We start from the raw sequence: 72,089 nt of genomic DNA, 5'->3' as shown, positions 1-72,089 counted from the left end.
TACAGTGTATATCCACCTTTCACAGCAATGCAGGCTGCTATTCTCCCATGGAGACGATCGTAGAGATGCTGGATGTAGTCCTGTGGAACGGCTTGCCATGCCATTTCCACCTGGCGCCTCAGTTGGACCAGCGTTCGTGCTGGACGTGCAGACCGCGTGAGACGACACTTCATCCAATCCCAAACATGCTCAATGGGGGACACATCCGGAGATCTTGCTGGCCAGGGTAGTTGACTTACACCTTCTAGAGCACGTTGGGTGGCACGGGATACATGCGGATGTGCATTGTCCTGTTGGAACAGCAAGTTCCCTTGCCGGTCTAGGAGTGGTAGAACTATGGGTTCGATGACGGTTTGGATGTACCGTGCACTATTCAGTGTCCCCTCGACGATCACCAGAGGTGTACGGCCAGTGTAGGAGATCGCTCCCCACACCATGATGCCGGGTGTTGGCCCTGTGTGCCTCGGTCGTATGCAGTCCTGATTGTGGCGCTCACCTGCACGGCGCCAAACACGCATACGACCATTATTGGCACCAAGGCAGAAGCGACTCTCATCTCTGAAGACGACACGTCTCCATTCGTCCCTCCATTCACGCCTGTCGCGACACCACTGGAGGCGGGCTGCACGATGTTGGGGCGTGAGCGGAAGACGGCCTAACGGTGTGCGGGACCGTAGCCCAGCTTCATGGAGACGGTTGCGAATGGTCCTCGCCGATACCCTAGGAGCAACAGTGTTCCTAATTTGCTGGGAAGTGGCGGTGCGGTCCCCTACGGCACTGCGTAGGATCCTACGGTCTTGGCGTGCATCCGTGCGTCGCTGCGGTCCGGTCCCAGGTCGACGGGCACGTGCAGCTTCGGCCGACCACTGGCGACAACATCGATGTACTGTGGAGACCTCACGCCCCACGTGTTGAGCAATTAGGCGTTACGTCCACCCGGCCTCCCACATGCCCACTATACGCCCTCGCTCAAAGTCCGTCAACTGCACATACGGTTCACGTCCACGCTGTCGCGGCATGCTACCAGTGTTAAAGACTGCGATGGAGCTCCGTATGTCACGGCAAACTGGCTGACACTGACGGCGGCGGTACACAAATGCTGCGTAGCTAGCGCCATTCGACGGCCAACACCGCGGTTCCTGGTGTGTCCGCTGTGCCGTGCGTGTGATCATTGATTGTACAGCCCTCTCGCAGTGTCCGGAGCAAGTATGGTGGGTCTGACACACCGGTGTCAGTGTGTTCTTTTTTCCATTTCCAGGAGTGTATATACAGGTATTGCAGTCTGAGGAAGATCAGTATCTCTTAGGGTGCATTCATGTCTGCCACCCAAACATTCTCCCCGTCCTTGTTATTTTGTATCATTCAACAGAGAAAAACTGCAAATTTTAAAAACTTCACTGACATCTCCCAGTAGTGAACTTTAAGATATTACCACATCACTCTTTTCCGATGTACTGAAAACAAACACCATCTGTGTGCTGACATCGAGCATATCGGTCGATGCCATTAAATATACAAGTAATGATCCACTGGAACTGGTGGTCAGTGATTGAAGTGTAAAGTATCGTCACTTGCATGGTAGGTGGACTACACCCCACAGACTACAAATCGCAAGAGAGCATCCCCACTCTGTTCTTTCATTAACAGTTTCATGCATTGTTTTTCTGCTGTAGCTTATCCAAGCAGTGTATGACTGTAGCTTTCTGCACCGCCATACATTTCGTTTTTCAACCACAACTTCGAGGTGGACTCGTTTTGACTCATGGCTCTCACAAATAGCTGGACATCGCATGGTGCAAATTATTTTGCTCTCACAACACACAGGTTGGTTGAAATAATAGACAGAGGCTGTGTTTCTTATTGACAAATATGTGGAGGACATCTCAACATATGAAAGCTGGAAGACTTTGTGTCACTGTGGAGTATTCACAAATAGCTGTCAGAAGGTGCTGATCTTTACATTTAATCTCATCTGGCACAGTGGCAGGGCAGCAGATGTCTAGGTGTTCTGTTCTGAAGTGACCAAGAACATTGATTCCTCATATTACAGCCATGTGCATGAGCACTGCTTTGGTGCTGGCTCTCCCTGAAAGGACTCTCTTCATCTGAAACAAATGGTTTCAGTCAGTCATTACTTGGTAATCAACAGTGTCCCGGTGGACACATGGGATGCAAAAGACTCTGTCAGTATGGAGTGATGTACAGTAATAAGCACCACAGTGATAGTACAAGCAAACTTAACAATTTTAGCAACGTTTCTGTCATTTCAACACCGAACAATGACATGGCAGCATCTTCCAATTTATGTATTGTTGATAAACCACCCATCCACTGCTCTGGGTGTACCACACACTAGCTTGTGTAATAGACGGAAAGTCATCGAGTAAAATAGAAGTAATATCGGCGTTCCCCAAGGAAGTGTTATAGGCCCTCTGTTGTTCCTGATCTATATTAACGACCTAGGAGACAATCTGAGTAGCCGTCTTAGATTGTTTGCAGATGATGCAGCCATTTACCGTCTTGTAAAGTCATTAGATGATCAAAACGACTTGTAAAATGATTTAGGTAAGATATCTGTATAGTGCGAAAAGTGGCAGTTGATCCTGAATAAAGAAAAGTGTGAAGTTATTCACACGAGTATCAAAAGAAATCAGCTAAATTTCGATTATGCGATAAGTCACACAAATCTGAGGGCTGTAAATTCAACTAAATACTTAGGGATTACAATTACAAATAACCTAAATTGCAAAGATCACATAGATAATGTTATCGGTGGAGAAAACCAAAGACTTCGATTCATTGGCAGTACACTTAGAAGGTGCAACAGGTCTACCAAAGAAACTGCTTACACCACGCTTGTCCGCCCTATTCTGCAGTACTGCTGTGCGGTGTGGGATCCGCATCAGGTGGGACTGACGGATGACATCGAAAAAGTACACATAAGAGCAGCTCGTTTTGTATTATCGCGAAATAAGGGAGATAGTATCACAGACATGATTCGTGAATTGGGGTGGCAATCATTAAAACATGAAATTTCAATCACCAGTATCCTCCTCCTATTGCGGAAACATTCTGTCGGCACCCACCTACATAGGGAGAAATGATCATCACAATAAAATAAGATAAATCAGGGCTCGCACAAAAAATTTAAGTGCTCCTTTTTCCCGCGTGCTGTTCGAGAGTGGAACGGTAGAGAGACAGCATGAAGGTGGTTCACTGAACCCTCTGCCAGGCACTTTATTGTGAATAGTACAGTATTCACGTAGATGTAAATAGCTGACTGTGCATTACGTTCCGTCGTGGTTAACAGTCGAACGGATGCACCAAAATAAACCAAACTGGATCTTATATGGATGCAGTCAGGTTATCTACATACTTCTACGACATCAATCATTGCCCATATTTCCCCATGTGGATGGGAGTCGAAGAGTATAATCACATTAACAGTATAAAGTTGGACATTGAAAGATCTTTCTGCATTGTCTTGGACCAATACTCCCTGCAACACTGCCAATGATTTAATTTGCAACTGACCAGAAGTTGGATGGTACTATACCACTACGTATGAAGGAACAGAGTGAGCTGAGTTCGTAACTACTGTTCCACGAAAACTCTTCTACACCAGTATTAGTCACAGCACCCATTCAAGTGCACAAGTTCTCTGCAGATGTGTTTACATTGAGGTCGTTTGCACTCCTTGTCTGTGTATAGTAGATATGACAGTGTTGTGATGTAACACAGCTTGATGGAGATCCAGGTGGATGGAGTTTGAAGCATGTTATCAATTGTACAGTATTGATCTAGTGTCTTTGATCTGTACCAAGAAGGTATTGGCAAGAGAGAAATTATTGTAGAGGATTAACATATGCACTTCTAAGGCTACACGGTTCTGCACTTATACTATAATGTTAAAGTCATGTGGTTTCCAACCATGCGGTTACCAAAATATTAGTCATGTTGAGTGCACTGCTCCTGATCTGTAATGCAAAATATATATGTCCAGCAGCTGACATACATCCACCCTGCACATTTTCTATCCACTCACTACAGTGACAAACTTTAAGACGCTAGCGGAATTAATCTCTATTGAAAACGAAACTTATAATCTAACGTCTAAAAATGTGATGTCTGATATACGCAATCACTGCCCAGAATCAAAATGTGCGTGTTTATCTGCTAATGATACAAACAGTATGTTTGCTGGAGTAAACAGAAGTGACAGAGAAAATGTTTTCCATAAATTAGAAGCAAGTCGTGGTAGGATTTTTCTTACAAGTGTTAGTGGCTTGGCACATATCATCCACAACAGTGTTCAAACAGCCGTCGTGAAGCAACCATTTGATACAGAGAAAATCATTTGTAAACTTTATAAATATTTTCATATCTGTATGGTAAAGGTAGAAAGACTCAAAGAGTTCTGTGATTTTGTAAAATTCAGTTACCGTCAATTGCTATGTTAAATCTGTGTTGAAGGAATGACGGAGATAAAGCTGTTCATAATAGGTTTTATTCCTATATTCATTCATTCTATAATGAAACATTTCGGCGTGGGGGAAGCAATTTTCAGATCATAATTCACAATGTTAGACCCGTTTGAAAATGGAGCTACAATGGATTAATACTGAATCATTGATTCAGAAAGTAAGCAGTGAAGAAATTAATAGTGCAGATCTGTATGATAAATATTGTTCTGTAAAAATGATTGCAGCTGAAAAATTAAATTACTGGAACGATTTCAAGAAAGAAGTGCATTAAAATATGGTTTGAAATATTTAAATTGTTAAAATAAAAGTGCGTAAAAGTAGTAGTCATGCCCAAAATCGTAGAACTTGCTCTGTGTATTCTTGGGTCGAATGCAAGAACTGAGTGTTTGTTTCCAAGAATGAATCGTTAGTGATAAAACAAATGTTGTAGATAGTACAGTTGCAAATGCAATGATTCTTAAGACTAATCCAAGCATTTCCTGTGCAGACAATCAAGCAGTTATGTGGCCAAATTCCCTCAGGTGAAAAATACAAACAAAATTGTAGTAACCTGGAGGATTCGTAAGGGGGCTTCACTTTGCGTATTAACAAACATTGTTCTGACATGAGCTTCCAGAATATGTACACTGAGGTGACAAAAGTCATGGCGTACCTCCTAATGTCGTGTCGGACCTCCTTTTTCCTCGCTTAGTGCAGCAACTCGACGTGGCGTAGACTACCAAGTCTTGGATGTCCCCTACAGAAATCCTGGCCTATGCTGCCTCTATAGCCGTCCATAATTGCGAAAGTCTTGCAGGAGCAGGATTTTGTGAACGAACTGACATCTCGATTACGTCCCATAAATTTTCGATGGGATTTATGACGGGTGGATGGGCAAATCATTCGCTTGGACTGTCCAGAATTTTCTTCAAATCAGTTGCGAACATTTGGGACTCAGAGAAACGGCGCACTGCCATCTCTAAATGTGCATATCGCTATTCCCGTGAATTCTCTCACCTCAGTACATTCAGTGTCATGTTTTTGTCAACCTAATGTTCTGCTAAGATAGTATTTCAGGAACTGTTGATCAGCTGACACAGCTTTTTCAGGTGTCCAGTACTTTCATGGAGAAATGGTGGGTTTACCTTTCCAAAGGTTTCAAACTTCGGGAAGAACAGAATTTAGAGAAATTACAAGATACTGCATGCGTTGTTTACATTGTGTTTCCAGAATTTTAGTAGACGAAAGCAATAACTTAGCAAACAAATCACGTTTAATGATTTTCTATCGTTGCTTCTGCAATGGCAAACCATGGAACTAGTTTTTTGGTATCGTAGAGTTAAATCTATTAACAGGCGAAGCATTTCTCGACAGTATTTTATCTTGTTTCGTTAGTAATGTTTCTGAAGACGATATTTTTTTGTAATCAGCTGATAGGGATTGCTCCAGATGGGGCTGCAAATCTAAAACTTTTGTAATAATTCATTGCTTGAATCATAGGCTGGGTTCGCAGTTTATGATGTAACAGATACAATGTATGGTCCACTGCATTTTAGTAATTGACGGACTATCAGTAGACACACTTTCCTAGTAGCCCAATAAACCAAACGTAAATTGATAGAAGTTACTATGGAACTAGGATATGAATTTTAAAAAATGGTAAGATGTTTGATATTCGGTGGGTAGCACCCTCATGCGCGAACCGTGACAGCTGTAGTGTCAAGTTACACTTCTCTTATCCACTATCTCCCAATGTCTCCACGAAGCAGAGCATCGATTCTTGGATTCAAATGGCTCTGAGCACTATGAGACTCAACTTCAGAGGTCATCAGTCCCCTAGAACCTAGAACTACTTAAACCTAACTAACCTAAGGACATCACACAGCCGGCCGGTGTGACCGTGCGGTTCTAGGCGCGTCAGTCTGGAACCGCGAGACCGCTACGGTCGCAGGTTCGAATCCTGCTCGGGAATGGATGTGTGTGATGTCCTTAGGTTAGTTAGGTTTCATTAGTTCTAAGTTCTAGGCGACTGATGACCTCAGAAGTTAAGTCGCATAGTGTTCAGAGCCATTTGACATCACACACATCCATGCCCGAGGCAGGAATCGAACCTGCGACCGTAGCGGTCTCGCGGTTCCAGACTGTAGCGCCTAGAAGCCCACGGCCACTCCGGCCGTCACTGGTAGTGCTAATTTATTCTTTAAAGAGTGTGAAGCTTTAATTAAAATGCAATGTCCACAGGAATGAAATACGGTAATTGTGTTTGGTGATGATAAAATCGAGTCCTTGTGTGAAACCATGAAATTGGTGTCTTCGTACAGTGACAGCTTATTGTTGCAAACAACATGTGGAATTTTGCCGGTTCACGCAAGTGAAAATGAAAGATGTTTTTGGTGAAAATTTACGGGAACTGATGCAAAGGATACAAACACTATCAGTATATTCCGCTTAGGGTAAAAAGAGGTTCCGTATAATGAATAATATTCGCACTAACCTCCAGAATCGAATGCAAACAAAAACATTGGTTTCTATTATGTTTGTGATTACTAATGGATCGTGTTTAAATGATTTACTGCTGAACCGCTTGCAGCGGAGTAGATAAGAACTGGATATCATTCCGCAAAAGAAGCCGCACGTAGGAGAGCGTTTACAGAAATTTCGTCACATCAAAGCAAATAGTTTATGTAAATTTTGTAAATGGATTGTTCTTAATATTTACATTTTTTGAGCAGTTACTTCTTCATTGGTCCTAAGTATCGGTCTCCATGTTGCTACTGCTACTACTACTATTGCCACTACTTTGTTTTATGTATAGAACAGGCCAACACTGATGCTGCTACGACTACTGATATTTCTCCTGGTTCCGTTATGAACGCAACATAAATACTGATCCTTATGTTTTCACCATTCGTCGAGAAGTCTGATTCGAACACTGGGTATGAATCGTTTACGGAATCGCGTCCTTTCAGCGAAACACTGCGTGTAATGATAACATATTGGTATGTATAGTCGCTATCTCCACAGAATAATTAAACTGGAAATGACTGGACAAACGCAATTTCCCAGAGCGAGCTAGAGTGTAGCATGTATATTTCGGAATTTGTGTGCATACGCGGGAAATGAGCTGTGGGCATAACGTCAGTGTTTGTCTCACAACGTGGCTTATCAAACGGAGCGGCGTACACATGTTCCCGAAGCAAAATGAAACTCTACAGGCACACCGCAGATAAAACAGTTCCATTTAGCTGCATGTCCTGGACTATATGTGAAGTATGTCGTTAAATTGTTTGGGAGACCCTTACACCAGTATGTGTGAGCAACTTATTTTTTATGAACTTTATCACTGCATCGCCTACCATTCATGATGTTGTCTGTAGCGTTTCAGTATTAATCTGGAATAATTCTTACTCTGTTCCACAATTACGTAACGCCAGCGGTTTACTTTGTAAACACTCTGGTTAAATTATTTTTCATATCGTCTTTTTGTAAATGTCAGAATAATATTCTTAAAAGAAATAACAGCCTACATAACTTGTGATTAATTTATTCCGTTACTTTATCACTTTCCTTTACCTTATTTTAGGGCATTTCCCACAAACGCTGAGGTCTTTTACATAACAGTGCTCGATGTCGTCTACTGTAATCGCTCGTTACATATCTGGTCTTTTTTGAAAATAAAATTTATTCGAATTGACCTTGAACAATTCCCATATTTCATATAAAATCGCGAGTTCCCGTTTTAATGTAGAGAAAACTAAATAAAAAGTTAATAAGGGCCAATGGAATAGATTATTTTACGCAAGAAGCAAGGGGCTTTAATCAAAGAGTTTCCAACGAATGTCCCTTTTGTTTCTTAATGACTATATAAACCCAACGAACGTATTATTAGCGTCTTTGGCGTCTGGGAGTCTTTGTGTTCGAGATTTTAGCGTCCGAGCTTACAGCGTTTGAGTCCTGAGTATTCGCGACTCTTTTCATGCGCCACCGTGTGATACAGTTAACTTCACTGCAGGCCGGATAATTGAAAGTAAACTTCTGTTCCTTTAATTTATTGTCAAAAGTACGAAAACTGACAGAACTAAGATAAAGCTAACATCTAGTGAACATCTCACTCGATAAAAGGTCGATATCATTCATTCCCATGTGAGAACCTCAGTTGTTGCCGAGGCTACTATTCAGACATCTAGTCGCAAATAGACTTTCGATTATAGACCTTGTTTGGACATTTATTATTGGTTTACAGTGTGACCATTCATAATAGTGAATTACATCAGTGAAACTGTGTCAATGAAAACCATGTTAAGGAAAAACTATAGTGTTATGCGATTTCTAACAGAGTATCACGAGAAGTGAACCGTATATTGGATTATCTCTGGACAGTAATAATAATAATAATAATAATAATAATAATAATAATAATAATAGTTTATTCAACATTAACATTAAAGGAAATAATTTTCAGCAGACAAAACATCGCGCTGTGTTGAATGAACCCCGAGTCTTTTGAAGGAATCAATTCGGTGTACATGTGCTACGCTAATAATCGAAGATATGTTTTCATTTTAAAACGCGAACTGGCCACCTATAAACTGTTAATGAGCATCTTTGGTGGCAACCGCTAAACAACGAAAACCAAACGACTGTAATAATTAGAATCTAAACAGAGATTTGTGTAATTCAGAATATAGACTCTTATTAGTGAAAAGACCGGGTATTATCAACAAATATTGAATGCGATAAAAGATAGCGTTGCGTCGCCTCGCTTTCACGTAACTCGACAAGCTGAAGAATACCGGCTGGTCATAGAAAAAGGGCACTACACTTTACTGATCCTGGAAGTGCCACTAGGCAGCAGTAACAGGCGTCACACTCCCCGCATTCCATCAGATAGTGGCGCATCATCCATCTATTCATCTAACTATGTAACCTGCGACAACCACACCATTTTCATTAGCATCATAATCAAGTCTTCCACACCACACCTTTACTAGTTCGTTTGTTTCGTCTTCTGTCTCTGCTAGTCATTCTGGATATGGACCCCTCTAGTGCTCGTTGAGAAACATATTTGTGACATTTTTTGCATACGCCTTCAATCAGAAATGTTTCAAGACAGGTGAATATCTATGTATAAAGCAGAGTAAATTTGTCTGTAGATTTGCCCAGGATCTCTTCCAAACCCCTTGATAGATTTCAAACAAATAAAGCACAGAAACGGCAGGCCTAAGGAGTATCAGCATCGTGGGGTTTCTAACGTCCTTGCTCCCATACGAACAGAGATACAGGCAAAAACAAGCAGTTTTCCAGCCCCCACTCCACCTAGCCCCTGTCTTACAGGCGGCCCTATGTGACAGGCATGTTGTGGGAGTAGTGTCAACACACTTGTGAACTGTACTACATTACTGATGAGCATGGTTGGGGTTAGGTTGAGATGGATAGAGGAGATGGAAAGATCGACAGGGAGGGGGAAACAGACAAAGATATGGGATGAGAAGGAGATGAATGAGAAATGTGGATGGTGTAAAGAGTAATGGGGATGTGGTAAAAGGGGAGGGAGAGATGGAAAGAGAGAGGGGATGGAGGATATGGACAAAGTGAGGTCAAGAGGAGATCCAGAAAGAGACAGAGAGAGAGAGAGAGAGAGAGAGAGAGAGAGAGAGAGAGAGAGAGGCGAGTATGACATAGACAGGCGGAGGTGGAAGGATGAGGTGAACAGACAGAGGGAGGAGGAGGAGGAAGAATGTTCAGTATATGTGAAAGGCTTATTTCAATAGTGGTACAAGTCCATTTTTGTTCATTCTGAGATTCAGAGCGCTCATTTAACGTTAGGACTCTGTATCTCAGAATGAACAAAAATTGACTTGTACCACTATTGAAATAACCCCTTCATGCGCTGTAAGCAAACGCAGGCGAAGCCATGGGAAAGGCCTGTAACAAATAAACAAAAGCGAAGTTGTGAATTTTAATGCTTCAGGTGTTATTTAGAGCACAATACAGAGAACATACATACATAAATGTGTACCTGTTAGAAACTTACTTAGGATTACATCACACTCCCAACTTCTTCAGTCTTGGGCAACCATCAGAGAGAGCTATTCTGCACTTTGGCGTTTCGTGGTTGGATGGTGATTTTTGGCTATAAGGTGGTCAGCAAATGTGCTATGGGAGCGGTTGCTTTTTAAACCTCTGAGATGTTCCGAATATCTAGTACTGAAGTTTCTATTTGTTTGTCCTATGTATACTGACTGTCAAGTGTTGCATGTGAGTTCATATATTACTGACCTGGTAAATTTAACCATGGGTGTTTCTTGTGTTCTGATATTTTTCTGTGTTGTGTTCTCCGTCCTCTATCCTATTTCGAGTCCCTGTTTCTTTAATATGTTGCCTATTCTGTGAACAATCTTGTTATTGTAGGTGAGTATGTGCCATTTCGTTTTGTGTGTGTGTTGTTGCTCTGTTATGTCTTGTGTATAGTCATTGTTTGTGTTTTGTGTTGGTCTGTGCTGGGTGAGGATTTGTGTGTGTGTGTGTGTGTGTGTGTGTGTGTGTGTGTGTGGTGTGTTCATTTTTTTACTGTTTGCATATTTTTTGATTTAACTTGTCTATCATATGGGTAGTATAACCATTTTATACTGCTGTTTGTTTTATTGTGTTTAGTTCTTGTGTATAGTTCTGTTTGTTCATGGGTGTGGGCACATAGAGAAACTGCTTCCACTGAACTGATATGGAAGGTGTTTGTTTAGCAGCAGATTGTGAAAGTGCTGCAACCAGAAGTAGACACTTGATGTGGCAGAGGACATCAACAAAGGGGTGTGCGGTTGTGGGAATGACCTGGCTACCAGATGGTCACAGAAAAATGTGTTCATTGGAATTTTCCCAAGCAGTAGCATCTAATAGGAAGTGGCTAGTTGGGGTATGCAACCGAGACATCTAGTGATGTGGTAGCCGAGAGCTGTTGTGGGGACTAGTGAGGTCTCTCAGACACCAACAGATGGTGTAGCCTTGTGAAGCGATCTGTTTAATCTGTAGTGCATTAATCTGAAGTTTGCATGCTTATGTGTCAATGGGTGATTTGATAGGTTGTGAGTGGTGGTGCTTGTGGTTGTCGATTTCCTGAATATTGCGAACTTGTGTGTTTTGTTTGTTTTTTTGCATGGTGAGATCTAGAAAGTGTCGTGTGTTGTTAGTTTCTGTTTCTAATGTGAAGTTAATTTTTGGGTGCAACTTGTTTATTTTAATGTGTAGCTGTTCTATGTGTGTATGTGGTTCCTCAATCAGGCATTTTATGTCATCGACATAACGGCACCAGTATATAACTTTGTAGTTCTTTGTTCTCCATGTTGTTCATGAATATGTTAGCTGGGAGGCCACTGGCTGATGATCCCATTGGCAGTCCTTCGTGTTGAGAATAAAATTCTTTGTTGGATACAAAATACTTTTGTGATGTTATGGTCTTGAGTTCACAGAATAGGCAACATATTAAAGAAACAGGGACTCCAAATAGGATACAGGACGGAGAACACAACACAGGAAAAGATCAAAACACAAGAAACACCCATGGATAAATTTAACAGGTCAGGAATATATGAACTCACATGCAACACTTACCAGTTAGTATACATAGGACGAACATGCAGAAACTTCAAAATAAGATATTCGAAACATCTCAGAGCTTTAAAAAGCAACAGCTCCCATAGCACATTTGCTGGCCACCTTATAGCCAACATTCACCATCCAACCACAATAGAAACAGACATAAGAATACAAAAACCCAGCCACAGTCTATACAGAAAACTGACCATTGAGGAAAACTTCCATATACAGAAGGCAATAGCAAAAAGAAAACAGGTCTTAAACGAATACACTACACTCTGCAAGGGCACACTAATTAACACTCTAAGGCAACTTTACACATAAAAACAGCACAATCAGATAAAGTCTACACAACGCACACGCACGCACGCACACACACACACACACACACACACACACACACATACAACCAAAGATAAAATGAATTGTAGTGAAAAGCGTTTTACTTCGTTATTTGTGGAAAATACTTGTTATAGTTACGTATGCATGAACCATGAACCATGAACCATGGACCTTGCCGTTGGTGGGGAGGCTTGCGTGCCTCAGCGATACAGATAGCCGTACCGTAAGTACAACCACAACGGAGGGGTATCTGTTGAGAGGCCAGACAAACGTGTGGTTCCTGAAGAGGGGCAGCAGCCTTTTCAGTAGTTGCAAGGGCAACAGTCTGAGTGATTGACTGATCTGGCCTTGTAACAATAACCAAAATGGCCTTGCTGTGTTGGTACTGCTAACGGCTGAAAGCTAGCGGAAACTACGGCCGTAATTTTCCCGAGGGCATGCCGCTTTACTGTATGATTAAATGATGATGGCGTCCTCTTGGGTAAAATATTCCGGGCGGGGGCTACTCAAGAGGATGTCGTTATCAGGAGAAAGAAAACTGGCATTCTACGGATCGGAGCGTGGAATGTCAGATCCCTTAATCGAGCAGGTAGATTATAAAATTTAAAAAGGGAAATGGATAGGTTAAAGTTAGATATAGTGGGAATTAGTGAAGTTCGGTGGCAGGAGGAACAAGACTTCTGGTCAGGTGACTACAGGGTTATAAACACAAAATCAAATAGGGGTAATGCAGGAGTAGGTTTAATAATGAATAGGAAAATAGGAATGCGGATAAGCTCCTACAAACAGCATAGTGAACGCATTACTGTGGCCAAGACGGATACCAAGCCCACACCTAGTACAGTAGTACAAGTTTACATGCCAATTAGCTCTGCAGATGACGAAGAAATTGAAGAAACGTATGATGAAATAAAAGAAATTATTCAGATTGTGAAGGGGGTCGAAAATTTAATAGTCATGGGTGACTGGAATTCGTGTGTAGGAAAAGGGAGAGAAGGAAACGTAGTAGGTGTATATGGATTGGGGCTAAGAAATGAAAGAGGAAGCCGCCTGGTAGAATTTTGCACAGAGCACAACTTAATCATAGCTAACACTTGGTTTAAGAACCATGAAAGAAGGTTGTATACATGGAAGAACCTTGGAGATACTAAAAGGTATCACATAGATTATATAATGGTAAGACAGAGATTTAGGAACAAGGTTTTAAACTGTAAGACGTTTCCAGGGGCAGATGTGGACTCTGACCATAATCTATTGGTTATGACCTGTAGATAAAAACTGAAGAAACTACAAAAAGGTGGGAATTTAAGGAGATGGGACCTGCATAAACTGAAAGAACCGGTGGTTGTACAGAGTTTCAGGGACAGCATAAAGGAACAATTGACAGGAATGGAGGAAAGGAATACAGTAGAAGAAAAATGGGTAGCTTTGAGGGATGAAGTAGTGGAGGCAGCAGAGGTTCAAGTAGGTAAAAAGACGAGGGCTATTAGAAATCCTTGGGTAACAGAAGAAATATTGAATTTAATTGATGAAAGGAGAAAATATAAAATTGCAGTGAATGAAGCAGGCAAAAAGTAATACAAACGTCTCAAAAATGAGATCGACACGAAGTGCAAAATGGCTAAGCAGGGATGGCTAGAGGACAAATGTAAGGATGTAGAGGCTTATCTCACTAAGGGTAGGATAGATACTGCCTACAGAAAAATTAAAGAGACCTTTGGAGAAAAGAGAACCACTTGTATGAATATCAAGAGCTCAGATGGAAACCCAGTTATAACCAAAGAAGGGAAAGCAGAAAGGTGGAAGGAGTACATACAGGGTCTATACAGGGGCAATGTTCTTGAGGACAATATTATGGAAATGGAAGAGGATGTAGATGAAGATGAAATGGGAAATACGATACTGCGTGAAGAGTTTGACAGAGCACCGAAAGACCTGAGTCGAAACAAGGCCCCCAGAGTAGACAACATTTCATTAGAACTACTGACAGCCTTGTGAGAGCCAGTCCTGACAAAACTCTACCATCTGGTGAGCAAGATGAATGAGACAGGCGAAATACCCTCATACTTCAAGAAGAATATAATACTTCCAATCCCAAAGCGAGCAGGTGTTGACAGATGTGAAAGTTACCAAACAATCAGTTTAATAAGCCACACCTGCAAAATACTAACAGGAATTCTTTACAGACGAATGGAAAACTAGTAGAAGCAGACCTCGGGGAAGATCAGTTTGGATTCCGTAGAAATACTGGAACACGTGAGGCAATACTGACCATACGACTTATCTTAGAAGCTAGATTAAGGAAAGGCAAATCTACGTCTCTACAGGGTGTTTCAAAAATGACCGGTATATTTGAAACGGCAATAAAAACTAAACGAGCAGCGATAGAAATACACTGTTTGTTGCAATATGCTTGGGACAACAGTACATTTTCAGGCGGACAAACTTTCGAAATTACAGTAGTTACAATTTTCAACAACAGATGGCGCTGCAAGTCTGCAACGCAGTCTGTGGGTGCGCCATTCTGTACGTCGTCTTTCTGCTGTAAGCGTGTGCTGTTCACAACGTGCAAGAGTGCTGTGGACAACATGGTTTATTCCTTAGAACAGAGGATTTTTCTGGTGTTGGAATTCCACCGCCTAGAACACAGTGTTGTTGCAAGAAGACGAAGTTTTCAATGGAGGTTTAATGTAACCAAAGGTCCGAAAAGCGATACAATAAAGGATCTGTTTGAAAAATTTCAACGGACTGGGAACGTGACGGATGAACGTGCTGGAAAGGTAGGGCGACCGCGTACGGCAACCACAGAGGGCAACGCGCAGTTAGTGCAGCACGTGATCCAACAGCGGCCTCGGGTTTCCGTTCGCTGTGTTGCAGTTGCGGTCCAAATGACGCCAACGTCCACGTATCGTCTCATGCGCCAGAGTTTACACCTCTATCCATACAAAATTCAAACGCGGCAACCCCTCAGCGCCGCTACCATTGCTGCACGAGAGACATTCGCTAACGATATAGTGCACAGGATTGATGACGGCGATATGCATGTGGGCAGCATTTGGTTTACTGACGAAGCTTATTTTTACCTGGACGGCTTCGTCAATAAACAGAACTGGCGCATATGGGGAACCGAAAAGCCCTATGTTGCAGTCCCATCGTCCCTGCATCCTCAAAAAGTACTGGTCTGGGCCGCCATTTCTTCCAAAGGAATCATTGGCCCATTTTTCAGATCAGAAACGATTACTGCATCACGCTATCTGGACATTCTTCGTGGATTTGTGGCGGTACAAACTGCCTTAGACGACACTGCGAACACCTCGTGGTTTATGCATGATGGTGCCCGGCCACATCGCACGGCCGACGTCTTTAATTTCCTGAATGAATATTTCGATGATCGTGTGATTGCTTTGGGCTATCCGAGTCGGCGTGGATTGGCCTCCCTATTCGCCAGACATGAACCCCTGTGACGTCTTTCTGTGGGGACACTTGAAAGACCAGGTGTACCGCCAGAATCCAGAAACAATTGAACAGCTGAAGCAGTACATCACATCTGCATGTGAAGCCATTCCGCCAGACACGTTGTCAAAGGTTTCGGATAATTTCATTCAGAGACCACGCCATATTATTGGTACGCATGGTGGATTTGTGGAAAATATCGTACTATAGAGTTTCCCAGACCGCAGCGCCATCTGTTGTTGACAATTGTAACTACTGTAATTTCGAAAGTTTGTCCGCCTGAAAATGTACTGTTGTCCCAAGCATATTGCAACAAACGGTGTATTTCTATCGCTGCTCGTTTAGTTTGTATTGCCGTTTCAAATATACCGGTCATTTTTGAAACACCCTGTAGCATTTGTAGACTTAGAGAAAGCTTTTGACAATGTTGACTGGAATACTCTTTTTCAAATTCTAAAGGTGGCAGGAATAAAATACATGGAGTGAAAGGCTATTTACAATTTGTACAGAAACCAGATGGCAGTTATAAGAGTCGAGTGACATGAAAGTTAAGCAGTGGTTTGGAAGGGAGTAAGACAGGGTTGTAGCCTCTCCCCTATGTTATTCGATCTGTATGTGGAGCAAGCAATAAAGGAAACAAAAGAAAAATTCGGAGTAGGTATTAAAATCCATGGAGAAGAAATAAAAACTTTGAGGTTCGCCGATGACATTGTAATTCTGTCAGAGACAGCAAAGGACTTGGAAGAGCAGTTGAATGGAATGGACAGTGTCTTGAAAGGAGGATATAAGATGAACATCAACAAAAGTAAAACGAGGATAATGGAATGTAGGCGAATTAAGTCGGGTGATGCTGAGGGAATTAGATTAGGAAATGAGACGCTTAAAGTAGTAAATGAGTTTTGCTATTTGGGGAGCAAAATAACTGATGATGGTCGAAGTAGAGAGGATATAAAATGTAGACTGGCAATGGCAAGGAAAGTGTTTCTGAAGAAGAGAAATTTGTTAACACTGAGTATAGATTTAGGTGTCAGGAAGTCATTTCTGAAAGTATTTGTATGGTGTGTAGCCATGTATGGAATTGAAGCATGGACGATAAATAGTTTAGACAACAAGAGAATTGAAGCTTTCGAAATGTGGTGCTATAGAACAATGCTGAAAATTATATGGGTAGATCACATAACTAATGAGGAAGTATTGAATAGGATTGGGGAGTAGAGAAGTTTGTGGCACAACTTGACCAGAAGAAGGGATCGGTTGGTAGGATATGTTCTGAGGCATCAAGGGATCACCAGTTTAGTATTGGAGGGCAGTGTGGAGAGTAAAGTAGACGGAGACCAAGAAATGAATACACTAAGCAGATTCCGAAGGATGTAGGTTGCAGTAGGCACTGGGAGATGAAGAAGCTTGCACAGGATAGAGTAGCATGGAGAGCTGCATCAAACCAGTCTCAGGACTGAAGACCACAGCAATAACAACATGCATTACAACATCTCAGCATGATGCGGAGTATGGAAATGCTTGCCACACGAAAACGTAAGTAAATACGAGAATAGGAGCGAAAGCATGGCGAGAAACTAAATTACATTCTAGAATACAGGTTAACCCGAACAAAAAACTTTCTCATCGACATCGTTTGGTTGCAGATGACAAGCTACCTGTAATAATTAACACTAACGTGATCCAGAAAATTCTTGCACACCAAATGTAAAGGTACTGTATTTACAAAAATAAACGATCTGTGTTTGAACTAAAAATGCACATAATTTTATGATTATTTAACAAAAATGTTCACAGTGCAGAATAAATAAAAACGAAATCCCACTGATGATGGCACAGTGGCGCCGAAACATGTTTGGGTACAGAGAAAAACGGTGTTTTGCATAGCTGGCGGACCTTACATCCAAAAATTTTAACTGCAACCACGAGCAATATAAGGCGCTGCAAATCAAAAAGATGCATAGGAACATATTTATTTCTTATTCCAAAAAGGATATACAGCACGTATCATAATTAACAGCTGAAACTGAGACCCGCGAAAGTGTACGATAACAGAAGCCAAAACGTTCTAGTAAACATTGCAGAGAAAACGAACCATTTGCTAAAGTATGGTTACGAACCGCCACTGATGGCAGTACAAAACCGAGCAAATAAGAGTCAACAAACAAAATAGTAAGTTATGTTTTTATGGTTGTTGCTGAATGGTTTTCCAAGGAAGGGCTATCGCTTGACTTTGAATAAATGCAGTTCATCCAGTTTTGCACTGTCAAAAATATCCCATCTTAAATTAACCTGGTATATCACCGAGAAATAATGAACAGTGAAGAAAGGTGAAAGTTCGTAGGTGTACATACTAATGAAAACTTAAACTGGAAAAACCGCACAGAAGACTTGCTAAAACATTTAGGTTCGGCTGCTTTTGGCGTAAGAATTGTTGCCAGTTTGGGGTATATAGAAATCAGTAATTATGTTCTGCATATTTTGCTTCATCTTATGGGCTAATATTCTGGAATTAACTCCTCTCTTATTCAAAAAGCATTCTGAGCTCAAAAGAGAATAATTACAGTTACGTGGGATTTCACACATGTGCAGGGGATAGGGAAAGTAATGTGAACATGTGTACATACTTAGGAATGGTTTAGTAATAAGGGGTTGGACCCCTATTGTCCGCAACACAGCTGCGATTCTTCTTCGAATACTAGCATGACTGTGTAGTCTCCAGTGGAATGTTATGCCATTCTTCGATCATAACCTCTTCCAACTCCTGTAGTGACGACGGAGGCGGAAATCTGCTCCGGAGTCAGCGCTCCAAATCCGCCCACAAGGGTTCGATAATGTTCAAGCCCGGGGAGACGCTGCAGTTCAGTTGCATGCTCCTCATACCGCACTGTACTGTCTTGGCTGTGTCACTGGGTGCATTATTGTCCAGATATATGGCATCGTTGTTGGGGAACAACATTTGAATCATGGGACGTACCTGATCACCTAAAATGTTCACATAATCGTTGGCTGTAACACCGCCTTTGACAGTAATTGTGAGAGGAGCAGAATATCACGATATGGCTGCCAACACCTTCACACTTCCACCTCCATGCTTAACCACTGGAATCAAGCAATCAGGACTGTAGGCTTCTTTTGGTTTTCTCTAGATATAAACCCGGCCCGATGTTGGAAATAAAGAAAAAGTTGACATGCTGGACCATATGACGTGTTTCCACTGACCAGCCGTCCAGGATTTATGCTCCTGGCACCATGCTTTAGGTTTCTTTGCGTTGTTTGTCGTCACTAATGATTTCGGTGTAGCAGCTCGTCCTTGAATATTCGCTTTGTGGAGTTCTCGGCGGACACTGTCGATAGATACAGGTTCTCGAATATGGCAATTGAGCTCTGATGTCACCTTAGTAGCCTCAGTTTTGTGTTGTTTTGACAAAATTCGTGTTAGCGTACGACGCTCTCCGTCATTTACTTTTATTTGCGCCCACTCTAACATTTACACGATGATGCCTTTCCATGTTTTGTGTAGGGTGTCATGACTGTTGAAACTGTTGCTCTTGAAACATTCAATAAGTTGGCCGTTTTGGTTACTGATGCTCCAGCTAATCGGCCCCTCACCATCTGCCCTCTTTGGAACTCTGTTAGGTCTTTCATTGCACGTCGAACTCGGCCTCTGAATGCAAATACGAAGTGTGCACTTCTCGTAAACAACCTGCACTGATGCCCAGTCCGTATTGATGACGAACAGTCCAGCGCGACACGTGCCCTACCTCCATTGTTGACCGTCAAACACAAACATCCCATTACTACCACAGTTCACACTGTTTTGCCTATTCCTCTTTACATTTTGGAGGTATCTCTTTAATCACCTGGAAATATTAACCACAGCCTCACACAGGGTTAGTCCGAATTCTTCCCCTGTACGTGCAAATAACTTTCATCTACTGATCTGAATATGACCTTCCCCTTAAATCATTTGAATAATTTTGTTCGAAAGCTAATTTCTTATTGCAACAAAAGGCTACCTTTCAGTGTTGCATCTGTAATATCACATTATTAAAGAAACATTGATAAGTCGCGGCAACGCATCAACTGGCCACGTCTATTTTTTGTGTTAATTCGTTCATTGCCAGTTATCAGTTTATGGCAGTTGTTTGAGCCCTCGGATCGCGCATGAACAGACGAGCTTCCATAGTTCAGAATAGTGAGTAATAACTGTGAAATGAAGTTCTTTCTAGTTCTTTCCGTGAAAAATGGTTGCAGGATGAAATGTGTGAAGAGTGTTTACAAAAAGGTGATAGTGATGAGTGTATGTGTTAAATATGATGGCCTGAAAGCAGTGAATAAACGTTTACAATAAGAAAGACACAAAGCGAATATTATCACAGAAGAGAAAAATCAATCTCCTCTTAAGACGACAAAATCACTGCAACGAAATTAACTTCGATTTAACACTGTGTGAAACTCTACCACTCTCAAAATTTTTGTGATAAGTTATAACCTCGTATGTTCAGAGACTCCCCAGTAGCAACGAAGGAAGATGCGCCGAATTAAAATTGCGGCGTTACAAAATAACATGCTCCTGCTTTAAGCTAAAGAGAAGCTGCTAAAGGAATTAAAGTAAAATGTTCCATTTTTATTAAGATCAGACGTTTCAAATAAGGGCAATAAGAAACATTATGAGCCAGTTGTAACGAAATTCTCTAAAGATAAGTGGAAATGTAACGAATTTAATGATGCTATGAAGATGTACACGAATGTGTGGAAGACTATTCAAATAAATTAAACCTATTTTATTGTAAAATGGTTTATAATCAAATAATGTGATTTCTTATTCAACCGACAATGCTTCACTTAGTTTCAATAAACAAAATTCTGTCTTTAGCAGATTACAAGATTAAAACGCAAACTTAATCAAAGTCAGCTGTTGTTGCTATGTATTAAGAGGTTGCTCAGTGTAACTAGAGTGATATTTTGTGACACACTGTTGTGCTTTGGTTTTCTTTGCAGTCAGCTGTGGAGCATAAAGATTTGGCGACAGTTAAAGTTTTATTATGTATCGCGGGGCGAAGAACCATCCTCCTGCCCTTGCCCCCCCTTCCCCCATTTGTAAATTTATTAGTTCACAATAAAACTAAATAAACGAGTATTTACTAACACTACCAAAGTGTCACCCATATTCTTTAAAAGCAACTTTACGATATGTTCTGAGGGAATTAGAATTTTGGAAAAAGAGGATATTCTTTCCTCATATGTTTACCAGGTTATGCCGGAAGTGAAGAGACAAAGAGAGGGTCGTAAGGAGGATAAGTTTCATCGATTGGAAGTTAATGTGTCTATCACACACCTTAAGGGAAAAAAATATTTTAGAGGAAGGGTGCACATTTGTGTACGACAGGTTAGTTGACTATTTTAATAAATGATACAAATTAAGTGAGAATGACAACATATATATATATATATATATATATATATATATATATATATATATAATATGTGCTTACATGCTAGATTTATGTCAAAGCTATTTTCACTTTTTCACTTAATGACTTGAACGAAATTGAAAGAAACTCAAAATTGGAAGGATATTGTTGTAAAGTGTGGAGTGAGTTTGTAGAAAAAGCAGATGCACTAAATCTGTACAAAATAATGCAGCAGTTCCTCGCAATTGTTGTCTGTAACGGGCACTTGAACGACTGTTTAGTGCAATGAGCGCTTCATGGTTGGATGCCAGAAACAGAATGTCCGCTGAACTTGGGGAATCAGAGGTTTGCGCTCAGAAGAATTTGAAAATGGAATATATTGCTTGGTTCTTAAAAACAAGACTCCTGAATGCAGGGAGATCCTCAACGAAATATGAATAATAGGGTATGCGTTTATAACAATACTTTTTACCGCTTTTACTTTTATTTGGCTTGCTACAGGTTCGCTTAGTGGTAATGGCAGCAATAGCGAGTGTTTCGTAGTAGTAATCGTAGTAGTAACAGCAGTACTTAATTTTATTATGTGGGTGTAATAATGCACAAAAATCTGTTCAGCACGCTTTATCCCCAATTACACAAATACCCAAGGCCTGTTGGACGTCGAAGTAAATTTATTCACTAGCAAATTTTTTTTTATCAACAATTCATGTAAGTTCACAAGTACGTCATTAGAAGGAACAGTAACACATAGTGGAAGTCTTTTCAAATGTACGTAAGTGAGGTTTGTACACTGTAGAGGAATTCTGAGCAGAGGCAGCTAGTTATCAAATAAAATGAAGAACACCAGTAAAAGGCCCCCATGCCACCACATAAATACTCATTTTTGTAGTTTTTTAGTGATTTAGTTATTTGTATGTAAGTTTCTGTGTTTTTGTGTTGACACGTCCCACACCATAACATTTTCGAGTATCTGAAGGGGTACAAGTCAATTTTTGTTCATTTTGAGATACAGAGTCCTAAAGTTAAATGAGCGCTGAAAAAGCTTCAGTTGAGGTACGAGAAATATTCAAGCATATGGCTTCTTGTTAGAGATGAACCATTCTTTCTGTTTGTTTGGATCATTAATTTCAGAAGCATTATAGGCAGAAAAGCGGAGGTAATGGACTTGTACCACTATTGAAATAAGCCCTTCATTTGGTCTATGAAACAAGTAACTAACAAAATATTTTCCTAGTCATTATAATCGTATATAAAATGGAAATTTTTGCAGTAAGTACTCACCTGTACTGGCGGAAAAAAATCGGAACAACAAAAAATAATTAATGCAGAGTAATGAAATTTCGGGAATAATTAGTCTAGGTAACATTTAAGTGACTAACACTGCAGGATCACAGGTTAATGTAAGCGTGAGATAAGTCATTGCAAATGTGAAATGCTGGTACATTAATAATCGGCTTAAATTCCAGATTGTTCAATGCAGCATGCAAACGTGCCTGCATTGCGTTGTACAGGTGTCACGTGGCAGGTTATGAGATGGAGTTCCAAGCCTGTTGCGCTCTGTCGATCAATACATCAACGGTTAATGCTGGTTGTGGAAGATGTCGGAGTTGTCATCTGATGATTTGGCATATGTTCTCGATTGGAGATGGATCTGGTGACCGAGAGGACCAAGGCAACATGTTGACACTCTATAGAGCGTGTTGGGTTACAAAATCGGTATGTGGAAGAGCGTTATCCAGTTGGAAAGCACTCCTTGGGATGTTTTACATAAATGGTAGCACAACAAGTCGAATCAACTGGTTGACGTGCACATTCGCAGTGAGGATGCATGGGATAACCCCGAAAACACTCCTTATGTGATACGAAATCGAACCTCAGACCGTAACTGTAAGTCCATTGTTTCTGTTACCCAGACACGTTGGTCGCAGGCCTTCGCGTGGCCTCCTTCTAACCAACACACGCCTGTCACTGGCAGTGAGACAGAACCACTTTTCATCAGAAAACACAACTGACCAACCGACATCCAACGGACTCTCTCGCTTGACACCACTGAAGTCGCAAATGGAGGTCGTTTGGGGTTCTTGGAATGCACGCTACAGGAAGACTGGACTGGAGCTGTCCTTGAAGTAACAGATTTGTAACAGTCCATGGTGTAACTGTTGTGACCAATGCTGCTCAAATTGTTGTTACAGGTACAGACGATGCGCCAGATCCATAAGCCGAACACGATGGCAGTCATGTTCAATGTCTACATTCCTGCGAAGTATTTTTGCAACGTCGCAGAAGAAACATTCAGCTTCACGTAGCCACAGAAGACGACCTCGATCAAACTCAATGAGGTGTTGGTAACGGCGTCTTTGTCGCCTTAAAGGCGTTCTTCACTAACATCAACTCACCACGTCCAGTCCCAAAGGTAACTAAGGCTCACGACTGTTACAGAAAATACTTAAAGCAAACCTGAATTGCATTCTCATATTGGCGCTATTAACAGAACTGTTATGCGACTGGAGTGAAATTTGAATTTGCATCATCTTTCAGATTAGAAACACGCCTACCAACTTTCGTTTCTGTCGCACAACTCATTTGTGTCGCAATTTTTTTTTTGTGTCTTTGTAATCGAGCTCAAATTTCATCCATAATCTATGGCTTGAAAATGTAGTACACGCGTGATGCGGCACTGGCCCATATTGCAGCTGATGTAAGGCGAAACCTAAACCGCTAGTGAGGTTAGATATGGATACGTCGAGGAGGTTATGTACTCTGACCCCTATTACTACCTGACCTCAATCCTCTGTGATATACAGGGTGAGTCACTAACTAATCCCACCAAGAATAAATCCGAAAGTGTGATAGGAGCTGAAAGGTTTGTGGGATGAAAGTTGCATGGAACAAAGTGGGCCATAATATGACGTTGATTTTTTTTTTTTACTAGGTGGGGTCGCTTCAGAGATATGTAGGTCCGCTTTGCTTTTTTAAATGGGATGCTATAGTTTGGTACTTAGTTTCTTATAGCGGCTATCGAGACGAATCCAATTATGTGTAGGAGTAAGGTCTTTGAAGGTGATCGAAGTGATGACCATTGGTATCAATGCATTCCTAGGATTCCTTATAACATCAGCACTTATGGAAGCACATGTTCTGACAATTCTCTCTCTCATATCTTCTGATGTAATTGGAACGTCTTTATAAACAATGTCTTTACGAATCCCCACAAGCAAAAATCCAGAGGCTTCAAGTCTGGCGAACGAGGCGGCCACAACACATCACCTCCACGTCAAATTCAACGATTTGGGAATTGTCTCTCTAACTCATTTCTAGCCATCAGCGAAAAATGTGCCGGACACCCATTGCGTTGATACCACATTCTGTTCCTTATTCCTAAAGGTATTTCTTCCAATAACAGACCTAAAGTTTCTTGCAGGAATGTGGTGTACTTCCAGCCATTAAGATTTCCTTCGGTGAAATTGGGGCCTATAATTTCTGTTCTCCAGAATCCTTCGACCGCGGTTTTTGGTGTGCAAATCGCCGCAGCCAACATGGATTTCCGGTTGCTCAATAATGCATGATATGCAAATGAACATTTCCGTGATTCGTGAATGTAGCGTCGCCAGTAAATGTAATCAAATTAATAAATGTGTCATCCCTCCGAATCTGAAGTTGAGCCCATCGACAGAATTCATTGCGACGCATACAATCCGTACCAGATAATTCTTGGTGGAGACTGATATGGTAAGGATCATATTTATGGCCATGCAGAACACGAACAACCCTACTCTGGCTCATGACTGATTCCCTTGCGATTTGACGCGAACTAACACAAGCATATCTAACTACAGTGGCAAGAGTACAAATTGCCTATTCCTCGTTAGTAACTTACCTTTGACGGATATGTTTCCGATGCCTTAAAGATCCAGTTGTCCTCAATTTATCATACACATATTTAAATGTACGACGTATAGGGTGAGTACGTTGAGGATATCTTTCAGCATATAAGTCCATAGCTCTCATAGAATTTCGTTGGCATTCTCCGCAAATGAGAACCATATCGACTTGTACTTCGAAGGAATACAACATTCCCATTTGCTTGATTCGACGATACTAGTCTTACCGTTCCTATTAGTGTTGTATTGCGAAACCGTCGAATACTGTTTACATGTCAATGGCACGTTTGATGGATGCGCCGTGTTTGGCGAATATTTGCACGATATACGAGAGAGAATTGTCAGAGCATGTGCTTCGATAAGTGTCGAAGTGATATGGAATACCACTCCATGGTAAAAAGATCGCAGCACTGCATTTAGCCAGCCGCTGTGGCCGAGCGGTTCTAGGCGCCTCAGTCCGATACCGCGCTGCTGCTGCGATCACAGGTACGAATCCGACCTCGGGCGTTGATGTGTATGATGTCCTTAGGTTAGTTAGGTTTAAGTAGTTCTATGTCTAGGGGACTGATGACCTCAGATGTAGCCGGCAGCGGTGGCTGAGCGGTTCTCCGTTCTTCAGCCCGGAACCGCATGACTGCTACGTTCGCAGATTCGAATGCTGCCTCATGGATGGGTGTGTGTGATGTCCTTAGGTTAGTTAGGTTTAAGTAGTTCTTAGTTCTAGAGGAATGATGACCTCAGAAGTTAAGTCCCATAGTGCTTAGAGCCATATGAACCATTTTGAACTGGATTGACACCAATGATCATCACTTCGAACACCTTCTGTAAATGAACGTTCATGCCACCTTTTTGATCTTCGTTGATCTTGAAAGACCTTACTGTTACACATCACTGGATTCGACTCGATACCCGCAATAAGAAAATAATTAACAAACTAGAGCATCCCATTAAAAAAAAAAGGTTGACCTTCATATCTCTTACGCGACCCGACCTAGCAACAAAAAATCGACGTAATATTGTGGCCCCCATTGTCCCATGCAACGTATGTCCCACAAACTTTTCAGCTACTGTGATACTATATATGAACCTTGGTTGTTTGAAAGAATTCACTGCAAAGACGAGTGCAGCATTTCATCCACGTGTGCGGGCGACAAGTGGAGCACTTCGTTTAACAGGTGCGTATGTACTGTATAATGTAGAAGTAACGTGCCGAAAAAGTATTGTACTTCTCAGTAATGCAGGCCACGGGTGGAATTCGAGCGATTTCAGGTAGGGCCTTGATAGAAGAGTTAATTTTGCTAACTAGTTCCATGTTTCATGGTACTATCAGTCGCGGTGTGCTGACATTTGCCACGCCGGACATTTGCCACGATTTTACCTGCTCCGAAGGGTGGCCTCCCTTGTCTCCTCCTCGTCCTCATCGCTGTCTCGCAGTAAAGGTACTTACTCAGCCTTTCCGCTGCTTTACTTAATATAGGACCATAATATCTCTGGATTTTCCGCCACATTTCTAGAGAGACCTTCGTTGTGGAAGTTATTAAATGCATCTCGTATTTAAATCCGCACCAAATTTGGAGCCGCAGTAAAACTTCGCCAGTCTTGGAGACTCTGCATTCGTCTAACTTATGTGCCTTTTTCGCTGCTCCTGCAGCAGCGTTCTGCGCGTTTTCTGTACCATGGGAGATCAGGTCCGTCTCTTATTAATTTATTTGGTATGAATCTCTCGAGTGTTGTTGATACTATTTCTTTGAACTTAAGCCATATATGGTCTTCACTTACATAATTTGGAAGGATTGTAGACTTTCTCTTAGAAAGACATCAACCGAATTTTTAGCTGCTTTTATAAATGGATATATTCAGCGTTTAGTTTTGGTGAATTTCTTTGTTACGGAATTGGGCCTCGCTACGACTGTAATCCATGTATCCGTCGTGATGCTCAGGATTATTCGTGGCTAAGAGGTCAAGTGTGTTTTCGTAACCATCTGGAATTTGAATGGCCTCGTGAAGAAATTGTTCACAATAATTATAAAAAGCATTTAGAATAATTAGGGAAGTTGTTTTCTATCTACAATAGGGTCTGAAAATATTTTGTTTTTCAACATGCGGAAGCTAGATTGAAATCACTGCCAACTATATTTGTATGAGTAGGGTACGTATTTGTGATGAGACTCAAGGTTTCATTGAACTCTTCAGCAACTGTTACATCTGAGACTGGGAGACGCTAAAAAGAGCCAGTTATTAATTTATTCCGGTTGTCGAATACAACCTCTGCCCATACTAAGTCACAAGAACTATTTGCTTCAATGTCGTTTGTGAGCTGACACACACATTACATTATTTTTCCTTAAGTTGTGTATCGTCTTTCTGTTGTAGTGCAGATCATTACAATTACGGATTTTCCCCCCAAAACCTAGGATGCTTTCTCTGTGACCTTGTAAATACTAGAGCTAAACAATGTCGAACAACAACGTACGTTTCAAGCGTAGCATTCTGTATTACTTCATTTCCTTGTTTCTGGAATTTTAAAATTGTACGTCGACTTTAGATGACATGTCAATCATAGATGTTCTTAGTGAACGTATTTTCAGTCATGTTTTGAACTTTGTACCGCTACACTTTATCAACTAATGATTTGCCGCAAGGGATATCGGATTTTAGAGAGTAAATTAATATGGAGTATGTCGTTCTTCTTTTCAAACATTGACATCTCCTTTTCTTCTTTCCTTATTGTCTTTTGGGGATGCAGTTGTAGTAATTAAAGTAGGCACAAATTCAGTGATAAAAAAAAATGATTAGCGTACATTCGCATTCTCTTTACATAGTTCCTTTCTTATTGCTCCCATGCCGATGGACTGTTTCTATCGCAATCAGTAAGCGTGAAAGTAAGCTACCCTAAAGACAGAGGGATCTATATTTATACTTGGCAGAACTAATTACATACTGCATAATCGTCGGTATTGCGTTCGTTTGTCAAAAGTTATAAATATTAAGATTTCGGAAAAGAAGCTCTGTATTTCGCCAAGATGTCGAAGAAGAAGGTCCCTTACGTACTGGTTGTATCGAGTAAGATGTGGAGACGGAGGTTTGAAAGCGGTCAGAAGTAGTACGAGGGAGGGCGCCCCTTACCTGAGGGATCGCTACTTAAGCTACCTGGCGAAGGGGCAAGTGTGGCAAACGTCCGGCGTGGCAAATGTACGGCATTCATCAGTCGCGGCTCTTATCCGTACATCAGTAATTATCCAGAAAACTGCTCCTTCGCGGATCCATTATTTAAAAAAATGGCTCTGAGCACTATGGGACTTAACATCTATCGTCATCAGTCCCCTACAACTTAGAACTACTTAAACCTAACTAACCTAAGGACATCGCACAACATCCAGTCATCACGAGGCAGAGAAGCTCCCTGACCCCGCCAGGAATCGAACCCGGGAACCCGGGCATGCGAAGCGAGAACGCTACCGCACGACCACGACCTGCGGACTGACCCATTTTTATTGGAATTTCTTTGCTTATGTTTCCCAGTACTTTTAGCTGTGTCGTTTTTCGCTGTTAATTATGACACACACTATACTCATGATGTGAGAAAGACCACTGTAAAAAAACTCTGATCTAGCTGTTACAGAGGTTTGCAAACTGACCTACTGGAAAGATACGTGTTGCTAACATCATTAGTGTTTGCTTAATCGTACAACAAAAAGCGGTTACCCGCGCCACAGACCTTGTTCTGCCGCCTCACTGACGAGTCTTTTCACGGGGCCTGAGGGCCGACAGCGACCACCTGGTCAGAGGGCCGGCGGCCGGCGTGAGCGACGGCACAATCCCGGGCCGGCGCGCCGACTGGCGTGCATAATCCCGGCCGGCAGAGCGTCCCACGGCGCAGCCGCGTCTGTCTCGGGCGCCCGATTCACCGACTTCCTCCCCGCACAATCGGCCGACACCGGGCTGGACAAATTCGACGCTGCGGAACGTTGTACAGCCGCAGCAGTCCCGAGTGTGATGTCTTTTCCACTGTATTTCCAGTCCCTTTGGAAACACGACGATTGTTCTCGCAGCAGCTGGACCTACAGCTTAGCGTGAAATCCAAATCACGACTGGTATTGGCATGCTTAACATTTGCTAAGCGTGTATTTGGCTTACGTTAACGGGTGTCTAGGGGCCGAGAAAACGTGCAGCCAGCGAAATACGGACACGCAAAGGAAATGCTTTCAGGTCGTGTTGTTGGGCTTGTTTTTAGGCGCAGTGAAAGCCGGAACACACGCGCAACAGAAACACTTCATCCAAACAGTTTTTTTTTCTTAATTTGGTGTCAATATTTTGTTCCGAACCTACCTAAATAGCTTCTGATGAGGACAAAGCGATCGAGTAACATATAACTCTTTATGAGCAATTACAAACCAGAACAAAATTGACCGGTTATGACTTGTTTATTATCACGTCAGACAGAGGGTGAAAGATGCTACAGACAATGTTACCTGCTGGCCCGTACAGTGCGGCATTGTTAATTGTGGGTGGCACGTCCCTTACTTTAATGCTTCTAAGACGAAATAATGCCAACGGCCTTGCCATTGTGGTAACACCGGTTCCCGCCAGATCACCGAAGTTAAGTACTGTAGGGCTGTTGGCAAGTGAGTAGCACTCAGCCCTTGCGAGGCAAACTCAGGAGCTACTTGATTGGGAAGTAGCGGCTTCGGTCACGGAAACTGACATACGGCCGGGAGAGCGGTGTGCTGCCCACATGCCCCTCCATACCGCAGCCAGCGATGCCTATGGGCTGAGGATGACACGGCGGCCTTCACGGCCTGTTCGGGAGGAGTTAAGACGAAATAATACGAAACGGATTACAACCTGTCCGTCGGATTGCATTTCCTCATAACAGCCTAGCTTTACCGCAAAACTGCACATATTTTTACCGCAAAACATTAGATATCACTAGCGGAAATATAAAGTATACAACAGCTTACCTTCTAAACTGATACTGCAGCATACTGCTTGCCCCAGTGGAACACTTGATATGAAATGGGATGGGCTGGAACAGATGTTCTGATCTTTTTACATACTGCACTAACGATCATTCGTTACGTTGATATTTGTTCCACAACCCAGTAGCAACACATCGATTCCACGGTCACGTCTGTATATTTTTAGTTTATAATGCAATGTGTTAAAGCACAGGAAAGTTTTACTATTACTTTGAAACGATCATAAACTCGTAGATAGCACGATGCCATTTGTAAAATTTGTAGTTTTAAATGTCGATGAAATTACCCCGAACCATCTGTAGTGCTGATTTCATCTGTTGGTATAGTGGCCCATAAATTAGGAGGAAATTTAGCATCTTCGCTACCACAGCTTTCAGATACACACTCTAGAAAAAATTGAACTGATTGTGATTGGGTGCAATACTATGCAACTCCACGAACGCATCCCCAAAAGTCCACGGAGAAAAACATACAGTTAATAAACGTTCCGGGTTCTGATGGAGGAGGCCCATCATGGTTCAATAAAGAAATTGGGCAGATGCTGAGGAAGGAGAGGCTTTTAAACTCCAGGTTCAAAAGGGGACGCACAAATGAGGACAAGCGAAGGTTGTAGAGACAGGTGCGTCTGTGAAAACATCTATGAGCGAAGCATACAACTACCACCATCGTCACAACTTGGCAAAATATCTGGCAGAGAAGCCGAGATAATTCTGGTCCCATGTAAAACAGCTAAGTTGGTCTAAGGCTTCCATTCAGTCCCTTGTTGACCAGTCTGGTGTGGCAGTTGAAACAGCAAAACGAAAGCCAAAGCTATAAATTTCACGTTCAAGAAATCGTTCACACAGGAGAACCGTACAAACATACCCTCATATGACCATCGGGCAGACTCTTGTACGGACGACTTAAAAATAAATATACCTCGAGTAGAAACACAACTGAAAGATTTGACACGAAATTAATCACCAGGTCCGGGTGGAACCTCATTTCCATTTTACAGAGAGTACTCTACGGCATTGGCCCCTTACTTAGCTTATATTCATCGTGAATATTTCTCCCAACAAAAAGTCCTAAGTGACTGGAAAAAAGCGCAGGCGATTCCACTATATATGAAACGTAAGACAACGGACGCGCAGAATTACAGACCAACATCAGTTACTTCTTTTCTAACATTCTGCGTGGTGTCTGTTTGTTCTAAGTCGTGCCTCCCTACCACTTTCGCGCAACGACGCTCTGAGGGTGTTTTTTTAGGGAATTGACTAGTTTGAACCTGGGATCTGTTGCTGCTAAGGAGACGCCAGACCAAACATGACATGTAGAGTTCAGGAGAGTTCAGTGAGACTAGCGATGATATAACCAAATACTTAATGATTTCAGCGTCAGCTCCACTGCACTCCCTGTAAAAGACTCTTAATACTAACTAAATTTAGCGGAAGGGGTTCAAGGCTTTCCTATTTTTAGTTAGCTGGCAAAATAACGTCGAAAAAGCAGTTAAGTTTAGCATTGGAAATTTTATTCTACTCACAAAACATTGTTTATAAATTGCACTATTGATAAATGGAAACGTTTCAATACATGATGATAAAAACCAAGTGTGTTCAACAAAAATGTGAACGAATATTCCCTGAATGGGTTTCCAAGTTCTACAATGGATCGAAGGATGACCTATGCCGTATTACATCTATAATCTAGGTTTAAAATAAGTTTCACAAAAGAGAAAACTATCAAAATGATCTACAGTGACCCTCAATTATATTTAATTACTTATCTAACTTGTCGTAAATTACAGTGGCTGATGTGGCTTCTCAATAATTATATAACAGAAACATCATCGCGTTTCAGATTTTAACTTACGTAGCAAATGTGAATACCATGAGCTTTAATTGACGATCGACAGTAGTATTCCTCAAAACGGGGGTGTAACAGATGAGACTTCTGCAGCTCTGAGTGAAGCTTTATGCATTGTTATGTGGCATTGCGTGCGTTCATTACCTTGTAGTTGGTTAGGCAGTGTCAGGGGGCGACGGGCGACGCTGCTCCATCCAGCTCTCCGTCTCGGAAGCAACTCCTTTCTAACTTCTCCTTACTACAATTTACCGAAGTTGGTTTTAAAAAAAAACTATCTGACTGTATTTTCATCTGACCAATCAGGATCTCAATGTTAACCTTAAGCTCCGCTTACAAAAATTCTGTCTATCCAATGAGAAACGTTATACTTTTCATGGTGGGGCAATGTTTTTAACGTTTGCAACGTGACAGAGACGCGAAAAAATCTCACGCTGAAACTTGCGCCTGGTGGGGCCCTTTTTGTGTTATCATAAGATCTATACTGTTCTTCTAGAGGTCTCTAGCTTTTAACATGGGCTGGGGGGGGGGGGGGGTGATCCTGTCGGTTAGCTGGCAACGTGGGTGTCCGTCCCTTATCGTAGGGCCTTCTAGCTTAACACGGTTCTGCTCTCGGCTTCTGTTCTCGTTTCTCCCCTCGGAACTGCGTCTGTGTCACGGTGGGAAGGTATGACATGCATTTAGGCATTCTTGTGTTAGTCTGTGGTATTCCATTTGCTCACTCATTACTGGTATTACTTTGGTTAATTTAATGTCACGATTTATTCGGAGCTATGTGACATACTACTGGATTTGCTTATCATGTCAGGGTTTTCATGGAAGGTTTTGGATTTGCCTGACACACTGTTTGCTGCATAATCCACGAACATATTCTCAATTCGGACATAATAAACTTTCATGAGACTGAGAAGCATATGCCCAGGAATGAACATTGTTTTAGAAAGCGTCTCAAGTGTGAAACTCAGTTTGCCCTTTTCTCCCATTACATACTGAGCACTATGGATGAAGGGCAACAGGTAGATTCCATATTTCTAGATTTCCGGAAAGTATTTGACATGGTACTCCATTGCAGGCTGTTAACGAAGGTACGAGTATATGGAGTAACTTCACAGACACGTGAGTGCTTCGAAGACTTCTGAAATAATAGAACCCGGTTTGTAGATCTTAACGGCGAGTGTTCACCAGAGACAAGGGTATAATCAGGAATGCCCAGGGAAGTGTGATAGGACGGCTTTGCTCTCTATACTCATAAATGATTTGGCCGACAGGTTGGGCAGCAACCTGCGGTCATTTGCTGATGATGCCGTGGTGTACGGTAAGGTGTCGAAGTTGAGTGACTGTAGGAAGGTACAAGATGACTTGGACAGAATTTCCAGTTGTTGTGATGAATGGCAGCTAGCTATAAACGTGAAAAATATGTAATTCAATGTGGACGAGATGTGTGTAATGTTCGGATACAGTATCGCTTGCGTCCTGCTTAGTGAAGTAGTTTGAATATCTTGGAGTGACGTTGCGAAGCGTATGAGGTGGAACGATCTTGTGAAAACTGTGGCAGGGGAGGCAAATAATCAACTTCGTTTTATTTGGAGAATTTTGGGAAAGAAATAAATGACATCACAGTGATACTGGGAATTGTTCTGGCTTTCACAGCAACAAAAATTATTCAACATGACACTGAGAAAAGGTTGTGATCGGTTCGAATATTCCTACTGATAAGAATTTTGATTGTTTTAATTCGCTGTCAAATTTTGATCGGCAGATTTGTATCATGACAGAGATTACAACTATTTCGCCCTTGTCTTCTGCAGCGATGCCGTAACTTATATTTTCTCAAGAAAGATGCACACCGACGTATTCTTGACGTCAGAGGCCAGCACACGAGCTTGTATTGCTCATCGTATTGGAAAAGCTACACCAAGAAGGAGAAATCAGTCGGGAATATCAGCTAGGAACATAACGAACCGTTTCCTAGAAGGTGGGTTACAAGCTATAATTCCTATTATTACGTAGAGCCACGGATCATCCCTTCGATGAGATGACTGAAGAAGAACCAAATGTAGAGATGAATGGCGTAAAGGAGGGATGAGAAAAAATCTATCTTGAAGTCAGCAATGTTCATAATTGATTGAGGTTTCAGCGGGGAGCAGTACAACTAACTGAATGTATCAAACAGATCAGAGAGCGGAATATGGAATCAGCTGTGATCGATATAATGTAGGAAGAAGTAGCCTACAATTACCATACATGTCTGGTGCTAGTGATAGCGTTGACTGTATAAACTTCGATGACTGAGATCAATTTTGTCTGTAGATCAAAATATGAACACAGTTAAGGGATTTGCAACGTTGTGTAACACTGAACTTGCATGAACTGAACGAGGTTCAGTGTTGATTTAAATTAACTCGAAATACGCATGGCAACAGCGCTACATCAACTGTAAACACGATTATAGATCTTTAACCGCAGATCTTAAACGCGCGTCGTATATAGACATCATTTATTAATGAAGGTTCCGCGCGTTTAAGACTGTGGACAGTAAGAAGAGGAAGGCGTGCACGTCAGACTTCTTCACAGCTGAAACATATTGATTGCTATAAATCGTCTTCGGCTAGTACACGCGCATAACTGACGACAACAAACTGATAAGCTAGCTGCGGCCTAGGAAGCAAAGAAGTCACCGTTCACTTTAAGTCACGAAACATGGGCAACAAATAATGGTAGGAAAATACTAGGCCGGCCAGTGTGGCCGAGCGGTTCTAGGCGTTTCAGTCTGGAACCGCGCGACAGCTACGGTCGCAGTTTCGAATCTTGCCTCGGGCATGGATGTGTGTGATGTACTTAGGAGCTTTAAGTAGTTCTAAGTTCTAGGGGACTCACGACCTCTGATGTTAAGTCCCATAGTGTTCAGAGCCATTTGAACCATTTTGAAAATACTAGAAAAACAGCAAATGGCGTATTCGGGAGAACTTTTTTTGAAAATGTAGTCTTATTATAACCATTGTTACGACCAGAAGCGTAGGCAATACATTGTTTCGAAGCTGACAGATCATGGCCGCCTGGCAGTGTCGGCTACGAACGCTAACTGTTGATGACCGTTGCGTCATGAAAGGCTTTCAGCTGATTGATTCAGACATACATTTTACAGATCGTTTGCCACTGATTTCTGTTTAGACGGAAACAGCAACAGTTGGTAGATTTTAAAGCCGTTGTTATTGAACGCTAGGGAAATGATCGGCGCTGAGAATGACAGAGGTGTATATTTACCATTTACTGCTAATTGACCTACATGTACTTCTTATTTAAGTTCGCCAATTAGCACGCAGCAGTCACAGTAGGTTATGCATGATGTGGGCGTCCGGTAGCGTTGCCATCCTGTGAACGCTGACTAGCGTAGAATTTAATACGAAGCAAGTTTTTATTATTGTGCACAGTCAGACCGAATTTTTGTAAGAGATGTTCAATCCTTTCTGGCTGCTATCGAACTCAATAGACTTACTGTTCAGTGTAATTAGTTCTCTTTCTTACCCTTTGGTTAGTGCCTATACCTCCCCATGAAACAGGGACACTGCAGAGGTGGGGTAGCTTGTGTGCCTCAACGATACAGATATCCATATATTAGGTCCAGCCATAGTGCAGAGGTATCTGTGAGAGGCCAGACAACCATTTGGTTCCTCAGGAGGGGCAGCATCCATTTTAGCAGCTGCAAGGGCAATAGTCTAATAATAGACTTATCTTAACTTGTAACATTAGGGAACATACACAACTGGCCATTAAAATTGTTACATCACGAAGGTGACGTGCTACAGATGCGAAATGCAACCGACAGGAAGAAGATGCTGTGATATGCAAATGATTAGCTTTTCAGAGCACTCACGTAATGCGTACCACCACGTTTCAGACTTTGATAAAGGTCGGATGTGATTACATTTTCACGTCATTTGGGTGCATAGATCCTGCGAAATCAGTACCCAGAACAACCACTTCTGGCCGTAATAACGGCCTTGATACGCCTGGGCATTGAGTCGAACAGACCTTGGATGGTGTGTACAGGTACAGTTGTCCATGCAACTTCAACACGATACCACAGTTCATCAAGAGTAGTGACTGGCGTATTGTGACGACCCAGTTGTTCGGCCACCATTGACCAGACGTTTCCAATTGGTGGGAGATCTGGAGAATGTGCTATCGCGATTGCGGTTTATCGTGTCACGACACTGCTGGTCGCGTTGGTCGAGATCCAATGACTGTTAGCAGAATATAGAATCGGTGGGTTCAGGAGGGTAATACGGAACGCCGTGCTGGATCCCAACGGCCTCGTATCACTAGCAGTCGACATGACAGGCATCTTATCCGCATGGCTGTAACGGATCGTGCAGACACGTCTCGATCCCTGAGTCAACAGGCAACAGGCAACAACAAGGCAACAACCATCTGCACGAACAGTTCGACGACGTTTGCAGCAGCACGGACTATCAGCTCGGAGACCGTGGCTGCGGTTACCCTTGACGCTGCATCACAGACAGGAGCGCCTGTGATGGTGTACTCAACGACGAACCTCGGTGCTCGAATGGCAAATCGTCATTTTTTCGGGTGAATCCAGGTTCTGTTTACAGCATCATGATGGTCGCACCCGTGTTTGGCGACATCGCGGTGAACGCATATTGGAAGCGTGTATTCGTCATCGCCATACTGGCGTATCACCCGGTGTGATGGTATGAGGTGCCATTGGTTACACGTCTCGGTCAGCTCTTGTTCGCATTGACGGCACTTTCAACAGTGGACGTTACATTTCAGATGTGTTACGACCCGTGGCTCGACCCTTCATTCGATCCCTGCGTAAAGCTACATTTCACCAGGAAATGCACGACCGCATGTTGCAGGTCCTGTACGGGCCTTTCCGGATACAGGAAATGTTCAACCGCTGCCCTGGCCAGCACATTCTCCAGATCTCCCACCAATTGTAAATGTCTGGTCAATGGTGGCCGAGCAACTGGCTGGTCACAATACGCCAGTCACTACTCTTGATGAACTGTGGTATCGTGTTGAAGTTGCATGGGCAGCTGTACCTGTACACACCATCCAAGGTCTGTTTCACTCAATGCCCAGGCGTATCAAGGCCGTTATTACGGCCAGAAGTGGTTGTTCTGGGTACTGGTTTGTCAGGATCTATGCACCCAAATGACGTGAAAATGTAATCACATGTCATATATTTGTCCAATAAATACCCGTTTATGATCTGCATTTCCTCTTGTTGTAGTTATTTTAATGTCCGGTAGTGTAGTTTTGCGGTGCTGGTACTGGGAACGGCTGAAGGCAAGGGGAAACTATAGCCCTATCATGAGTACATGCTCCTCTTCTGTAAGGCACCCTCTAGGATAAAATGTTCCATAAAATAGTCCCACTTTCGAAACTCCGAGCGGGGACTACTCTGGGAGATGTCTTCATCAGGAAAATGAAAACAGAGATTCTGTCGAGCTGAGCGCGTAATGTTTCATCCCTTAACCTGGCAGGTAGACTAGAAAATTTAGAAACGGAAATGGGTAGTTTGACGTTAGATATCCGTAGTTAGTAAAGTACGGTGGCATGGTGAACAGGACTCCTGTTTAGGTGAACGCAGAGCTATCAATACAGAGTAAAATAGGGGTATTGCAGGATATGTCTAATAATGACTAAGAAGAAAAAAGAATTTGGGTAAGCTACTATGAACAGCCCATGTTTACTAGATATTTTTGGTTTTAATGACAACACCTGTCATATCGCTGATCCCTGAGTACCGATCACTCCTCTTGGGGCACTTGTGTGCATTTCAGCATCAGTTTTAAACACCCTGCACTGTTTAAAAGTCAGTTGAGTATCTCGTGGTTTGCACAGCATTCTCGAGTCCGCGTCGTCGAACTCACTTTCCTGAGTCTTGGAAAGTTCGGTGAAGTCGCCCAGCACTGATGGCTGCTATCGATAGCTGTAGGGTCGCTCCTACGCTCTCCGAGACCTCATCTATCTACAAATTAATCAGATTTTCCTTTTCTCAAACCGGCTTCTTACGGCTTTCTTCGTAAGATGGATTTTGTTTTAGTTTTATCTTTTGTTCTCTTCAGTCGTCCTGTTCTTGATAATTCTTGGTTCTGTTTTGTCCAGTAACTAGAAATGCCGTGACACCATCGTGGTATGTGCTCGTGTACCGTGTAGATCATATTTCTTGTAGACGTATTTAGTTATGTAGCTATTTGTAGGTAAATTCTCTATTTGTTTGCAGGTTATTGCCGGGAATATTTACTGTCAGCACCCAGATAGTATGGTAATTTGTACTGCTACATAGGGTAACAGCATCGAAGTAGTTCTTTCTTTTTGTTGTTGGAGCATCAAACAGCGCTGTTACTCAACTCCGGAGATGTTGATCAATGAAATTCATGAATTCAAATTTTTGTAGTTGGTGGTATATTCAGCACTGTTATGCAACGTATCTTGTCTTAAAAAAAATTCTAATATTTGTGCCTTCTTCACTATTATATACGTCAGGTATTTTCAAAATATGAAGACGACTACCTCCAACGTATGTAGTTGCTTTCGTGATCCGCGTTAAGTCATATGACAATCAGTGTTTCCGCATGTAGTACAGATGACAACTGAACATCATGGAAGTTAAAGTCACACATAGTCTTTATATTTTTTTCTCCAATACATTAACGATGGTCGTCTGGAAAAAGAGAAAAATGGCGCTATATTCTCGCGGGGCTGGCCGACGGTCCGGGCCAGCGCGGCGACGGTCCGCTCCCAACGAAGTATACGGGGTCGTGTTGCTCCGATCCCTGCTTGTTCAACGCGAAACACAAAAATTAACATTTAGTAACTACTTCACAAATCTGAACGGGTAAAAAGCCTTGATTTGTATTCAAGGGCATACTCAAATTACGTCTCTCATTAGGTAAACAAGGGTATCATCCCAGGTCGGTCATACTACAGTATGTCTCGCGAGAAGACCAAGAAGGTAAAATTAGAGAGAATCGAGCTTCTTCCCGAGTACCATTCACAGTTGGGACGGGTAAGCAGTGTAGCGACAATTGTACAAAAAGAACTCTCTGCTACCCCCTTCTCCGTCAATAATTCTTTTGTGTTCCCAAATTTTTCATATATTGTCCGTTATACTTAAAGAGATGGTCATCATTGTGTAGCTCCACTATAGAAAGCTGCACATAAGTAGTTTCGCCTGGGAATAACTTGGGAGCAGTGACGTCATACGGCTCTGGTGTTAGCTTGAGAACTATTAATGGCGCAAGAGATTATCATAAAACGCATAAGGAAAAATATGGGTGCGATTTAGAATGTGAGCGGTAAGTATTGACTCTGAATAATCTAATCAGTCTTGCACAAAGTGTCTGCTAAAGAGATGTTTGAAGGAAAGGAAACTGTATAGCAACATTTACAAAGTTTGAATCACGGATAAGACAAAATTGTGCAGACTGCATATTGGTGTGGTTATGGTCTTCAGTCCGAACACGGACCTGATTTAGTTCTCCATGATAGTCTGTCCTGTGCAAGCTTCTTTATCTTTGCGTTACTACAACCCACATTCATACAAACCAGCTTACGCTAGCCATTCTAGATCTTCCTCCACAATTTTTACGCCAGTTCTTCCCATTACCAAAATGACAATGCCTCCAGACGTATCACATTTTGCTATAAATTTTTTTTCTCACCAATTCCACTCAGTACTTCTTCATCAATTATCCGATCTAGCAGCTAAATCCCCAACGTCCTTCCGTAGCACAAAGTATCAGAAACTTCTATTCTCTTCATGTCTGATAAGTTCTTTGTCCACGTTTCACTTCCGTACGGAGTACCTCTCTAGGTACTCTCACCTTGCTATTCGCACTCTGCATATCATACGTTCCCGACTTCGCCCAATCGCAGCTACCTTGCTGTCAAAACACCAATTTTAGTGTCTCATTTCCCTATGCAATTCCCTTAGAAATGCCTGATTTAATTCTAAAGTACATTAGCCATGATTCACTTTTGTTGTTATCACCTCATTTCAAGACAATAGCCATTCCGTTCAATTCATCTTCTAAGTCCTTTTCCATCTCTGACAGAACTACAGAATTGCTTCAAAGTTCCTATTTCTTCTCTCTGAACTTTAATTTCTTTTCCTGAAATTCTCCTTGTTTTCCTTTGCTTCTTTTTAAATATACAGATTGTACAACAGGGCGTATAGGTGTAGCCCAATCTCACTTCTTAATCAGCTGCTGCTTCCCTTACCTGCCTTTTATCTCTTTTAACTGCAGTGTAGCTTCTGTTTTTCACAAAGACCAAAAGGAAGGCAATATAAAAAATTTGGCAACCCTAAATACACTCCTGGAAATGGAAAAAAGAACACATTGACACCGGTGTGTCAGACCCACCATACTTGCTCCGGACACTGCGAGAGGGCTGTACAAGCAATGATCACACGCACGGCACAGCGGACACACCAGGAACCGCGGTGTTGGCCGTCGAATGGCGCTAGCTGCGCAGCATTTGTGCACCGCCGCCGTCAGTGTCAGCCAGTTTGCCATGGCATACGGAGCTCCATCGCAGTCTTTAACACTGGTAGCATGCCGCGACAGCGTGGACGTGAACCGTATGTGCAGTTGACGGACTTGGAGCGAGGGCGTATAGTGGGCATGCGGGAGGCCGGGTGGACGTACCGCCGAATTGCTTAACACGTGGGGCGTGAGGTCTCCACAGTACATCGATGTTGTCGCCAGTGGTCGGCGGAAGGTGCACGTGCCCGTCGACCTGGGACCGGACCGCAGCGACGCACGGATGCACGCCAAGACCGTAGGATCCTACGCAGTGCCGTAGGGGACCGCACCGCCACTTCCCAGCAAATTAGGGACACTGTTGCTCCTGGGGTATCGGCGAGGACCATTCGCAACCGTCTGCATGAAGCTGGGCTACGGTCCCGCACAGCGTTAGGCCGTCTTCCGCTCACGCCCCAACATGTGCAGCCCGCCTCCAGTGGTGTCGCGACAGGCGTGAATGGAGGGACGAATGGAGACGTGTCGTCTTCAGCGATGAGAGTCGCTTCTGCCTTGGTGCCAATGATGGTCGTATGCGTGTTTGGCGCCGTGCAGGTGAGCGCCACAATCAGGACTGCATACGACCGAGGCACACAGGGCCAACACCCGGCATCATGGTGTGGGGAGCGATCTCCTACACTGGCCGTACACCTCTGGTGATCGTCGAGCGGACACTGAATAGTGCACGGTACATCCAAACCGTCATCGAACCCATCGTTCTACCATTCCTAGACCGGCAAGGGAACTTGCTGTTCCAACAGGACAATGCACGTCCGCATGTATCCCGTGCCACCCAACGTGCTCTAGAAGGTGTAAGTCAACTACCCTGGTTAGCAAGATCTCCGGATCTGTCCCCCATTGAGCATGTTTGGGACTGGATGAAGCGTCGTCTCACTCGGTCTGCACGTCCAGCACGAACGCTGGTCCAACTGAGGCGCCAGGTGGAAATGGCATGGCAAGCCGTTCCACAGGACTACATCCAGCATCTCTACGATCGTCTCCATGGGAGAATAGCAGCCTGCATTGCTGCGAAAGGTGGATATACACCTTACTTGTGCCGACATTGTGCATGCTCTGTTGCCTGTGTCTATGTGCCTGTCGTTCTGTCAGTGTGATCATGTGATGTATCTGACCCCAGGAATGTGTCAATAAAGTTTCCTCTTCCTGGGACAATGAATTCACGGTGTTCTTATTTCAATTTCCAGGAGTGTAATTATTGAAACAGTAGTGGGTAGCGTAAGATTCTTTTTGTGCAATTGTCGTTACATCGCTTGCCTGTTCCTGTTGCGAACGGTGCTCAGCAAGAAGGAGTGTTGATACGTCTCCGTGTGAGCTCCATTCTCTCTGATTTTACCTTGATCATCTTCTCGTGGGACATGCTGTAATGTGACAGACTTGCGATCACACCTACGTTTGCCTAAAGAGAGATGTAATCTGAGTATGTCCCTTAAATATACTTAAAGGCTTTTTACCTATTTGTGAAATAATTCAAAGTGTTTATTATTGTCTTTCGTGTTGAACGCGCATTCATAGGACCAACACTGCCCCGTATACTACGCTGGGAGCGGACCATCGACCCGCTGATCCGAACCGATAGCCATCCCCTCGAGATTATACTGTCGTCTTGGTCGATTTCTCTGTGACCATTGTTGATGCATTGGTGGGACAAAAAAAGGCACGAAAAATATGTTTTAATTTAACTTGTATTATGTCCGGAAGCGCTGTTTGTAATATGACTTAACTTAGATCACGAAAGCAACTGTGTATGTTGCAGCTAGTCGTCTTTATATTATAAAAATACCTGAACTATATTATAGTGACAAAGACACAAATATTATAAATTACCACACTATCTGGATGCTAACAATAAATATTCCCGGCAATAACCTGCAAACAAAGAGAGAATATATCTGTATATTTGTATGTAAGTAAGGTACACGAACACATGGCAACAGGGTACGACGACATTTGTGGGTACTGGAGAAATAGGACCGGGATATTATCCAGGACTGGACGACTGAAAAGAATAGAACATAAAAGTAAAAAAAAAAAAAAAAATCCATCAGACGAAGAAAGTGGAAAGTAATCAATTTGAGAAGAGTGAGATTTGAGTATTTGGTAGAGGTAGAGATTCCTCATGGGATATAAGAGAGCGGTCCTACAGCTATCAGCAGCGCGATTCGCAGAGTGCAGGGCGACTTCATCGACGTTTTCGAGACTCAGGAAGGCAAGTTCGACGACGCCGAGTCGAGCCTGCAGCCAGATCGACACGAAACTAGCAGCTGGAGCCGTGCAAAGTACGAGGTGCTTGACTTATTTTGTAAACGGTATATGATGTGTAAAACTGATGCTGAAACACACGCAGGAGGAATGGTCAGTGTCCAGGGATCAGGGGTATAACACGTAAGGTCATTCGAAGCAAAGAAGTCTAGTAAACATGGGCTGTCTGTAGTAGACTACAAGAATTATTATTATCTCGTTCATCATTAGATATATTCCGGCATTACGTGGACTTGACTGTGTAAGTTCAAAATGACAATTTAAATTCTATATTAGCTCAGGTTTGGAAGTTACTGAAAGTTTTATCTTCTTCACATATTACAATCGGCAAATCTATCAAGTGTGGCTCCGCCAAAGACATAACTATTTACCTAACATTTGACAGTTCTTTTGGGTCTCAATCCATGCACTAATCAAAATTAGGGCCTCCGTTTTTTTAGAGTGTCTCTAGTGTTTCAGGTATTCGGTACTGAAATTTATTTTTTTCACTACGTAATTTTGGTGTAAAGATGGAATCGTCAGATGTGGAAGAATGCCATGTGTCACTGTCACCAGGAAAGTTTACTGTTGTGGCTGCTGGAAGGTCTGGAACGGGAAGAAGCACTCAATGAGGCACTGGTCGTACCGCACTTGGTGTATTAGGATACTGTCTACTGGTCCTATTATTCTTATTAGATTCTTTATTGAGTGGAGGCACCAAGCAGAAGTAGCAATTTGTTACGTGGTTTGAAGGTTCTCTGCTAAGGATGCACTACGAAATGCATGCAAACTTTTTCTTGTCATTTTTGCATTTAAGGTTGAGAACTCATCGTACAACATGAGGAGTCTACCCTTTTGATTGGTCTCCTTCAAGGCATCCGAAATAAAGGAAATATATTTTGTCACTGGATGTGAAAATGTTCGCTCCTCTGGTCCAAAAACGGCATCCCCACTTACTTAACAAAACTGTTGGGTTATCAGCATATCGCCGGCCGGTGTGGTCGAGCGGTTCTAGGCGCTATAGTCTGGAACCGGGCGACCGCTACGGTCGCAGGTTCGAATCCTGCCTCGGGCATGGGTGTGTGTGATGTCCTTAGGTTAGTTAGGTGTAACTAGTTCTACGTTCTAGGGGACCGATGACCTCAGATGTTTAGTCCCATAGTGTTCAGAGACACTTGAACAATTTTTTTTATTAGCATATCTGCGGGGGCCTGAAACAGTTTTGGCTTTAGACAGTGACTCAGAAACTCACATAAAAGGCACAGTACACGAGGAGCAAGCAACATCAGATTGTTTTAGCTAGTAACAAAATATGTCACGAGAGGCACCTGTTCGGCGGTGGGTATATCTGAGGATGTGGTCGAAGTCGTCGCCTCCCATTACAAATTGCGTATCTTTTAAATGCGTGAAACACAATATTCACGTGTTTTCACTGGCATTTCTGATATAACAAGAAATTGAGAACTGAAAAACAGTAATAAGGGCATAACACTCTCCATATTACACCAAAGCAGAAGCTAAAAAACTTAAAGTTACTGTCCTTGTGGAATTCAGGGTACGAAAATCTATAAATAATGGATATTTGTATTCATGTCACAATTTCATTGTTGAACAGTTAACCACTCTGACCCTGTGATTTATTCCTCCTCCCTTCAAAGGGGCCGATGACCATAGTGGTCTGGTCCCTTTAATCCCACAAACCAACCAACCTCCCTTCAAAGCGGAGAAATAGAAAGGTTAGATGCAGAAAATTATCATTTTTCAGTGAGGTACAAGAAAATAAACTCTCAGTTATACTGAAACCTGTGTGATAAGCGAGACGTAAGTACGCATAATTGAAATTTTACAGCATCTGAAGAATATTACTAAAACTGTTTGTTTCTCCGTTTTCCGAGCCGTAGCAAGGCAATTTTGTTCAAAAGCTTAACTCCTTGTAAATCCCACAGTTCCGTGTTTTTTCTACTGACTTCCAACATCCATAGGGCCATCCCTGTTTAGATTTTCTGTAGTTTCACTAAAGTCCTTCATAAATGCCAGGATGTTTCCTGCTAAACGGCTATGCGTTACCTGTCCCATCTTTACGAAATCACACCTGTAACTATAAAAATTACGATTTCTTTGTTTGAAAGGGAAATACCACGACTTGTCCCATATCCTTATGAAATTAATGCTCAGATAAATTAAACTACTATTGCAAATCTTCTGAGTAAAGACATTAGATGACATTTCAAGTATTTTCTCAAAATACGTTTACAACTTCAAAATATCAAAGTAGGTCTATTGATATCACCAACTTTATTTAATTTTTTTTAGTAGAAGTAATTTTTTCAGCTTTCTCGTTACAGTTTACCGGAATAAATGGCTTCCTTCCCATCTAGAGAACACTGGTAAATATTTGGCTATAAATTGTTTGGTTGTAAAGAAAGGAAACGCTTTTGATGGGAGCGACTGTAATCGGTGACGTGCACCACCCTGAAATGATCCAGCTAGGCGGTTCGGCTCTTTTACGTTCGCCAGCCAAACAGCGCTCTGTAAAGTGCGGTGTGATCGGAAAGCTATTTTCCATAAACACGGGGGAGAAACGGGCCCGCTGGGACAAATAAGGGGCTGTACGGTGAATTTGATCAGCCTTCCGCCTGACGGTTACAGCAGGTGTCGGTTAGGGATGAACGCTTTCCACCCACCCTGAGGGGAAGCGTTAGGGGCGGTGAAAGCGCCTCGGGGGTTGAAGTCAAGTTAAACTTTTGAAATACGTAGCACGAGGATGACATAAACACAAAAAGCAATCTTCTCCTCAGGAGATGTATTCCGCTCGTAAACGTTATCATTTGTATCATGAGGCTGCATTTCTACTCTCGTGCTGCGAAAATATCTCGCTTCACATTTTCTTAGTAGCATATTTTCGCTGACTGACAGAATCATGTTTCAGTCTTTTTTTTCTAACTTTTTCAGGTAATTATGATAAACGTAAATCGTTTAATGAAAAGTACGGCAATGTGCAACATGGAATGTCGACACCTCAGCACTAATTATAGGCCTTTCTAGAGGCAGTGAGCCTGTACGTTTCTTATGATTACTGGTTAACGTGGGTTGTGATATTAAACACCTTTCTAGTGGGTCTAGTAACCCACCATTCCATAAGGACTCAGGGTGTACTGCACAGGCTGTACCTGTTTAGTATTCAAATAATGTCTCCACTGGAAATATGTTGTGAACAAACGTTTGTTGCATTTATTTCACCAGATTTGGTTGTAGTTACTCCGTAGCCACATTTCCATTGCACATCTCGTATAGTGGTCCACTCGATAGCCTGGACGTGCGTATGTCCATGTACAGTAATCGCCTATTTAACTCGGCCACCTAAAATAAAATCAGCTGTCACGATACTGACAATATTTACTTGGCTCCATATGAAATTAAACAGAATTCCTTTGAAACCACAAGCGTATCCAACTTCCCCATTTCTGGTAGACAAGGTGAATAATGTACAATCAGAGCAAAGAATCCAAGAATACATCCATGCTGCATTCAGGGATGCATTAAGTGAGTCAGCTTTGACATATATTGACGGAACAAAAATCGTACCATCAAAAACTAATTAACATAGAGTAATGATATTTCGGGAATACGTTTGTCTAGGAAACATATTTTAGTTATCAGAATTGCAAGACCATAGGTTAATGCAACCGCGAGATAATGTGTTATGAAATATTGGTACACTAATAACGAGTGCAACCACCAGAATGTTGAATGCAAGCAAGAAAACGTACACTCATTGTGTTGTACAGGTGCCGGATGTCAGTTCACGGGAGATAACGTCTTATGAAATACTGGTACACTAATAACGAGTGCAACCACCAGAATGTTGAATGCAAGCAAGAAGACGTACACTCATTGTGTTGTACAGGTGCCGGATGTCAGTTCACGGGTTGGAGTTCCATGCTTGTTGCACTTGGTCGATCAATAAATGCTGTTTGTTGGTGACGCTGGAGTTGTCGTCCGATGATGTCCCATATGCGTTAGATTGGAGACAGATCTGGTGATCGAGCAGGCCTAGGCAACATGTCGATACTCCATAGAATATGTTGGCTTGCAACAGTGGTATATGAACGAGCGTTATTTTGTTGCAAAGCACCCCGTGGAATATTTTTCGTGGATGATAGCACAACACGTAGAATCACCAGATAAACGTAAAATTTTGAAGTAAGAGTGGGTGGGTTAACCAAGAGCGTGCTTTTCCTGTAATATGAAATCGCACCACAGACCATAACTCTACGCGTAGATCCAATGTGTCTAGCACAGAGACAAGTTGGTTTCAGATGCTCAGCTGCTGGTTCCATCTAACCAACACATGGTTATTACTGGCACGAAGGCAGAACCAGGTTTGACCTCCACTCTGCTCTCCAATGAGCTCTTGCTTCGCATCACTGAAGTCGCAAATGACGGTCAGTGGAATACACGCTACAGGGCGTCTGGCTCTGAGCTGTCCTTAAAGTAAACGATGTGTAACAGTTCTCTGTGACACTGTGGTGCCTCCAACTGCTGCTCCAATTACTGTTGCAGATGCAGTACGATCCGTCAGAGCGAAAAGACGAATACGATCGTCTTCCACCTCGGTAGTGCCGCGTTGCCATCCAGAGCCCAGTCTTCTTGTTATCTTACTGTCTCGTGACCATCGCTGGCAGCAGCCATATACAGTGGCTAGATTCCTGCCAAGTTTTTCTGCAATATCGCAAAAAAGAAGATCCAGCTTCTTGTAACCCTATTAAACGACCTCGTTCAAACCAAATGAGGCGCTGATAATAACTTTTCGTTGCCTTGAAGGCATTCTTGATCAACATCAACTTACCACCTCCAGTCTGAAACGTAACTAACACTCACGACCGTTACAACGTGTATTTAAAGCAAACCTGATGTACATCCTCATAGTGGTGCTGCTAAGGCCAATGTGAATAGACGTCGTTTCCAGATGTAGAAACACGCCTACCAACTTTCGCGTATGTCGCACGACTCCTCCTTTGTGTTACAATTTTTTTCTGTCAGTGTATTTCGGAAAACGCAATAAGGAAAACCACGAGGGCAAAAATAACAACCAATAACCTACCTGAACTCTAGTCTCTGTATGTCGTCTTTTCACAGATGGTTGCGGGACTCGGCTGTTTGGTCCTGGATGTCAAATCGAACGCCTTTCAGCCAGCTAATTTACAAACTTATTTTGTCTACCAGTTTCGGTGATTTACTACGCCATCTACAGACCCCTGATCGATGTGTAGGAAGAATTCAATTCGGTTCTGGCCAAAAATCTGCAGATATCAGTATTCGAATGCTGGCCCCTTTTCTGACTAAAACCGAGGTTGAATCTTCCTAAACGTCGATCAGGGGCCTGAAGGTGGCATAGTAAATTGCCGAAACTCATAGCCAAATAAAATAAGTTTGGAAATTAGACGGTTGAAAGGTGTTTGATTTGACATCCTGTTGTGGAGCGACATGGATGCGAACTGCAAGAACGCAGAATGAAACGCAGTGGTCAAAACATAAAGAGCATCTGCCTTATAGCGTGTTGCGCCGTCATTGCAATCCATTACAGCAGCGATTCTGAGTGGCATGGATTTTTTTAAATTATTTATTCAATTATTATATTTATGCATATTAACCCACTACCTAAACACATTATTGGGTCCTAATTTCATACTTAATATTTTCGCAGCTGTTATTTGTACACTACAGGTAAGTCATTATAATCAAACTACCACTATAGGGATCTCTAATCTTCTAGTTTTTAGTTTCTACCTATGTCTGAATTTTCGTTGTTTGCATGTCTTTCTCGAAATTCTGTTAGTATTAAGATACATCTACTTTACGAGCCTATGCTACCTAAAGCGTTACAAGTGTGCCAGTGGCATGGATTCGAAAAATCCCCGCTACGTTTTCAGAATTGTGTAGCACCAGATATCTGTGCATCGGTCAAGCAGATCACGTGTGCTACGGACTCGCGGAATACGGAGGCAGAGCTGGTGCCCCGTAGCATCCCGGACTTATTCCACTCGATTCAGATCAGGAGAATTTGGTGGTGCAGACATCAACGTTAGATCACTATCATTCTCCTCAAATCACTATAGGAAGGTACTAGCCTTGTGATGCGAGCAGTTACGATGCTAAAAGCCATCATCGCCGCCAACGAAGACATCATCCAAGAGGGGATGCAGGAGGCCTGTAACAATTCTCAAGCAGACCAGTCGTGCCTTAGATTACTACCACAGGTCCGAGGAAACCAAGGTAAATGTCCCCCGTAGCATCACCGGCCTGCGTCCAAGGCACAGGCTGTTTCGAACAGGTGCCCACCTGGATGACGATGTATCCGGACCCAAAAATCGATGTGGTGTAACAAGAAATGTGATTTATGCAACCAGGTCACACTTTTCCATTGATCCACAGTCCAATGAGAATTATCTCAACTGACGATATCGTTCGCTCAGCATGTGAACAAACAGGGGACGACTAACGGAGTCCCCTATGTTCGCTGAACGTTGTGGCCAAAAACATGTGTGATGCCACAAGTACTGTACTCTGTCGTCAGATTTGCAGAAGGTCGCACCCTAAACTACCTTATATCGTGTGCAAGCCATCTATGTTCAGTGTTGAGGCATGAACGTCCAACTTGGGCTTTCACCATCCTTCAGCTACTTCGAGCAGGTTCTCACGACGCTCGAACAGCCAAACAGCTTCGCCGTTTCCTAGATGCTCTTTTACAAGGGCAGGTCACTAAGAAAATTGTGGTCTGTATCGTAACTCAAATGACTGCTCATACATCTCAACTCTTCTTATACACTTGTCTTATCGCATCACATCCTTCAAAGCCACCTGTCGACATGGTCTTGCGATGGGCAATGATCATAATGTTTCCGCTCAGCTGTGTATACCGTTTAATTATACATTACTGGCCATTAAAATTGCTACACCAAGAATGCAGATGATATACGGGTATTAATTGGACAAATATATTATACTAGAACTGACATGTGATAACATTTTCAAGCAATTTCGGTGCATAGATCCTTTGAAATCAGTACCCAGAACAACCACCTCTGGCCTTAATAATGGCCTTGATACGCCTGGGCATTGACTCAAACAGAGCTTGGATGGCGTGTACAGGTACAGCTGCCCCTGCAGCTTCAACACGATACCACAGTTCATCAAGAGTAGTGACTGGCGTATTGTGACGAGGCAGTTGCTCGGCCGCCATTGACCAGACGTTTTCGATTGGTGAGAGATCTGGAGAATGTGCTGACCAGGGCTGCAGTCGAACATTTTCTGATTCGAGAGAGGCGTGTACACGACCTCCAACATGCGGTCGTGCATTATCCCGCTGAAATGTAGGGTTTCGCGGGGATCGAATTAAGAGTAGAGCCACGGGTCGTAACGAATCTGAAATGTAACGTCCACTGTTCAAAGTGCCGTCAATACGTACAAGCGGTGATGGAGACGTGTAACCAATGACACCCTACACCATCACCCCTGGTGATACGCCAGTATGGCGATGACTAATGCACGCTTCAAATGTGCGTTCACCACGATGTCGCCATACACGGATGCGACCATCATGATGCTGTAAACACAACCTGGATTCGTCCGAAAAAAAAATGACGTTTTGCCATTCGTGCACTCAGGTTCGCCTTTGAGTACACCACGCAGGCGCTCCTGTCTGTGATGCAGCGTCAACGGTAACCGCAGCCATGTTCTCCGAGCTGATAGTCTATGCTGTTGCAATCGCCGTCGAACTGTTCGTGCAGATGGTTGTTGTCTTGCAAACGTCCCCATCTGCTGACTCAGGGATCGAGACGTCGCTGCACCATCCGTTACATCCATGCGGATAAGATGCCTTCATCTCGGCTTCTAGTGATACAAGGCCGCTGGGATCCAGCACGGCGTTCCGTATTACCCTCCTGAACCTACCAATTCCATATTCTGCTAACAGTTGTTGGATCTCGACCAACGCGAACAGCAATGTCGCGATACGATAAACCGCAATCGCGGTAGGCCACAATCCGACCTTTATCTAAGTCGGAAACGTGATGGTACGCATTTCTCCTCCTTACACGAGGCATCACAACAACGTTTCACCAAGCAACGCCGGTCAACTGCTGTTTGTGTATGAGAAATTGGTTGGAAACTTTCCTAATGACAGCACGTTGTAGGTGTCGCCACCGGCGCCAATCTTGTGTGTAAGCTCTGAAGAGCTAATCATTTGCATATCACAGAACCTTCTTCCTGTCGGTTATATTTCGCGTCTGTAGCATGTCATCTTCGTGGTATAGCAATTTTAATGGCCAGTACTATAGTTTTGCACTTACGATTTGTACCAACAACATTACCGACAAATTGCAGATTATTCAGCTCATATGTTTTTTGAAAGTCCAATGGCAGGAACGTGTTAGGAAATGATGTAAATTTGTATGGTCTATGCAAACACACAGGTTGTAGCAGGTATAGGTGCAGATATTTCTGTTGGTGACTAAGGGCGATATACTGAACAACATTACGTCAGTACTTACGCCATTTGCAGACTAATAACGGAAGCTATTACAAGTTGTATGTTTTTAGGTTGGTTAGTACTTCCTAGTGTCAAGAGCAAGCCATTAATGCTTATTTCCCCCTGGGGGGCAGGTCAGGTGTTGGAGTGTGACACGTGAACGCGAAACCGCTAGTCTACACTGTCAGGTGTAGTCCACTCAATGGTGCAGGTCCGACCATGCAGAAAACATCAAGTAGTAATGCGAATTTGGTAGAAAGGCTACTTGATGCAGGGACAAAGCAACTAACGCACTGATGTGCATACACGCTAAAACAGATATAAAAATATCTCCACTTCCAGCTGTTACACCCAGTTTAATTAAATTATACAACACAAACATGGATTGAAGGCGTATATCTGGCAGCAAGTTGTCAAGGTCTCCACCATATATTAACTAAATTTGTGCAGTGTTCCAGCAGCTGCAATCACCAGCTAAATGGATAGCACGAGATACTGTACAATCAGTAGATAATAGCCACCGAGTATAGAAAGAAAACATCTGGTTGCCTACATGTGCTCAGAACAGAAGAAACTCATAACTTAATAGCTTTTGACAAAGAGCGGACTGTTACGGCCTGACTGCTGAGCAGCAGCCTCACGGAAACGCTGAGCTTCGTCCACAGCTTAATATCTCGCGCACAAACTAGTGTCTCCCGTCCTCAACGAACACACTTGTAGTCGAAGGACTTCCACTTCCATCTGTCAAACGGCAAATGACATTTTGTGAGCTTATCCACACGAAGACCAGAAGCGGTAACGTATATGACTGTACTTTGGAGGTGTACAGTTTCATTGAATAAGCAGTCGAGCAGAGCCTTCGCGACGCACTGAAATTACTATGAATTTGAGTACAAGATGCGTACCTGTTTTATTGGTATTCGATCGACACTATGACTTAAAGTTGCAGAGGGCACAAGAACGTAACACTAAAATGACCACATTCATCATTTTGATGAGTCCTCTATTGTAATTGACTTATTTATTGTAAATGACTCATTCAGCTGCTCCCATTTTATATGACTATTCATAAATATTTCTGAGACACGTGTGTGCAAACAATTAAGCGTATCGCACCTTTCTGAAAAGCAGCACAATGAACTTCTAGTAGAAGGACCGGTATCCATCATTTTGACGGGTACGGACGTATGTAAATTAACTTTCAGACCTGCCCACAACTATTGTTCCTTGCCCACTTCATTCGTTCAAGGCATTCTGCAGACCGTTTGTCGACGAAAAAGGTTGTTTTTTTTTCTTTGCTCAAGTGGTGTAGTTTGTGATCCTCACATTTGAGCTTCATAATGATGACTAAAATGATGTGATTTTCCTGAGGATGACACTGTAAAACTTATTTAAGACGAGGATTATATCCCTACTGTGGATGCGATCAGTGACTCAACAGTGACGTTGCACCTACTGGACAGGAATAGGCCGAAGACAGACCAACCAGTATTACTTTATCTTTAGCAGCTACGTTTGTACAGCCTTTGAATTATTATTCTAGTGCACGGAGGCTACTAATTGAAGACAGAATGCTACAAAATATAAAGAAGTGTAAGAAAATAGAGAATGTCAAGAACTGCACGATTGTAAGTGGACCATTGGCCTCGACGCAACAGAAGCCAGTATATCACTTAGGCATGTACGAGGCGTATTTGGAGCAAAAAGTTTCTGTTGAAATTGTTATCATCGAATACATGGGGACCAGCATTTTTCTGGAAGACAGTGACCAGAAATATATTTACTAAAATTTTGCAGTTTCTTCCGATTTCATGAAAAGGACTAAAGACAGATCGCTTTGCGCCTGCTATCACTGTGTGGAACGCTCTCATTGCCAGTTCCGTGCAGCGATGCACTCCTAGTGAAAATATCACTTTTGGTGAGCAACTGTTTCCATTCAAAGCTGAATTCTCTTTCGTTCAATAATTAACAACGAAAAAGATAAATAAGGAACAAGGTTGTGGCTTGCACTCAATGTAAATTGTAGGTTGTTGTTGTGGTCTTCAGTCGTGGGACTGGTTTGACGAAGCTATCCATGCTACCCTATCCTGTGCAAGCTTCTTCATCTCCCAGTACTTACTGCAACCTACATCCTTCTGAATCTGCTTAGTGTATTCATCTCTTGGTCTCCCTCTACGATTTTTACCATCCACGCTGCCCTCCAATACTAAATTGGTGATCCCTTGATGCCTCAGAACATGTCCTACCAACCGATCCCTTCTTCTGGTCAAGTTGTGACACAAACATCTCTTCTCCCCAATCCTATTCAGTACTTCCTCATTAGTTATGTGATCTATCCATCTAATCTTCGGCATTCTTCTGTAGCACCACATTTCGAAAGCTTCTATTCTCTTCTTGTCTAAACTATTTATCGTCTATGTTTCACTTCCATACATGGCTACACTGCATACAAATACTTTCAGAAAAGACTTCCTGACACTTAAATCTATACTCGATGTTAACAAATTTCTCTTCTTCAGAAACGCTTTCCTTGCCATTGCCAGTCTACATTTTATATCCTCTCTACTTCGACCATCATCAGTTACTTTTCTCCCCAAATAGCAAAACTCCTTTACTACTTTAAGTGTCTCATTTCCGAATGTAATTCCCTAAGCATCACCAGACTTAATCCGACTACATTCCATTATCCTCGTTTTGCTTTTGTTGATGTTCATCTTATATCCTCCTTTCAAAACACTGTCCAATCCGTTCAACTGCTCTTCCAAGTCCTTTGCTGTCTCTGACAGAATTACAACGTCATCGGCAAACCTCAAAGTTTTTATTTCTTCTCCATGGATTTTAATACCTACTCCGAATTTTTCTTTTGTTTCCTTTACTGCTTGAGCAATATACAGATTGAATAACATCGGGGAGAGGCTACAACCCTATCTCACTCCCTTCCAAACCACTGCTTCCCTTTCACGCCCCTCGACTCTTATAACTGCCATCTGGTTTCTGTACAAATTGTAAATAGCCTTTTGCTCCCTGTATTTTACCCCTGCCACCTTTAGAATTCGAAAGAGAGGATTCCAGTCAACATTAACAAAAGCTTTCTCTAAGTCTATAAATACTAGAAACGTAGGTTTGCCTTTCCTTAATCTATTTTCTAAGATAAGTCATAGGGTCAGTATTGCCTCACGTGTTCCAACATTTCTACGGAATCCAAACGGATCCTCCCCAAGGTCGGCTTCTACCAGTTTTTCCATTCGTCTGTGAAGAATTCGCAGCTGTGACTTATTAAACTGATAGTTCGGTAATTTTCACATCTGTCAACGCCTGCTTTGATTGGGATTGTAATTATTATATTCGTCTTCAAGTCTGAGGGTATTTCGCCTGCCTGTTACATCTTGCTCACCAAATGGTATAGTTCTGTCAGGAATGGCTCTACCAAGGCCGTCAATAGTTCAAATGGAATGTCGTCTACTCCTGGGGCCTTGTTTCGACTCAGGTCTTTCAGTGCTCTGTCAAACCCTTCACACATTATCGTATCTCCCATCTCATCTTCATCTACATCGTCTTCCGTTTCCATAATATTGTCCTCAAGTACATCGCCCTTGTATAGATCCTCTATATACTCCTTCCACCTTTCTACTTTCCCTTCTTTGCTTAGAACTGGGTTTCAATCAAAGTTCTTGATATTCATACAAGTGGGTCTCTTTTCTCCAAAGGTCTCTTTAATTTTCCTGTAGGCAGTATCTATCTTATCCCTAGGGAGATAAGCCTCTACATCCTTACATTTGTCCTCTACCCTTCCCTGCTTAGCCATTTCGCACTTCTTATCGATCTCATTTTTGAGACGTTTGTACGTCTTTTTGCCTGCTCCATTTACTGCGTTTTAATATTTTCTTTCATTAATTACCTTCATTACCCAAGGATTTCTACTAGCCCTCGTCTTTTTACCTATTTGATCCTCTGCTGCCTTCACTACTTCATCCCTCAGACCTACCCATTCTTCTTCTACTGTATTTCTTTCCTCCATTCTTGTAAATTGTTCCCTTATGCTCTCCTTGAAACTCTGTACAACCCCTGGTTTAGTCAGTTTCTCCAGGTCCCATCTCCTTAAATTCCCACCTTTTCGTAGTTTCTTCAGTTTTAATCTACAGTACATAACCAATAGATTGTGGTCAGAGCCCACATCTGCCCCTGGAAATGTCTTACAATTTAAAACCTGGTTCCTAAATCTCTGTCTTACCATTATATAATCTATCTGATACCTTCTAGTATCTCCAGAATTCTTCCATGTATACATCCTTCTTTTATGATTCTTGAACCAAGTGTTAGCTACGATTAAGTTATACTCTGTGCAAAATTCTACCATGCGGCTTCCTCTTTCATTTCTTACCCCCAATCCATATTCACCTACTATGTTTCCTTCTCTATCTTTTCCTCCTCTCGAATTGCAGTCACTTATGACTATTAAATTTTCGTCTCCCTTCACTACCTGAATAAATTCTGTTATCTCTTCGTACATTTCATCAATTTCTTCATCATCTGCAGAGCTAGTAAGGGTACAAGAGATGTAGGCAGATTTAAAAAAAGCTGGAAGGGCAATCCCAATCAGCAAAATGTAGTGGAGCACCTTTACTCATAACTATACTTTGTAAGCCAGATGACATGACTCTGACCTGCTACCAGGGGAAAAATGTGCTTCTTTTTAGTTCAGTACGTAAGACAGTTACTATCAATGAAGTAAAAGTTACCAGAATCAGTGGCGAACTACAATACCATCAAGTACAGTATTGATGTTAGCGACCAAATGGCTCGATTTACACTGATAAGTTCGGATGTCGCAGATGCAGTTTTCTTCAATGTACTGGACCTAGCAGCTATTAATGGATGGGTACTCTATTAGAAAGTAACAGATGAGAAAAGAAGCAAACGTTAGCCTTTATACAAGTTCACAGAAGATCTGGCTTCAGCATATGCTGTAAGGCCACAAGGAAACAAAATATACTGCCTAATGCTATACCGCAACATAACTTTCGCAAGACTTGTCAAACTGGAGGGTATTGGGGGAATGATAGGAGCAAGCATTATATATAAAGTACAGCAAGTATGTTGTCGGATCATGTTCAGGCAACACTGAATACACATGTGCTAGGTGTCACAATGTAGAGCGTACCTTTGAATGTGCGAAATCAGGTTTTCTGCCATTTCAAATTTTATGTTAAAACTTATGTTTGTGCTAAGGAAAGTTTTCCATTTCACGTTTAGTTATGGAATATATATTATGATTGTAAGATGTAAAACGTTTATTGTACCACGAAATTTTTCAGAAAAAATTAAAATTGAATCGTGGTAAACTGTATAAACAGTATGAAATAAATTGGCATAATCAAACTTTATTTACTACTCTGAAAAAGGCAAATAAATGTGCACCGTCATAATGACGGGTTGCTCCTTCTAGGTAAACCACAATCTCCGGTTCTGCAGGCTTAATTGAAACCACGTGGAAAACTGGTACATGAAAAAGTGGGTTCAGAGTCGGATGAATGTCGATCGCTTCTTGCTGCATAAAGTCAGTTGTTGTGTGAGTTTACGGCAACATGCGATAGACAATCGAACCATTATGTGCACCATGGGGCATATACGGACCAACGTCTTAGCATTACATATTGAGAGTTTCACTCTGTTCTCTGGACCAGAATTATAAAAAAAGACAAAATAACAACTTATATATTTATTGTGGGGAGTATTGTTACATATTGTGCACAGATGAGGGAGCTGAATAGAAAGCAGACGCTTGATGAAGATGATGTGGCATTTTGGGACTGGACCATGCGAGTAGTAACACAGTGACACGATTATAGGAAGAAGCAACGTAAAGAAAGCACCAATTTGGACTCTTCCTTTAGGAAAGATTTATAACTAGGCCAATGTGAATTTGGAAAACAGAATGGAGGAAAAGTAACGGAGGACGCCCAATAATAACATGGAAGTTTGTGAGGCAGTGACTAGCGGGGTCTTCATGAAGGAGACTGGTTGAATAGAAAGAGATAAGGGACAAGCGGTGACAACAGTGTATAACAGCCGGGATATGATATAGGTAACACTCCCATCGATAACGGTGATTAAAGGAGGCAAGGTTCAGTATTATTGCTGACTGCTAAACGGCTGATGTCTACATTGACGTTCTCGCTTCCAAACAATCCCCTTATCGAACACGGCGGGAACTCGCCAGATGTCCTGAAGCAAGGGCTAAGAGATTATAAACCGTATCCTTCTTGATATTTTCAGTTTTCGTGGCCTGCGGTAAGCCATCTACAGAGATCGTAGCCTAACAGTTTTAAACTGTTTGTGTGCCAGAGGCAGAAGAACTTCGTACAAAGCAGGTGGCAATACTTTTCAAATTGTTTAATATCTGACAAGAGATGATCAGAGTAATAATAAATTATCTGCTGCTCAACACCTAAGGGTAACTCGTTTCATGTTGCGCTAATAGTTTCGGTTTCACTCCCATCATCAGGTACATATACATGCAAGAATTAGAACCTATGTCAAATGTGAAAATTAAGACTAATTTTTTTCTAATGCTCTTCCAAGTCCACACCGAATCTCAAGCCATTAGTACCACAAACAAGTTTTCACGCTTGTATTGACATGTTTTTCAGGAGACGTTTCATCCTTATTAATATATTATTCCAGTTATAGTGAATACTATAACTGTAAGAATTTTGTTTGCTACAAAGCAAAATCACTGTTCTCATATAACTTGCAGGAATGCAGCGAGGTGAGATCACCGACAACCGCCGGTATCTCGAGAGTAGCACACCCTGATACTTTCAAAGCAAAACTGCAGCAAGTAAGTGCCGTGCAAGGGAATTTAAAACGGCGGTTTGCAGAGAACTTCGGAAATATAACTCCTACACACACTGTAAGCACTTGCACCAACACAAACCGAAGATGACCAATGTTAGTAGCTACCGATTGTGAAATTAATAGGTGAGCCAGTGCAAACTATGTTTTTTTGACAAGGGAGAGAAGAGGATTCCAAGCACAATTTAAACAAAAATCCTGCCCTTTCCCTTTTCGAAAAACAGAGGGACAGGTTTTGTGCTATCTCACCTGCTGATCATTAATTTCACTGTCGATAACTTCTGACGCAGGTATCTTTGTTTCCTGATGGTTCTAGTGCTGACACAGTGCTAGAACGCTGTGTTCTCTTTAACTTAAAAGTGCTTTGAAGTTCTCTTGCGACTGAGCCGGCCGCAGTGGCAGGGCGGTTCTAGGCGCTTCAGTCCGGAACCGCGCGACTGCTACGGTCGCAGGTTTAAATCCTACCTCGGGCATGGCTGTGTGTGATGTCCTTAGGTTAGTTAGCTTTAAGTAGTTCTACGTTCTAGGGGACTGATGACCTCAGATGTTAAGTCCCATAGCGCTCAGAGCCATTTGTACCATTTCTTACGACTGACGCATTATGTTTTACCTGTAAGCGGGTACACTAAGGTTTATATGACAATATTTACTAGGGTTGAATGAAAAGTAATGGTTCCACTTTCGTTAATTGAGTTTGGATGGGAATATCTTAATAAATCAAACGCAGATATAATTTTTACAGTGTGATCTTTAATTACCAATATTCACTTTTGCATATTATCATCTGCCAGTTGGATACATTTCTGCCAACGATGAAAAAGTTTTCTGTAGCGTCACGGAAGACGTCGACACTCTGTTTTCGCAACCACAGCCTCACAGTTCTCCTGGTCGTAATGATGTACCCACGTTTCGTCTACTGTCACAACTGAATGGAGAAAGGCATCACCTTCATTCTCGTAAAGCGAGAGGAGTTCCTGGCAAATTTCGAGTCTGTGCACTTCCATTTCAGGAGTCATCATCCGGGGTACCCATCGTGCACAGATCTTCCCATAGCCAAACAAAGCAATAAAGTGACCCACGCGTTCTGGTGAAATGCCGATTGTGCTTGCAATTTCTCGATGAGTGATACGACGATCGTGTTGCATGAATCTGTCAACATTTTGCTTGTTAAGCTCGGTGGTTGTTGTCACAGACCGTCCAAATCTTTGTTTGTGACGGTGTTCAGATGTTCCCGCCTCGACATGTTTAAACTTACTCACCCAGCGACGCACAGTACTCACATCAACACAATCACCATAAACTGCTTTCATTCTCTGATGAGTCCCCTTTGGGGTGACACCTTCTGCTGTCAAGAATTCAATGAATGCACTTTGCTTAAATCGCATAGACCGACCGTCTAAACAGGGTTCCATACTTTACACTGTAACAACACAACCGTTCAATGGCAAGGCTTCCCGCCAACTGGAGCTGTAGAGAAGAGGCTACGGAACAAGCCAGTACCTGCCGCTTGCCAATGCTGCCAACTGTTGAAGAGTTACGAAGGTTGAATCATTACTTTTCAGTCAACCCTCGTACATACGATGTCATCATCTTATAACACTCTTAGTTGTTTCCCGTTCAACTACTATAAAAATTATGTAGCCTTAAAATTAAGTTACTTTTCATACTGCTCGCTGATTCTGATTCCTCACTGCTATTTACCAGCTTCCCTCAGTTTATCGGACAATTTTTGCGACATGAGAATGTGTATCTGGATTAAATTCATGTCTTCGCAGTGATACTGTTGATGATAATCCGTTCGTCGGATGGAAACGTTTACCCTGGATGTATGAGGAATAGCCATCGGGTTTTACCTTCGCTGTTCTCTCATCAGTATATTGTACAGCGACACTACACTATATACACATCTATAACAGTCGCCTGCTCCAAACAGATACACTTAAGATACGACGCACACACACACACACACACACACACACACAGAGCGAGGAAAGGCTTCAATGTGAGGGAAGAAAGAAAACATTTACGATTAGATTGCGGAACCCACCACTTGAGACCTCCCAACCTATGATCATATACTATTCCTATTTTCCGAGCGAACCGGCTAGTAGTGAAACCCTGAGCTCATATTCGGGAGGATGGTGATCCAAATGCGCGTCCGGCAATCCAGAATTGAGGTTACCCTAAATCGCTTACATCAAATGCCGTTTTTGTTCCCCAACCTTCCCCCTATGCAATCTCGCCTTCCGTGGGTGCTGACCTCCTCATCGACGAAACTTAATACTCTGTTTTCCTTACTCTTCAGGGATACATCCATGTAGCATGGCGTGTCTGCTAAACGGGGGTGATTTCACGATTTATCTCTGTAATAGGACTTCCTACAGCTGAAAGTAGTCTGCTACGCACGAATGTAAAAGCGCTGGTAGAATATCGAAGAAAAATAGGTATCTATGTTAAAATCCCACAAAACCAATATTTTGTACATGAAGCAGACATAATTACGGTTATAATTACGTAAGGTCCGAGTAAGGAAGCACCTACAGAGAAGAAATGATCTCGATATTGAAACAGTTATGGAACCAAAGATAGGAAAAAGCAAAGCAGTAAGTTTACAGTTCTGCTTCTAATTATGTTTTTCACATGTTTTCGCGTTTACCAAGTCGCTGTTCCGCTTGGCACTGTATTCATCTCATTCATCTATGCTTTGAATATCCTCTGCGACGTAATGTGCCTCTGAAACGAAGTTGGGTCCACTGCTGATGAATATTCAAAATGGTTCAAATGGCACTGAGCACTATGGGACTTAACATCTAAGGTCATCAGTCGCCTAGAACTTAGAACTACTTAAACCAACTAACCCAAGGACATCACATACTTCCATGCCCGAGGCAGTCCTCGAACCTGCGACGGTAGCAGTCGCGCTGTTCCGAACTGAAGTGCCTAGAACCGCTCGGCCACCACAGCTATCTGATGAATATTTTCAAGATAGTGTTAATGAGATAGTAACGTATTACTTGGTCCTATGTATAGTACACAGAAAATACATCTAACACTATAATCCAGTCATTCAAGAGATCTGTTATTAAAACTGAACTTTCTGCAAAACCAATGATTTTCCTTTTTGTATTAGCCTTCCAAACACGTTTCGACACCTATGTGTCATCTCCAGTGGGTTTCCTTTTATTTCTGTAAAACAGAGCACAAAAGTTCTCGTTGGTTTTCTGGTTCAGGCTTAAAGGCTCTAGCACATATATTTTTCATTTTTTTGCGACTGCTCTCCTGAAACGGCATTAATTTTAAGATTGGGCCGTGAAAGACGACCGGCTCTTATGCACTTTATTACCTGACAGGTTGTTACCTGCAAAGCAGTCAGAAGCTTATGTTCTTTTGCTCGGACTCTTAAACGAAAACCGTAGTCTTTGAGTCCGCCTGCTTAGCTGGATGGCAACGTGCTCGCCTCCCATGCAAGCGGGCCCGGCCGGGTTGGAGGTTTTTCCCCACTCGGGGACTGGGTGTTGCGTTGTCCTCATCAGCGGCGCGCAAGTCGCCCAGTGTGGAGTTGACTGAAGTAAGACTTGCACTTGGCGGCCGAAATTCCCCAGATGGGACCTTCCGGCCAATGATGCCACGCGCTCCTTTCATACTGTCAAGCCATAAAACACAAAAAGCAGGCGAACCTGTACAATCACAAACAAAATATTTTGAATGGCCTTTCTTAAGAACCATAATACACTATTTGATCAAAAGTATCGGGACAACCCTGTGTAATGCGGACCTGATCCCTGGATGTAACGAGAAGCAGACCTGCCAGAATGAAAGTTCAGGAGAGCTCATTAACTTCGAATATGGAATAGTCGTTGAATTTCACCTGGGCAAGAAATCGATCAGGTTAACTTTAAGTCTTCTAAAGTGTCCAGGTCCACTGCTGGTGATGAGACTTTGAAGTGGACACGCGAAGAAACAAACGCAGGTAAACAAAGACCATGTAGATGGTTGTGGCAGAAATACCGCATGAAATCAGCGGAAGCCATCACGGTAGGTTCGAAAGTGCTACCTATTAGTCCAGGTACCATATTGACTCCTAACAGGTAGTTAAAATGATTTGGGTAGAGTGATCAAGGATCTCCTCATCAGCGAGATATTTCTGCCCCAGTGTCAATGACCGAAACGAGTGATGTGATGAATCATACTGTACCCAGGAGCAATTCGACGTAAGGGGTTGCGTTCGGTGAATGCATGGAGAACATTAGCTTACAACATGCGTTGCGGCAACAGGGAAGTACGAAGAAAGTGGTATTACTGTAATGGGGTGTTTTTCACGGTTAGGGTTTTGTCCCCATATTGTACTAATGCTTAATGCGAAAGCATATGTATACTTTTTAGAGCTTCTGTGTTGCTTACAGTAACGGAATGGTTCGGAGGCAATGGTTATTTGTATCAGCACGACAATGCACTCTGTCATAAAGCTTTCTCTGTCGCCATTAACATTCCTGAAATGGACTAACCCGCCTAGACACCCGACATCGTCCAATAGCACTACCGTCTCTGATTTCAATTCTCGAGAAAAAAGGGATGCTACTCATTCAGACATTTAGACAGTTCGCTGAAAGTGTCCCCAGCAGAGCTCAAGCTGTTATATATGGAAAGGGTAGACAGAACCAACGTGAATGTAGACTAACAACTGTTTCGAAGCTTTTGGTCAGTGTATTTTAAGCAGCGTGTCACAGCTGCCGCGCCATGCATAGGGGCCTACCCTGTCCTCATATCCTTCCTCTGATCAAATACTGAGGTTGACTTCCTCAGGAGGATACCACACTGCGCAAAGTAATACGAGGCAAGTTCGGAAGGGAAGTTTGGGCATTGTTTTCGAAAGTGACACAAACAAACACCATACGAATCCCGTTGCTGGTTCGACAGCGGATGGACTGTCGGCAGAGGAGAAATGACGTATGTGCAGAGTACCGAAGAAGAGTATCGGCAGACTGGGGTGCCCGAGGTTATTCGAGTACGCGTCACGATGAAAGACGGACATGCAACGCCAGTGTGGTAGCTAATAGTGAAACTTCCCCTTTGAAGCATTAATCATGAAAGTGCCGGAAAAACTCTTACGTTATTTGTTTTTCAAACAGCTGAGTAAAACTCACTTATTCTGATCATCACTAAACTGACACACAATATTTTTAGCGCAAAGCAATCTGACTTTCAATAATCCCTAAAAAAGAATGGCCCTGACTAACAATAACCTATACCTTTCATGAATCACTCGCCTCACAAAAATCTTTGTTACTCGAACTACTGCAATACAGCGAGCGCAGATACTGCCAGCTGAATAAAATATTCTAACTACTGAAGGCAGTAACTACTGATAGACACAGCAAATGAAAGATTTTGATAGAGAACAAACAATGTATTGACCTTAATAGTGTTCAAAAGTCATAATATATATTTATCAGTTAATGACATCCAGTCTTACAAATTTCCTTTTTGTGACGGCCACACGTCCAGATCGTCCGCTCTTAAAACTCTGGCATCTCTCTCCCCACATCCACCACTGCTGGCGGCTCACCTCCAACTGACCAACAAGCAAATATTCCAACAATGAGTCCAACCAACCACAGACTGCACACAGCGCAGTCAGCGATCTACGTACAGAGCACTACGTGGCGTTACCGACATAAAAACCTAAACAGCCTACTTACAACGGAAATTCCGTATAAAGAGGACGTGGCACAACCGTGTCTGTCATCCATAAACACTTACAGACCGGTATAGTAAAGAGGTCATGTCAAATGGCTGCTCGCTGGTTTTGCATGTTCAGAGTAGCACTGAAAGCCGGACTCTCGGAACGTCAAATCCAAACCATGCTGCGATGGAGCAGGCAATGGGACAATTTAGACTGGTTTCTTAAAACTGATTGCCCGCTACGACAAATATCGGTTGTGAATACGTCGAGAAATGGTGCGAGTTGTGTACCATGGTGTGACTGATTTTGGCATTAAAATTTCGGTGTGAAAAGCAATGACGAAACTTCCTTTAGGAACGACCCTGTACGCTATTGCCCATTAAAATTTGCAACACCATGAAGGTGAAGTGCTACAGATGCGAAATTTAACTGACAGGAAGAAGATGCTGTGATGTGCAAATGATTAGCTTTTCAGAGCATTCACACAAGGTTGGCGCCGGTGGCGATACCTACAACGTGCTGTCATGAGGAAAGCTTCCAACCGATTTCTCATACACAAACAGCAGTTGACCGGCGTTGCTTGGTGAAACGTTGTTGTGATGCCTCGTGTAACGAGGAGAAATGCGTACCATCACGTTTCCGACTTAAAGCTCGGATTGTGGCCTACCGCGATTGTGGTTTATCGTATTGTGACATTGCTGCTCTCTCTGGTCGAGATCCAATGACTGTTAGCAGAATATTGAATCGGTGGGTTCAGGAGGGTAATACAGAACGCCGTGCTGGATCCCAACGGCCTCGTATCACTAGTAGTCGAGATGACGGGCATCTTATCCGCATCGCTGTAACGGATCGTGCAGCCACGTCTCGATCCCTGAGTCAACAGATGGGGAATTTTGCAAAACAACAACCATCTGCACGAATAGCTCGACGACGTTTGCTACAGCAGCATGGACCATCAGCTTGGAGGCCATGGCTGCGGTTACCCTTGACACTGCATCGCAGACAGGAGCGCCTGCGATGGTGTACTAAACGACGAACCTGGGTGCACGAATGGAAAAACATCATTTTTTCGGATGGATAGAGGTTCTGTTTACAGCCTCATGATGGTCGCATACGTGTTTGGCACATCGCGGTGAACGCACATTGGAAGCGAGTATTGGTCATCGCCATATTGGCGTATCACCCGGCGTGATGGTATGGGGTGCCATTGGTTACACGTCTCGATCACCTCTTGTTCGCATTGACGGCACTTTGAACAGTAGACGTTACATTTCAGACGTATTACGACCCGTGGCTCTACCCTTCATTCGATCCCTGTGAAACCGTACATTTCAGCAGGATAGTGCACGACCGCATGTTCCAGGATCTGTACGGGCCTTTCTGGACACAGAATATGTTGGACTGCTGCCGTGGCCAGCACGTTCTCTAGATCTCTCACCAATTGAAAACGTCTGGTCAATGGTGGCCGAGCAACTGGCTCGTCACAATACGCCAGTCAGTACTCTTGATGAAGTGTCTACATCTACATGTACATGATTACTCTGAAATTCACATTTAAGTGCGTGGCAGAGGGTTTATCGAACCACAATTATACTATCTCTCTACCATTTCACTCCCGAATAGCGCGCGGGAGAAAAGAACACCTAAACCTTTCTGTTCTAGCTCTGATTTCTCTTAATTTATTTTGATGATCATTCCTACCTATGTAGGTTGGGCTCAACAAAATATTTTCGCATTCGGAAGAGAAAGTTGGTGACTGAAATTTCGTAAATAGTTCTCGCCGCGACGAAACACGTCTTTGCTTTAATGACTTCCATCCGAACTCGCGTATCATACCTGCCACACTCTCTCCCCTGTTACGTGATAATACAAAACGAGCCGCCCTTTTTTGCACGCTTTCGATGTCCTCCGTCAATCTCACCTGGTAAGGATCCCACACCGCACAGCATTATTCTAACAGAGGACCAACGAGTGTAGTGTAAGCTGTCTCTTTAGTGGACTTGTTGCATCTTCTAAGTGTCGTGCCAATGAAACGCAACGATTGGCTCGCCTTCCCCACAATATTATCTATGTTGTCTTTCCAACTGAAGTTGTTCGTAATTTTAACACCCAGGTACTTAGCTGAATTGACAGCCTGGGGAATTGTACTATTTATCGAGTAATTGAATTCCAACGGATTTCTTTTGGAACTCATGTGGATCACCTCACTCTTTTCGTTATTTAGCGTCAACTGCCACCTGCCACGCCATACAGCAATCTTTTCTAAATCGCTTTGCAGCTGATACTGGTCTTCGGATGACCTTACTAGACGGTAAATTACAGCATCATCTGCGAACAACCTAAGAGAACTGCTCAGATCGTCACCCAGGTCATTTATATAGATCAGGAACAGCAGAGGTCCCAGGACGCTTCCCTGGGGACCACCTGATATCACTTCAGTTTTACTCGATGATTTGCCGTCTATTACTACGAACTGCGACCTTCGTGACAGGAAATCACGAATCCAGTCGGACAACTGAGACGATAACCCATAGTCCCACAGCTTGATTAGAAGTCGCTTGTGAGGAACGGTGTCAAAAGCTTTCCGGAAATTTAGAAATACGGAATCAACTTGAGATCCCCTGTCGATATCGTGTTGAAGCTGCTTTGGTAGCTGTACCTGTACGCTACATCCAAGCTCTGTTTGACTCAATGCCCAGGCGTATCAAGGCCGTTATCACGGCCAGAAGTGGTTGTTCTGGGTATTGATTTCTCAGGATCTATGCACCCAACTTGCTTGAAAATGTTATCACATGTCAGTTCTAGTAGAATATATTTGTCGAATGAATACCCGCTCGTCATCTGCATTACTTCTTGGTGTAGCAATTTTAGTGGCCAGTAGTGTGGTTTGCCTGGGTGTGTTAGCGAACAGTAATATACACCAGACTGCCTGCGGAGAAACAGATTTTTGAAAGAAGACGTCAGTGGTATTTTAGGCAGGCGCCGGGTGGAACTCCGGAGCTCGGGACGGACGCGCGTGCTGCGACGTCGTGGCACCGGCGGGCGCGCCGCCCCGCCCTGCGGACCTGTGTGTACTGCGGCCGGCCGGCCGTAATCTGCCCCTCCCCATCTGGCGCGGCCGCATCCCCCGCTTAATGGTCCCGGGCCTGGATTTCGTATCTGGCGACGGTGATCGCTGCTTCATTTACGACGCGTGTCTCTCGAAATAGGGCGTGACCCGTTCTAAAAACGTTTCTCTCACTGCCGCTGATGATGCTGCAGCTGCGCGCGACAAGGCGCTGGTAAAAAATAAAACCAAAACTACGCCGGCTGGTGACAAAATAATCGATATATCCCGTGAGTTTTCTCGTCTAGAAATGCGAGGTTATCGTTGTCGTAAACTACTTCCAGTCTGGCACGCTCCTAAGGAAAGCTACTGTCAACTGTAGATAACAACGGAAGATAGCGCGTTGTTGTCCAGGCATAAATTAAGGCAAAGACAACGGACAGTGTGAATGATGCAAATAATAACCGTTCCACTATTTGCAGGTTGTCCCAAGAAAACACCGACAACGCTTGGTACGTATTATACAGCGTGGAAAGTATTTGAAGTGACAAACTCTGGGTGGTTGTAGGGGACATCAAAATAAATATTTTTCCCTAATGTCATTTGTACCTATGAGGAGTATTTAAACCGGTAGAGGATGATTTCTCTGGCGGCAAATTAATTAAACCAACAAACACGTCTCCATTTTTTATGACACATTAATACAACCCATTTTCAGTTACACTAGAGTTTCAAAAATGCCTCCATTGACACGTAAACATAGCTTACACCGTCAGAACATGTTCTGGCTGACTCGGGCAAAAACCCCAGGAGTATCCTGAATTGTTCCTGATGCTGCTACTATCCGGGCGACCCGATCCTCTTCTGATGCAACAGGAGTTGCGTAAACAAGGTTGCGCATCGCTCCCCACACAAAAAAGGCCAGAGGGGACACGTCTGGGGATCGAGCAGGCCGTGATGCAGGACCACCTCTGCCAATCCACGTTTCTGGGAACCGTCGGTCCAGGAATCGACGCACACGACGACTCAGATGTGCCGGCGCCCCGTCATGTTCGAACCACATGCGTTGTCTTGTAGGGAGCGGAACGTCTTCCAGCAATTCTGGCAATGCTCTGGCGAGAAAATTGTAATAGTGCCTGCCATTTATTGGCCTAGGTAGCAGATAAGATCGAATTAAACATTCCCAAACAACACCGACTCGCACATTAACGAAGAACCGCACTTGATGAGCGCTAGTTACTGTGGCATGTGGGTTATCCTCACTCCAAACATGCGAATTGTGCATGTTGAAGACTTCATCACCCCCGAACGTTGATTTATCGGTAAACAACACAGAGGATGGAAATGTAGGATGCATTTCACACTGTTCCAAGTACCACTGCGAAAACTGTTTTCTGGGTGATAATCAGCTGGTTCCAGGTTGTGAACACGCTGTAAGTGAAATGTAGGTAACAATTTCTCTCGAAGGACTGTTCTTACATTCGTCTAATTCGTCCCCATGTTACGTGCAAATTCCACGGGTGCTGATGCTAGGATCCCGCTCCACATGCTGCAAGACAGCTTCCTCAAATTGCAGCGTTCTTACCGTGCGACGGCGTCCCTGTCCATGTAATCTGCTAAATGACCCGGTCTCACGCAGACGTTGGTACACAGCAGCAAAGGTCGTATGATGCGGGATACGGCTATTAGGATATTGTTGTTGATAAAGCCTCTGTACAGCTCGTCTGTTGTGGTGCGCTACGTAGTACGCACCAACCATATCAGTGTACTCACTCCAGGTGTATCGCTCCATCAGTAAACAGAGACAATGCACTACTGCACTGGTGGACAGCAGTTGCCTACAACTGAAGAGCGTAATACGCCCTCTAACAACTGAAGATCGTAATACGGCCTCTAACAAATGAAGAGCGTAATATGGCCTCCACTGGTTTAAATAATCCTCATAGGAAAAAATGACATTAGGGGAAAATATTTGTTTTGATGTCCCCCTACAGCCTCCCAGAGTTTGTCGGTTTGAATACTTTTCACCTTGTAGAGAGCCACACTAATTGGTTTTCAAGGAGGAACACATAGCCGGAAAGGCACGACTTGGGCGCTGGAGTGCGTCGGACTCTGACATGGGAGTGCTGTTCCACATTATGTCAATAAAACCTACGTGAGTAACAAATCGCGCTGTCTGCATTGCAAACAGGCTTCGAACTGTGTACCTTCTGCTTCAGTGCAGAGCCTATATCGGAGGTGTTCATCCGCAAGCACATGATCCAATACGTGCGGCTGTGTTTGATCTATTTCAATCACTCCTGGACTCGAGCAATAATGTCCTGCGCTGGCTTTACAGGTGTGCCATACACCATACTCTTCATACCACCCCACAGAAAATAGTTGAGAGGTGTCACATCTGGCGACCGTGCTGGCCAAGGGACTGGTCCCCACTGGGATATGCGACGTTGAGAAGATTCCGCATGCCGACATCAAAGTGTACTGTAGCTTTGTCGTGATGTAGTCACATGTCCGTCCAAACATTCAGTGGCACTGCATCCATCCGTGTAAGCAAAACGTCTTTGAAACATATGACATAGAACGGTTCTGTTAGTCTGTTTGGCAGTAGATGTGGCCCAATGATATGGTCTACAGTTCTCTCTCTACACCAACATTTCAGGTTCACAAAAGAAATAATATTACAAATCCCCTAAAAATTATAAAGTGAGTGCTAGCGGCTATTTGTACGTCACTTGAGTTCGCAGATGCCTGATCTGGAGAAGGATTCAGATCACTACGCGTTTAGAGGGGAGCTCAATGTAAAAAAGACACGACGGATGTCCATGAAACGATAGGACTTTATTTAACCTGACTTCTAACGCTTGCAGCTGGGTGATGTCTTACCAAATTACTGAATCGATGCTCTCATAGTCAAAGAAGGAAGTAGCTCTTCCCAGAGGACGAACACGAAGGAAACAAGCTTTGTCTTGGGAAACGTGGTGGAAAAAGGATGAATTCTACCGTCCCACGGTTTGATTGGCCGAAGCTGGTCAAAGCCCTTAGCTCGCGCTCAGAGAGTCCTGCACCATCTATGTTTGAAAACGATACCTCGTACTAGCAGAAAGAGGCAGTTCTTGGCTAAACGTCTGTGGTCGAAACAAGTGACTTGCGTCGAGCGTGGAGGAGTCCTGCGACATATGAAAAGCGTTCGTTATAAACGGCAGACTTCCAGACTTGTGTCCGACACCAAAGTAATACCGACCCTGTGTTGGTGATTTTGAATCAGTTGCGCACGTGGATTTTCATCCGCCCAAACATGCATCTTTTTACAGGTTTAATATGCCGCCTTTAGTAACCTTGCGTTCATTCGTGAATAGCTCCAAGTTCGAGAGCTGATGCTAGGGTATACATTTCTATAAATACCACTGTTGTAAATATCACTTTACAGACGAATGGAAAAACTGGTAGAAGCCGACCTCGGGGAAGATCAGTTTGGATTAGGCATCAAGGGATCACCATTTAGTATTGGAGTGCAGCATGGAGGGTAAAAATCGTAGAGCGAGACCAATAGATGAATAGACTAAGCAGATTCAGAAGGACGTAGGTTGCAGTAAGTACTGGGAGATGAAGAAGCTTGTACAGGATAGAGTAGCATGGAGAGTTGCATCAAACCAGTCTATGGACTGAAGGACACAACAACAACAAATACCACTGCGCAAACTGTACCCGTCGTGAATAGTCCTCATCCCATAATGCATGCACTTTATGCAGTTGTTATGGATGGTGCTGGTATTAATGGACAAACGCAGCACACAGCACTTTTACCCGAGTGCAGCATCTTTTCTAGCTGCCGACTGCAGTGGCTGGGTCCTCTTCGACATTTGTCAGTACGTCCTCCCTCAACTGTTAGTACAATGGACACACCACAGGCACAAAACCACTACATGTAACTTCCCGGCTTCTCCAAGGAGTCTCTTGATGGTGGCCGCTAACGTTAAATGATGTGGGTTAGGCTACGTTCGTCTGGAACACGTTCTGCATATAACCTTGCAACAGGTAACCCACTGCAATCCGCTTTGCTGCATGCAAGCACCGTGTCGGTCATTTCCGCAGTTGTGTAGTGTTACATGTCACACTGTTGTCACTAACGCTATTGCACTGACTGGCCTCACAACGTCCGCTGTAAGCTGGTTGGAGGAATGTAGAGCACACGCGGGAATGTTATTAACCACAGATCGTCCATCCGCAGCACACAGATGCCTAAAGGGCTGTATTCCTTCCGTATTCAGACACCAAAACGAGTCGGAACAAACTGGCACAAACCTTCGTTCTCAGATTCCGCCGCTCTCCTGCATGCAAGCCATGTGTTTCCTTCTTCAAAATCGATCAGTTTGTCTACCAGCACAACATCCTATGCGTGGATGGAGTTCTTTGGGTCATCCTTTATTCTCTTCTTTGAAACAGTTGATATGGCAACATCTTTTCAGTATCTGACAAACACGCAGTATAGATATTATTTCTCCTAAAGTTATTTTGGCTCCTATGAAAGTTGTCGCCAATTGTTTGATAAAATTCATGTCTTCCAGTGTGAAGAAAGAACATTTGGTATTGAAATTTCGAAGCCTGATATCAACGCCCAACGTAAGTTGCGTTTCATAGATACAATAATTTCTCAGAGACACAGAATTCCTGGAAACGAAACCTACAAAACGTTTCTTTTACTTAATGTTCTATCAGGAGCATTAATTGTTGCTTAGTTCATCAGGCCAAAGTCTGGATTGATGAAGTTCTGCAGTCCTACCTCTTTCCAGCTTTTCTTTTCATTTCATTGTTCTCATCAAGCAGCTAACAATATTTATTTACATGCATACCGGTTTCGGAGTATTATTACAGCATTTTCAATGCAATAACAAGCCATTAACTTGGTGTTGTACTAAATCCGTGTTAGAGCATTGACTGTTGACATTGCTGAATTTCATAATAAGGCTGTCGTCGACCTTTTTAAGACTTGGTTCAAATGGTTCCAAGCACTACGGGACTTAACATCTGAGGTCATCAGTCAGTCCTCTAGACTTAGAACTACCTAAACCTAACTAACCTAAGGACATCACACACATCCATGCCCGAGGCATGAATTCGAATCTGCGACCGTAGCAGCAGCGCGGTTCCGGACTGTAGTGCCTAGAACGGCTATTATCACACACACATAATAAAGTTC

This window comes from Schistocerca gregaria, chromosome 2, assembly GCF_023897955.1.
Source record: "Schistocerca gregaria isolate iqSchGreg1 chromosome 2, iqSchGreg1.2, whole genome shotgun sequence".
Taxonomy (NCBI): Eukaryota; Metazoa; Arthropoda; class Insecta; order Orthoptera; family Acrididae; genus Schistocerca; species Schistocerca gregaria.
The sequence above is the reverse complement of the archived record's forward strand: the minus strand, read 5'-3'. Positions refer to the sequence as shown.